Source organism: Lytechinus pictus, chromosome 2 (genome assembly GCF_037042905.1).
Source record: "Lytechinus pictus isolate F3 Inbred chromosome 2, Lp3.0, whole genome shotgun sequence".
NCBI classification, from domain to species: Eukaryota; Metazoa; Echinodermata; class Echinoidea; order Temnopleuroida; family Toxopneustidae; genus Lytechinus; species Lytechinus pictus.
Genome location: NC_087246.1, coordinates 56,588,089 through 56,645,624, shown reverse-complemented (window position 1 = coordinate 56,645,624; position 57,536 = coordinate 56,588,089). Strand labels below are relative to the sequence as shown.

Genomic DNA, 57,536 nt, shown 5'->3' with positions numbered 1-57,536 from the left:
TCATTTGAATGCAATTTTCATGACAATTTACACATCTGCAACAAATGAAAAATGATTTGAATGTACACGATCAGGTCAGGTCCAGTAATGCAGCTTTCAAATAACATCATAGCCTTGTGAATATTCCAATTTGGTTAGATTCCCCTGCCTGGCTGTAGCCTTGGGAATATTGCATTTTTCTTGATATTGTTCATAAGAGCCTTCTCGCGAGTCCACTTTACAGTTCATGCTTTGTTTCCATCGGTCTATGTATATTCACCACCTCCATTCATAATTGATCAGCAGGGCATCGAAGAGAATCTCTCTTTATCTCCTTAGAAAAATATGCAATTAGAATTTCTGCACTGCATTTTCAGTGGCTTGTACATGTAGGCCTACATATGTACATTTGCTGTCTAATGCAGTATAAAGCATTGTACATGTAGTTCAAATAGTGGCATTCAATCACGTGGCTTTAAAATGTGTGAAACCTCTCACAGCAATCGTCTTGTTTCATTTGTATCAATCAGATCATGATGAACATATGTATGAATATAGTTGGAGATTCGGAATGCCTTGATTAGTTTCACAAACATACTGTGCATGTGTATCAGATATGCTTCTTGGTGGGACTGGGACCTGCATACAGTGTATGGATAACACTGCTGTACATGTAGGGCCAAGTCATTACGGTTTTGTAACTGATTACTGATGACTGAATGTGAATTTTCGGTGGAGGCTGGCAGACCGCTAAAATAAGTATATTATATACCTAGTGTTATTATCCTGATGCATGGGTGCGGTCATGTTCTTTTTGTCTGTTTACTCCTCTGCAGACAGTTACATAAAATGTGCATTGTTCTGTATAGCATTTTCTCCTTATGGGACTGCGCCCAACTTTATTGAATCCTTTTTCCCATTGTTCAAACATTTTAATTCGAGAATTGTGTATATGTACATGTACATGCACAATTCAAGGTTTATAAGTTTGAAAACAATTACATCTATGTACATGTAAGTGAAGCAGCAGGTAGAGTTCATTTCAAGAGGTCACGGGTCAAGTTCAGATAAGGTGGAAGTGGTGAAGGAAACTGATGAAAAGTCAGCTCAAATTCTAAATCCTTCCACATTTTCAAACATGGACATGTAGAATGTTGTACACTTTAGTTTTTCTGAAAGCTACATGTATGTATGCAATAGTACATGACAAGGATTGTCACTGTTATTGACAAATTTAAGTCTGTATGATACGTTCTTGGGGGACTGCGAGATGGAAGCTTTTTGCTGAGTGATGTACTGTGGCTTTCAGGGAGTTGAATAAAATCTCAAGTAATGTGGCTGATACTAAGAGCTAGTTGTTCAGAATGTAAAAAGTAGCCAGTATGAATAAATAATCACGAGTAAATTTCTTATTCATGTCATTCAATATGGAACTTGGATTTGAAATCTTGTCTGTTTAATACCTTGATGGGGAGAGTGATCTTGAGCTGATTAGAGGTAGTCTGCTGTGCAAACCCTTTGCTTGAGTTACGGGTCTGAATGTGCAACCTTCTCATGCCTTGTGTACTGAAGGCCCTCTCGCTCAGGAATTGAAACAGCAAGTTTTGTATGTGCTAGTCTTTGCATGGAGACACTCTTGTTGATCAAAGATTCAATCAGTGTCTGTGCCTGCAGACAAGATTAAAGGTGCCACATATGAAGAGTTCATACTTTCAGTTTTATCATTATGATGATAATACTGTAGGCCTACATGTACACGCATTAGGTTTCCAAGGTCTAAATGAAAAAGTTTTGCAATATGCTGTTGTTACGGTGCATTTTTTAAAGACCTACTGTATGTGTAAAAGTGTAACATACTTTAATCAAGTAGTTCAATGAGATTGAATATAGCTTTCAACTCTAATAGAGAAAGAAAGTCTTGCAATTCACAATATTTTGAAGGGAGGAGGGAGGATGAATCCTGCTCAAGAGCAAAGGGACCTTTGGTCTGACTGGAATTTTTTTCTTTCTTTTATTCTTTGTCTTGCTTCACTTGACTATTCATACTTGATGATAAAGAGTAGAACATTTCAATAACATTATGATAGTAGGTCTCACCCCCTTAAAGAAAAAAAGGGGGGGGGGTGAGTTATGTGAGTTGGTCTCACCCCCTCCCTCTCCCCAAAATTTATTTTATTGTAATTTAAATGATGCACAATATTATTGTAGCAAATCTTAGAATAATATTGTAACCTTTAGCAAGAAATGTGCTACTGAATTGATAGTGAGGATTGTGTTTATTATTTAATGCTTGTAAACATATCCTTCATCAAGCAAGGCGCCATTTCTATCAGACAGAACTAGAGATCCCGTGATCTTGATAAACTGAAGAAGAAAAAAATAGTAGTCAGCCAGTCACTCTATCCCTCCAGGGTATGCAAAAGAGAGCGTGAAAATAAGCAGCTCTGTGGCCTGATGTGCAGCGAAGAAGATATCATCACGTTTCACGTTGTCTTGCTTCTTTGGAGTGTGTGCTGTTACACTAGAAAATGCCTCAATCTGTAGAACCGTGCATTCTCGTCCAGAGAGAGCGTGTCATTCGTCAGTGTCCCCCACCGTCTTGTTCAGTCGACCTGCAAATGAAATAATGTAGATGTCATGTTGTGTAGGAAAATTGGAAGAGTCTGATAAACACATTGCCACTTGCCTACATGTATGTAGCCACAGTCAAGATTTCATTTGGTGATCGATCAATTGAATTTTAAATACAAGTGACAATACAGGATGGTACATGCATGAAGCAATGAACATTGTAGATTTGAAAAGTATTGATAGTTATGTAATTATGTACGTTAAAGAAACAAGAATTTTTCATGGAAGGGAAAAGATGGGTTTATATAAATTATAGCTAATGAATGCATCTACTAAAATTCAACCCCCTTATACTTTGTGCAGTTAAGGCCTAAAAAAATTGAACATTGCAATGGTATAAGGACAGGGATTTACTATTAAAGGACAAGTCCACCCCGACAAAAAGTCGATTTGAATAAAAAGAGAAAAATCCAACAATCATAACACTGAAAATTTCATCAAAATCGGATGTAAAATAAGAAAGTTATGACATTTCAAAGTTTCGCTTAATTTCACACAACAGTTATATGCACATCCTGGCCAGTATGCAAATGAGGGGACTGATGACATCACACACTCACTATTTCTTTTGTATTTTATTATCTGAAATATGAAATATTCTGATTTTCTCCCCCATGTCATTTGAAATCGAGCTTTATTCCTCCCTGAACTTGTGGAATTAACATTGTTCAACATTATGTAGTTCAGTCAAGTTTTACATTATTGTCAATTCTGTATAAATTGATATATTGTACAATTCAAACAATAAAAAACAAAAGAAATAGTATACAAATAATGAATGTGTATGCTTGCAATGGGAAGAATATTTTCATGAGATGAAAGATGTAAAGTTCCATTCAACGAGGCGTTAGCCGAGTTGAATGGAACTTTTAATCTTTCATCGAATGTAAATATTCTTTCCATTGCACAAATATTTGCATTCATTATTTGTTTTATATAACTCATATAAGTTACAAAGTTTTTTAAAATGTAAAAAAAGGAATAACAAGATAAAGATTAGGTTGGCCTATTTCCAGCAACTAATTTTTCTCTGATAATTGCTAGTCGGTGGATAACACCATGTATCGACAGCTCATCAGCCCTTTGCTTTCATGTTTGTGACGCGCATTGCTTCATGGATCTGAGTCGAGTGCGCACAGTCAGTTTGATCTGCGCTAACTTCATGCGCGCGAACACACACACACACATACACAATAAGTAGACATACAAGGATTATACTGAGCGAGCGCTAGCGCGCGTACCGTGCAATGGAAAAATAAAAAATGCACGGTCACCGTGCAATGGAAAATTACAAAATGCACGCAGTAAAAAATGGACCAAATATTGAACACCTTTCAACCAATCAGATGGCAAGAATCTTCGTTTGAGTTATATAATGAGTGATGGACATCATAGACTCTCGCATTTGCATATCACTGAGTTGTGCATATAACTGTTTTGAGAAAAATATGCGAAACTTTAAAATGTCATAACTTTCTTATTTTACATCCGATTTCGATGAAGTTTTCAGCGTTATGCTCGTTAGATTTTTCTCTATTCATTCAAATCAACATTTTTCTGGGGTGGACTTGACCTTTAAAAAAAATAGACTTTTCCGTTTGAGAAAATCCTACATTCCGTTTAGCATGTCTGAAAAACGTAAATTATGTTTCCCCATAGATTTTGTGTACATAAAAAATTGACAATTCCGTTTACATGCACATAGAAAATCAATACGCATTGGTCAAACTTTGTATCTGCCACTGTACTAACAATGCTTTAGATTCTACTCTAATCGAAGAGATACGAGCACACTAAATATGTTAAGAAACACATTTAATATGAATACATCCTCACCTTTCACATTATTAGCATTATTTTAGGGTTGAATAAGATTTTATCAATAATTTGGGGACTTTTTGGACTTTCGCTAACACCCATTTTGGATTTGAGGGGTACCGCGATCATGCTGCTTTAATTACTGAATGTCGAGGGCAGCAACACACAGCTGTGTTGCTGTCTTCTACATGTACGTTCGTTGGTTATAATCAAACAATGTTTGGTCGCTTATTTCAGCTTGCGCTTGTGAATGTTTTTGATATGTGAGATTGAGTCGAGTGCAGTCTAGTCTTGATGTGTGATCGTAGCAAAGTGACATCGTGTTTTGTGGCTAGCTGGTATTCGTATTTTGTTGAGGATTTGGGAGTTATTTCTGTTGCTTTTCTTTGCATTTTGAGGAAAAATACTTTTTCCGTGATTTTCCGTTTGAAAAGCCGCTTTCCATTTCAAAACGCTGTTTCTTTGAATACCGTTCATTTTCCGTGATCATGGAAAATCACTGTTCCTACAATGGAATTGAATTTAGTGGACTTATTAAGATGCTACATGTATACATATCATCAAGGCACAGGCCCATGTCCCTACATGTATGTGCCCATGGAATGTCCTACTAGGCAGACAAGAGACATACTGCTTGCTGATAATATGTATGAACAATTTGAATTTGTAGAGGTGCAATACATTTTCCACGTCCTAAATGCGAACATGACAATAGTTGTGATGTTATTTGTAGTCATTTGACTCTGCATGTGATCTCCCCTCGTGTTATGCTGTGTACGCGTACTTTGAGCTCCATGTTCACTGGATACGCCTGAATGCAGTTTGCCACGTTATCAACAGAATAATTTTATTCATCCCATTGGCATTGAATCCATTGACCTTTTTTGTCCGTGGTTGCACTTTGCATTAATCTTCCATGCAATATTAAAATGTCCATATTTCATTTGCCCCTTCACTGCAATGTTTTACATAAAATAGACAGGTTTGCATTATGCATGTGCGGATAGTGGAATGGTAATTTTTGTAGCATTTGGCAATGTGTGGCAGTGAAACACATACAGGTTCATGTATTTATGGATGATCTCAATTCTCAAATGCCAATCAGTTCTTAAACTAATATCAGTGTCTACAGTGTAACTTTTTTAGTTTTAGCTACATACATGTAATGTAGTCCATAGCAAGACACAAACTAGATGAAGGCTAAGACCAAGATTCCCTGAAGATTGTATTTCCTCAAAAACAAATGAGCCAACAAATTCAAGGGGGTGCAATTATGGTAACACCTCCATATTGTCGCAAAGTGGCTTTGAAAGGGTAGATTGATCAGCATGTGTCACTTGATCCAACTGCATTAGGTTTAGCTTTATCATCATAGATTTTTTTTTTACATAGATTCATTGATTAATTATCTCAAGTCTAATACACTTTATGCAATGTACACACACTACATTTTCTTTAAATCCTATTAATTTGATGAATCATCCATTCCCATAATAGTAGTCTGCTCATGTATTCTGCATGGAATCATGGCAATTGCATGGCTAATTGAGAATGATCTTGATGAAAATGAAACTAGCATATTATACATGTAGTATTGTTACTTTTGTGACCAATGGATGAATGAATATCCCTGCAACACAATTAAAGATTTTTAGCTTCATTAGTTTGAGTGGTAGTCTGCAGGCACAGACCCTGATTGAACAAATGGGTCATAAGACAAGGCTAGCATAAATGCAACAAGTCAAATTTGATTGTTGCTATTAAAACCAAGAGGAGAAGAAAAGGGTGTTTCAATTTCAGGGCCTTGTGACATAAAGTGGAGCGTTGTGGCCCAGTGGATTAGTCTTCGGACTTTGAAACAGAGGGTCGTGGGTTCGAATCCCAGCCATGGCGTAATTTCCTTCAGCAAGAAACTGATCCACAGTGTGCTGCACTCAACCCAGGTGAGGTAAATGGGTACCGGTAGGAAGTAATTCCTTAAAAAGCTGTGTGCGCTATGAACGCCTAGCTTAGCCGGGTAATATAGGAGCGCCTTGAGCACCTAACAAGGTGGATATGTGCGCAATATAAATACCCTATATTATTAAAGCATAGGGATTGATTGATGGCTGATTTCTATGTGTGATTTATACATGGATTATTGTGTATGATCAACCGTAAATTTAAGCCCCATGATCAATCGCTAAGCTTTATGTTACGGGAATGGGAGGGGGGGGGCAGTGGCAGGAGGGACCTTGTGTGCACAAGCCACAGACCACTTTCCTTGAGAAAAGGGTTTGCACAGCAAACTGATTGACTGGTAATTAAGAAAAGGCGTGTCAATTTGAGTATGTGGAGCAATGATAAAAGTTGAAGGTAGGGAATAATTGCTCTGAAGCTTACCTGTCGAATTTACGAGCTGCTTTTTAATTTGGCTCTAGAAGAATTAAAGTAGAAAGATTCTGTATAGAAATAGATCCTAAAAGAGCTGTTCCCCTGCATTGCTCAACCATTTGAGCTTGTTGCATGCAAGCCTACATTGTACATGTATGGGACCTAACACTTGCAACATTCGTATCAAGGTTGACTTGTTGCATTTATTTGTATCATTCAAAATACTATTTGCTCATTTGAGTGAAGCTGTGTATTCCAGTGTTTGGATCCAGTTAGATCTACTTCAAAATAATTGTTTTGTTTACATGTATTTATGATGTCAGCTTCACCCTGCTAACTGCATGTGAACTTGTAATGGAAGTTATGCAATCTGTTATCAACAATATTAAATCAGTCAAGAATTCTCACCCCCCCCCCACTTTTAAAATAATAAATAACAAGGTCCTGGAATACATTTCCAAAATATTTATTTATTTTTACCGAAGGTCTTTAGTTTCTGAGCTACTTTACAACACAAACAGTGAATATTTTAATTTGTGCAATGGTTCAAAGTTTGCAATGGGTGACAAACAGAAGATGAAAAGTTCTATTTTATTGGGTATATAGGACGGACACATTTTTGTTCAATAACTGCCTACATGTAGGTGCACAAGCATTTTAGGAATCATCTCCCTATCAGTACACCCATTTACTATACCTGGGTTGAGAGTGGCAAATGACGGTACATGTATAATGCCTTGCCAAAGGACGCAATCTTTAGGTGTCAAATTGGTTCCCAAAGGGGCTCAAGATTGAGACTACAATCCCATACATGAATACATGTCTATTACTGACCGACAGACCTGCGTTGGTGACAAGTTCATTTGAAAGTCATGATGTCTCACAGCTTCGTAGGATACACTGGCTATCCATTCCATCGTGAATGACATTGACAGTATCTGTATGATAAGACCATCGATTAGCATTTTGTTGTTGGCTTTTACAAGGCAGGGCTTGCCCTGTTTGCATGAAATATTCTTCTTGAAATACTCGTAACATGCTTATGATGTAGTTCTAATATGAACTTATTGAGGTGTGTACATCTTACATGCATGACTGATATTGTACCTTTTAATATATTTGAATAAAAAGGGAATGAGACATAAGTTTAGACTACCAGTAAATCATTATAAAAGAATTTTTTTTTAAAGAATGTGCTGTCAAATAGAATCTCTACTGTTAAAGATTTTTAGATACAGTTGGCTACCCATATGTAAAGCACTGAGTTTGGATTGTAAACCCAAGTTCAGAATACGGGCCAATGACTTCACTTTAATAAAGGATATTCTTATTATTCATGTGTGAATGTACAACAGGTACTATACTGTACATTGGGCTAGGCTATCGCTATCCTTGACGAGACATCCTCTCTGATCCTAGTATAAGGTGATTTTATCCAATGCAATGATCAGTTATTAGAGTGATCAGAGAAAGCATCCCCATATCATACTACATTCTCTATCACAATCTCTTGCTTAATCCTACATACATGTAGATGAGCCATTAATATCTTTTTCTTTAAATTGTTAACGATAGATTTTATGTCACCTCCATAGCAGTATGGGAAATAATTTCTATTTTTTAGTTGTGTTTTTGCCACATTTGGATAATTTTCTGAATTTTTGGGACTATTTCTTGTAAAAGATTTTGATGCTCTGTAAGAAAAAAAGTTAAAAAAAACAATTAAAAGCATCGCTTTATAAAGCTTTTATAAAGGGTCAGTTTCAGTTTAATTGAGCAATGTGATTTGTACTTGAATATCATCTGTTATTATTTAGATGTAGGGTTTTAGAGGCGCAGTTATTTTTTGATGTCTTGCAGGGCGCGACAAACCCGCTTGCCCGGGGCAAGTGAAATTGACGTGCGGGCAAGCATTTTTCAAAGTCCATTGCCCGATCGGGCAAGTGCTTGTTTTGAAAATGAAAAAGATAAATTGACAGTAAAGTTTAATAATTTTTTGATAAATTGCAATCATCGGCCAATTATCTCTCATACAATGTCATACCAGTCAAAAAATAGTGGAAACATGTCAAATTAGCGCCAATTTACCGACATTTTATCACCAGCGGTCCCGTTCGATGGGGGCTGCCATCTTACTTTCTAAACTACACTGTGCGCATGCGCTACCAATCGACGAAGGAGCTAGCTGGGGAAACCCCTCTCTCGACCTCTGAGCGGCGCTACAGTACATGTATGGACGTACACGAGCGATCGCGAGCCAGTCGACTCTCAAGCTAGATCGCGCTGAATGCATGCAAGCTTCGGACTGACTCGGCCAGGACCAGGGTGACCAGACGTCCCGTATTTTATTCATTTCTTAAACAGTTTATTTATTTATTTTTTTTTTTTAATATATAAAAAAAAACACCAAATATCATTAGGATTTTTGTTATATGATTGGATTGTTTTTATTCGCTTGAAGTTTGAACTTTTTCCTCTTTCTTTCTTTTCTATCCTTCTCATCCAATATTGTTCTTCAGCTCGTACAATATTTCTTTGCATCCCACTGAAGGGTCATCCAATATTCCCTAAATATTACAATATCACAAACATGCTTTTGCCATTGAATCCTTTTTTTTTTAATTTAAACCATTTGGTACCTTCTCTTGGTAATGATTTTATATTTTAACACTTTGAGCACTTATTTTACAAATTTGTATTTATAGGATTAGGATATCTGGTAAATTTTCTAAATGTTGCTTTTCATTAATACATACATGTACAATATATGAATGTGTATGCCTTATTGATGTGGAGGTAATACAAATGATTACATTTGCATGCATGTGGATAGAATTTTGCAATTTTACGTGAAAAAAAAAATATTTCGGGTGGCAGATCAAAATGAAAATATCTGCATATTTTCTTTTTATAAACCATTCCTCAAGCATTGAATGGTCTAAACATAATCTTTTTCTGTAGCTTTATGATATCAGATCAATAAGTACCAAATGTAAAATAAGAGCTGAAAGTGCTATTTTAAAAGCAAAATAAGATCAAAGTGAGCCATTCCGGTACACTTGCTTATCTATCACAGTATTTTCTTTACCAATAAAAGAAATATGAGTCTTTGAGGATATTGCATTTGTTCAAGTACTAAGTGTCGGGAGGTTGTGATCTCTCATCCTCCATCAAGGTGAGAAATGAGAATGTAATTTGGTTGTGTCCTACTTCTGTTGGGTGTTTCATAAAGCTGTTCGTAAGTTAAGAGCGACTTTAAGAACGATTGGTGATCCTTTCTTGTGGTAAATGGTATATTCATTGGCGATGGTTTAGTGCGTAAGAAAGGATCACCAGTCGTTCTTAAAGTCGCTCTTATCTTACGAACAGCTTTATGAAACGACCCCCAGGTGTAAATCATACCACCAATTTCATTTGAAATCATGGGCCGAGTGGATGTTGTTGCCATTCTCCCTTTTTTTTTTGGGGGGGGGGCTATTAAATGCTGGATCTCCATGCACTCATACATGTATTGGAATATGACCACTTACGTTGACATGAATTACTCATTTATTGAAATATGATGAGAAAAAAATATGAATAGATCTGGCAGGTTTTGTTTTTCTCCATACTGTATAATTTCCGTTTTTGGTGTAGCACTGCATAGTGTAAACATTTGTTTGAGGAAGTCTGTGCACACTCCATAATCTATTTCTTATCACAATGTTCCCCTAAATATCACATTTAATACTAGTATTTAGTATTAGACAAATTTCTGTGTTCAACTGAAGTATCTTTGAACTTAATACTTACATGTAGGGTGGGGTGATTGGAATTAGATATTTAGTTTGGTGAAAAATCTGAAATTCTATGAAATTTTCATATCAATTCATTCAGTTTTAAAATACTGTACAACTCGTTCCAGATTTAACAGGGGGGGGGGGTGGGGAGGTGGCTTTCCAAGTTAATATGTAAGTTGTCAATTCAATGGATAATGCAGTGAATTATACCCCTTTCATAAACCTATCCTTCAATTAGCCGCCTAATAGTAATGCGGATAATTCAATAAAAATTGCGTTCACAAACTCCGAAAATTATCCGCATTATTTTTACGAGCACCCGTCCTGAAAAAGGCGGATAATCGTCATGGACACGCCCCCTCCGATGCGGTTGTGTTGGAAAAGGGTGACCTTGTGACCGCACCATGGCAATTATCCGCATTATTTGGAAATACGTTCATAAACTCAAAATCTTGTCCCGATGCTGCTATTATGCGGATAATTGCAGCATCAAAATAATGCGGATAACTCTGGTCCTCCTCCGATTTTACGACCAAATTATGCTGCTATTAGCCGCATAATTGGGTTTATGAAAGGGGTATTAGAGATATGTCAGGAAGTGCATCTTGTACTGTTTTCATACTGAAGGCGAAGTGGAGTTACTCCGGAGTAAGTTGATACATGTACGCTTGTACTGCAGACCGACATTACACCCCTTTCAAACTGGCAAGCTCCGCAGCGGTGTATCCGCAGTCGTTTCCGTTGTTTCCAAGCGAGTCGTGCCATATGCGTGGTGCGCGGAATCTCCCCCATGCGGAAATGAATGAAACTAACTCCGTTTGTACCCCACTTCTCGAAGTGGGTTGAGTACTCTGCTTTGAATCAGGATCAAAATAATCCTAGAATTTTCATACTGCCCTCCAAAGTGGAGTAACTCCTTCTGGACTTCGGAGTAACTTCACTTCGGCTGTCAGTATGAAAGTGGTATTACATATGTACACTTGAATCCTCTGGTAGAGACCAGTTTCAGTAAAAATGGCAACCCTAAGTATATATTTTTATTTACATGTACCTCTTTTTTCAACTTGGCAGTAAAATTGGATGTTGGGTGGGGAAAGGGGAAGAAAAGCAAAAGAAATACATGCGTAGGGAAATAGGGTTATTTTTCTATCTATAGGCCAGACATGTACATAGAATTTTAAAAAAACCTGCCAATGTTGCGAACCAGCGTCGGAATTACACGGGGGCGACGGGCGATTTCGCCCCCATGACAGCCCAAATCGCCCCTAAAAATGATCAAAACCCAATGCTTTGGGGGGACTATTTCAGAATCGCCCCAATAAAATACCATCGACAATGTAAAAAATACTTCACATAATTACGTTCTCCGGCGGCGGAGCAAGCGCATCTTTTATATCGCCCTTGCCAGCATTAAGTTGAACGGTCGATGCAATATCCGAGCCTTCCGTAACACCAGAAGCTTCGCGATTGTAAATAAACGCGCAACGCAATATGGAATGCGGAGTACGCATAGTCTTTAGCACAGGTTTTTAGAATTGTTGACGCACTTGCCGCATGGCTTATGTACATGTACGCGTGCACGATTAGACTGCACAGCTGGTAACAAGACCACATGCATCGTATGGTATGTTATGTGTACTAGGCATGCACAGAATTGTATGCGATCAGCTGGTGATTGTGACAGCGCTGATTATCGACATCGTCTAGTCGGAGTGCGAGATGGATAAGTTTCTAATTCGAGTTCAACCTGGCTCTGCCAAATGGCCAGAGCCAGCGCCAGAAGGGCTGATATCACTAAGTTGAGACAAAAATAAAGAATAAACAAGCCTGGACATTCATATATGGTGAACACCTTTCTTTAATATCATATATGTGATCTTTGAGTCTATTTGAACAAATCCTCAACCAAAATGCAAACTTACATGTATACAGTAATTACACTTTACAGTTAAAAATGTTCTGAGCTTTTAGGCATCACAGTGTGTCTCGGAATGTCAAAAGGTAATTGCTGATATGCGATAAAAAAAAGTAGCCTCATAAATTAGAAAATAGCCCCAATATATTCAGTGGTAGCCCCAATGTAAAAAAAAAGTAGCCCCTAAAAAAAATAGTTAATTCCTACCCTGTTGCGAACGTATAGTGTACAATATATGATGTTGAAAAAAGGACAAAATTAAAAGTACATGTAAAGGGATATAGAGATGATGATGATGTACTGTGCAGTCATCAGTTCAGTTTAAAAACTATACACTGCACATGTAGGTTTGTTCGCACCTCCCCATTCAGAAAAGTACCCGCAAGAACTTGTTCAGAGTTCAGACCTTAAAATACCTGATTGTGATATACTGTATGTCTCATTCACTCCTTTTCAAAAGCCGTATAAAGTTTTTGTAGTATGAGTCTGCAATAATGTACTTTAGCATTCTTTTGCCTCTCATAAAAGGTAATATGCATTCATGCTTGGAGAAATTTTTAATACTAAATATTTCCAAATTACAAAACTTAATATTTGTGGAAATTTTCTTTTGTGTGTATAATTAGGGCTCTATGTACAGTACTTTCTTTCCACACCAGTGGGCAGTATATCTGCTACTCAACGGTAAAATTGCTATTTTATAGGACAATATTACCAAGGGTGCTTTTCAAAGATTTGACTATAAATGTCAAAGTCAGACTTAAATATTAGATTGTGTATAGTCTAACATGCATCAGTGCATCAGTCAAATCATGCATGGGGAAACGTGCTACAGTGTATTAACCAACAAGATTGTGCATTGAACTTTAATAATTCCATGTGAAAGACCCCAGGTACATTTTATGTGGACTTTTTCTGACAGGGCAGGTGTGAAACCCCCTTGTTTGCCCAATATGGCTGAAAGCACTCCAGCGAGTTATGTTATGCGTGAGAGGGAGAAGAGAAGCAAATCAAATGAACAGAGGCGGCTTCCACACCAAAGTATGCAAAAGTGCATAAATTGTAGGTCTTCATAATGTACAGTATGCATGCATGCAAACATCCTGTATGCCCCTAAAAGGGAAACTCTGTGTATTGTTGGAAAAGGAGATTCAGTGACATGCACAATTTTTTTTTATTTACTCGAGTCGTTTGTTTTTAGCATCATAACTCAGTGAATCGTGTTTGTTCAAATTCACTGAAAGTTGATGAATAGGGCCTTTTCAAGAGATGAAATGGCACAATAAAGGGCAGTGCTCGGGGGAGGGGGTAGTCTGCTGTGCAAACCCTTCACTCGAGTTACATGTAAGGGTCTGAATTTGCAGCCTATAATGCCTTGTGTACTGAAGCCCTCTCGTTCGAAACAGCATGTTGTGTTGTTAGTCATTGCATGGAGACATTTGTTGATCAAAGTTTCAATCAGGGGCTGTGCCCGCAGAGCTACTTGGGTGGGGGTGTCATTTTTTGAGTATTGGAAAAAAGGAGAAAAAGAAAGAAGAGTATCAAAAAGTGAGCTTAGGCTAGGAGTCATATAATTATCTTTGTCATTCAATAGCCCCATTGAAGTCGATGTATTATTGGCCTAGTTCCTTACATTATTTTGGAACCAGGCCAATAATACATTGACTTCAGGAGGGCTAATTATGTATTCATGAGGTCATATCTAAGGCCCCCACAGACCAATTCCCACCAAATTTTCGTAGTGGGGGCTTCTCAACATGCTCTACCAAAATCACTATGAAAAACGATGAAGTGCTAAAAAAAGTTTTTTGTGACATCATCACTTCGGTACTCTATAGAAGGTCCCTCCTGAAAAGCAAACGGCAAGTTGTATTTGTGCTAGTCTTGTGTAGAGATTAACCTGTTGATCAGTATTTCAAACAGAGCCTGAATATGCACACTAGTTACTGAGGTGGAGCTAGGCTACATGTATATATCTCCTACAGTGCATTGAGTGATATAAAGATTGCTTGAGAACATTTATGTTACAATGATTTTGAATTTTCACTATGATTATTAACATATGAGTGTTTATTTCCAGGAAGAGAATATTATGATTTTTAAAAGGAGTACTCACTCTGAAAATCAACATAAATAAGAGTAAAATTCACTGAGCAAAATGCAAAAAAATTGTCATCAAAATCTGATAAATAATGAAGTTTGATATTGAATATTTAAGTTTAGCAATATTTTGTGAAAACAGAAGTATACATGTATACACGTGTATGCCATCATGAATATGCATTATGTAAATAGTTGGGCTGATGATGTCATATCCTTGCATATTCACAAAGACATGCAAAGAAATGTTTCATGGAAATCTTGCAAAGCTTTATGATGTCATAGCTTTGTTATTCCTTGTGCGATTTTGATGAAATTTTCAGTGTTTTGTTTGTCTGATTTTTCTTTATCTGTTCATATCATATTTGTTTATTTATTTATTTTTTGCCTGGGGTTCCCCTTTACTTATTATGTGATCATCATCCCACTAGAACCATATACATTAAGATCTTTGTATCTATAGTATGATACAAAGTATAAAACATGCAGTCCACATAGCAAAGTCAAGCTCTTCATCATCCCTCTGGAACCATTTGTACATGAACTTAAGGTCTTATACATAATTTACATCAAGATACAGCTTTTTATCATCTCACAGAACCATTTTGTACAACAAGATCTTTATTTGTTCTATGATATTAAAAATATCAAATAAATGACAATGTTGCACAATTATCAAGATCAAGATTTTTATCATCCCACCAGAATGATAATGATATGGTACTTTATACATAGGGTATAATATTCATGTACTCTATGCGCCACTGGCGTAAATCCCGGGGGGGATGGGGGGGGATATATCCCCCCACTTTTCGAGGAGGGGGGGATGGCCTGTACAAACATCCCCCCCACTTTTTACGAAAGAAATAAAAAAAAATCACAAGAGATAATTGTTTTATTGGTGAAAATTCTTCCAAAAATACCGCTTAACAAATAAAATAATATTATTGAATCATAAAATGCAAATAAAGAGCCAGTTCACCATTTCCAAACGAAATACTTATGTCCTTATTATAACATTGAAGAGAAACCCCTGTTTCCCTCAATTCATCGATGTTGGGGTCTTTGGGAAGGGATTAAGATGGAATGTCAAAAAATTTTGAATGAATAATCTATAATAAAACCATTAAACCATCATGGGGTAAAAAAGATGGACATGCAGTGGCGTAACTACGGGGGACATGGGGGGCACATCCCCCCCCCCCATCGGCTGACCAAAAAAAAAAAAAACGGGGAAAGGGGGAAAAGGAGAAAAGAGGGAGAAAGGAAGAGAAACGTAGTGGGAAAGAAGAAAATATTATTCATTATAATGTTATATTATATTATAATTATGTTAAGTTACATTACATAAGAAACATTTTTATCATTACTTTATGAAACATAATTTGCCCAGGTCCTACGTCTTCATCGTTCCTGGTGCTCGCATTGTCTGTTTAACGAGATATATAATCCTGTTGTACTAAAACTTCCCGTTTTCAAGTTTTCAAATAAACCAAATATATTTCCTAGCACTTGAGTTATCATTGTTTTATGTAGTGACATATGCTTCTTTTTCATGACTCAAAAGTGATTGCCCCATGTTAAGGTCTTCGTATATATGAAACATTTCCTGTCCGTGACTACGTTCGCATTAGTGGATTGGTGAGATATGTCTGCTCTTCATGAATTCCTAAAATCAGTCCTTAAAATGTCCCTTCTTCTGATCTGAATATCAACAATTTTCAGCTCGCGCTTCGCGCTCGCATCATTTGGTTAATGAAATACGTATGGTCCTACATAGTTAATTCCTACAAAGAAACCTTAGAATGCCCCACTTCAGGTCTGAATTATCTAAGTTTTCAGCTCGCGCTTCGCGCTCGCATTGTTAAGCAAGACAGGTACTTATCATGATTACACAAATTTGATTATAATTTCCCTTTTTAGGTGTGAATATAAAAAAATTTCAGCTCGCGCTTCGCGCTCGCATTATTTGATCAGTGAGATACATATCCGTTTAATGACATTGTCCTAAAATGTCTCTATTAGGTCACTCACTCAGTCATTCAAAAATTTTGCTGGTGCCCCCCCCCCATGCCGTGACCGACGGTACGCCACTGTGGACATATCAATGACAATTCCTTGCATATCTAAAAACATGATTGCAAAAAAAATGCCAAAATATTTCAGTCATCCCCCCCACCCATCAACACGGATTTACGCCAGTGCTATGCACTTTACAAGTGAATGATTTATTACATAAGAAATCGGACTGATTATTTATTTGAATATCATTAAAATATAATATAATTTTATTATGGTAATTTATACTGTCTATTTGAATATCATTAAAATATAATATAATTTTATTATGGTAATTTATACTGTCAGAAGACTTACATTGCATTGCCAGGGCACGACAAACCAGCTTGCCCAGGGCAAGTGAAAATGATGTGCGGGCAAGCATTTCTCAAAGTCCATTGCCCGATCGGGCAAGTGGTTGTTCTGGAATTAAAATAATGAAATATCAGTAGACCCTGATATATCTTTTGGATAATCACAACTATCTCTCATTGCATTATACATAATAATGCATTTGTATATCATGAACTTTGTCTGTCGTATGATAATAAAAATATAAAATAAATGAAAATGTTAAACACTTTTTTTATTGTCCCACCAGAACCATTTGTACACAAAGGCTTCTTGAAGTGCTCCAAATAATCCGATTAATGATTGAAGTTTAAATTCATGTATATTCTGACTACATAGAGACATTTTATTAATTTTTTAGTTAAACTCTGTGATGTATCAACCAAGGGTCTCCTTGTTTATGCCTAATTGTACATGTATATTATTAATTTTTCAATTTATATAAAAGACAATTAAATTCACATGTATTATTAATAATACTTATTTTCAGTACTGTAGTTTGTTGTACTATGGACTAACTCAACAATGGAATTTCTGTCTTTCTGTTAGGAGAGGCATGTACAATTTCCAGTGAACAACTAAATATATTTCATGAATTGACGTACAATATTATCTTGATGCGGAATTTAATTTAGTTTAAATAAAAGTTAAAACAGATTTCTTTTCAAATGTTTCAATGAAAAGTTACTAGCTCATGTCAGCACTCAATACTTATTCTATCCTTTTTCTTCTGTTTTATTTTGCTTTACAGGCGGATAATGATATATCAGCAGACTGCAACCATGTGAGTATATATATAGTGTAATATACACCATTTATATTCATTGAAGAAAAGTATATTTGTGGGCCCAGGAACTATTCCCAAACTAACCATCCAATAATTGTGGAAAATATATTTTTGATTAATTTGAATATCTGTTGAATTGGTATTCACTGAATCATTATTCATTGAATAAGCATAAATTCTAGGTTTTTTTTTTGGTATATATATGTAGTGTAATATACACCATTTTATATTCATTGAAGAAAAGTTTGTTTGTGGGCCCAGGAACTATTCCCAAACTAACCATCCAATAATTGTGGAAAATACATTTTTGATTAATTTGAATATCTGTTGAATTGGTATTCATTGAATCAGTATTAATTGAATAAGCATAAATTCTAGGGTTTTTTTTTCAAGGAATAAATGAAATGACATGATTGATAATGCCCTCAAAGTTCTGAAAAGAGCCTCATAAAGGCAAAATCATGTATTTTATCTTCTCTTTTTAAAAACACTTTTTTTGTGTAATGTATTATTTTAATACTTGTACTGTTTGTAACCCTGAATATCAATTTTATAAGGACTTTTTATCAGAATAACAGAAATCTCATTTGTTTTATGGGATATTGATTTAGTTGAACCCAATGCAAACACATGATTGATCTTGATAGAACATAGCAGGTGCAAAATTAATTACTTTCAAGGGCAGCCTTTTTAGCTCACCTGCCCAAATAAGCTACATGGTATAAATTGGACCTTATGGGAATCTTTAAGGGCTCTTTTGTAGTTGAATAGGGCAGGGGGGGGGGGTGGGATTCAGGGGCAAATTAACAACAAGCCCTTGTGTATTGATTGGAAGCCTGTGTGATGTGATACAGGTCCCTTATCTAGCAAGAGTTTTAAGTGAAAATGAGTTCCAGATCATTAGAAATCATTTGGATTTGAACTCCAATAAAATACATGTCGATATTGTATGCTCAGTTCATTGTCCACGTGTACACAGTCTTTGCCATACACCCTTTTGAGATCATACTATACACCACTGAGCTTTAAACAGATAATAATGCGAAAGCATAGTTCAACATTTTTGCTTATTGAATGCAGTTTCGAGCTTGACTGATTTGTGATAAAAAAAGCTTCCTTCTTTTTTGTGCATTGTATGTGCATTTTACCTGTGGGAGATCTTGATGGCCTCTGAAGGATTGGAAGTCAACATAAAAACAATGACATTGGTTCCTGTAACATGACATGTATATTTTGTATTGCCTTCATACCTCATGTTCTTCTCGACATTTCTGGACGAAAGAGTACAACTTTATAAAAATATGGAATTATTTTTAGCATTTTAGCATTAACCAATTATCACATCAATCCAAGAAAAAAGAGTAAAGCCTTTGTACATAAAAAAGGTTAACAAAATTCTTGCATGTAGATGATGGAAGAAAAACAGTGTTCTCCAGGTGTGCAACACTTTAAGTTACCTCAAGGATTTAACCATAAATAGTAATGTAGGATTAATATAGCGCACATATCGACCATGTTAAGATGCTTAAGTCACTTCTATATTACCCCGGCTAAGCTCGTCTACCAATACTGGTGATCATAGCTTTTTGAGGAATTACTTCCTGCCGGTACCCATTTACCTCACCGGGGTTGAGTGCAGCACAATGTGGGTAAACTTCTTGCTGAAGGAAAACTTGCCATGGCTGGGAACTGAACCCACGTCCCTTAGATTGAAAGACGAGTGTCTTAACCACTAGACCACAATGCCCCCACTTATGCAGATAAATAAATAAATATATTGAAATAAATAAAAAAGTTAAACGTCTATTCATTGTAAAAATTAAAAATACCGGGTATCTATTTATTGTTATTGCTGCAAACAAAAGCTTTTGCATGATTGATGAGTTTGTAACAAAACATTCAGCTGTGTGGCAAAATATATTGGCTTCTACAGTATTCATTTCAGAAGTGAACAAAAAATTCAGTTTTGGTAATGATGTACAGATAGTTTGAATAGAATACAGTGAAATGACTACCAAATTCTTTATGTATTAATAAAAAAATATGTGCCAAGTGATTCCAGTCAAAGAGGAGACATTGACTAAACAAGCATGGCATTCCAGTCAGATGTCTGGTTTTTTTTAAAGCAATAATAATGAACCATGTGCTTGGGTGCATCGTGGTCTAGTGGTGCTGACTCGCCTTTCAAGCAGAGGGTCGTGGGTTCAAGTCCTAGCTATGGCGTGTTTTCCTTCAGCAAGAAATGTATCCACACTGTGCTGCACTCGACCCAGGTTGGGTAAATAGGTATCAGCAGGAAGTAATTCCTCAAAAAGCCGTGCGCACCAGAATCGGTAGACTAGCTTAGCCGGGGTAATATAGGAGCGCCTTGAGCACCTAGCAAGGTGGATATGTGCGCTATACAAATCCTATATTATTATTATTATCTATGTTGGTTATCTTCATTGTTGTCATTTTCAGCTTGTATTTCATTATTTTGATCTACCATTATTTTTGTGACAATTATCGACTTTCTCATGAAATCATTGTTTGTTGCAACATCAGTTGTTTAAAAGTGTATCAATAATTTCAATAAATTCTGAATGAAAAAATATATATTTTAATTTTTCTCCAGTTCCTGTGGAATTATAAGAGGAATTTGACGATGGATTACCGTTTTGACAACGCTGCATCTGAAGTATGCAGAGAGGACTTGGCAAAGGTAATTATGGTTGCATTTAAGTTTCCATAAAAATAATTGTTTTGAAACATATGTATGATTGAGGATGTTAAAAGGATACTCTGAGAAAGTTATATTGCGAAGTATGTATAAAAGGAGCAGTATATAATTATAAATTGAAAGGAAGAAAGCTAGAAATCATGAAAAACCACATGAATAGAAATTGCATGAACCTACTTTTATAGGTAAGGTGTTTAATTATCCAAACTTGCATGCTTAGGTCTCAGAGTTCAAACTATATGTAGCATTATTGGGTGTATGTCTAATGTCTTCTTCTCCTTAATCTCTTTCTCCTCCTCCTCCTCCCCTTCTTCCTCCTCCTCCCCTTCCCCCTCTTCCTCTTCTCCTCTGCCTCTGTCTGTGCTGCCTTCTTTTGTTCCTTCACCTCTTCTTCCTCCTCCTCCTCTGCCTCTGTTGCATCCTCTTCCTCCCCCACCTTCTCCTCCTCCTCCCCTTCCCCCTCCCCCTTACCCTACCTCTACCTTTTCTTCCTCCTCCTCTTCCTCTTCTTCCTCTGCTGTCTCCATCTCCTCTCCTTTTTCACCATGATATTTAACACTTGTCTGTACTGTTATTTATATTTCATTATAAGATCAGTTACTGTAATTTTGTTTATGTTGTGAAATACAGTTAAAAGACTGCAAAGACCTTGTGAGCGGCAAGGGTCAGGTTCTTCCATGTCTCCTTGACCACCTGGAGGATATCGGCAATGACCAGTGTACCCAGTACCTCAACAGAATGAAGCAGATCATCTTCAGTGACTACAGGCTCATCTCCGGTTTCTTTGATACCTGCAAGGGAGACATTGAAAAGTTTAAGTGTGGTGTTGTCAACGAAGATGGGACTCCTCCGCAAAATAAGGTATAGATAACGGATATATGCAGTTTCAGCGAGGATAGAGAGTTTAATTTGGGGTGTGGGTGTTGGGGTTGTCTTTAAAGTCAGATGGGCATCAGCTTTCATTGGGAGTGAATTATTATTTGCTGACCCCAGGCTTTGTGAAAAGCATTAGAAATACCTGTAAGAGAGACGTCTTTGGGGGTAAGCAAACTCTGTGTACCAGCGAGAATTTCCCCGGCCCCAAGCTTGCTTAGCCTCATGACAACTGTCAGACAAGAGCCCCATTGCAGAAAAGATACTATTATGGTAACTCTGCTGTCCAATGGTAACTTCCCTGAAATCTTGATTTTGATTGGCCACTGAGCATCGTTACCGTGGTAGCTAGCATTGGATGGTAAAGTTACCATAATGGTAACTTTAATGCAAGTGGACCCTGAGAAAGTGAAAGAGCGAGTTTCCCCCATACGTCAAATTTCCAGTGACATAATATAACTTCTGCTGGTCATAAATCCCTTTACTCCGGGTGATTTATATCCAAATGGTGTCAAATGGTTGTATTTACAAAATTCACTTAAAATTAAGTGTATAGATACTTAGTTCACTGTGAACAGGCAATGGCTTATTGGTGGAAAAGTCCTGTCAAATATTTGTGGTGAATCCTGAGTAATTTAGCTTGTTGCCAGTATAGCGGATCGCTCAAATTGGTAGGTATCAAGTCAAGTTTGCTTTTTACCCCATACAGCCCCCACTGCCTCACTCTCAAGGCGGCACTATCCATTGCCTGGAGAAAAACATCCAGTCACTTGAGGGCACCTGCAAACTGCAGATCCTTCGCGTTGCTGAGCTCTCCGCCAACGACTACCACGAGGACAGGTCGCTCTATTTTGCGTGCCGGGAAGATCGGGAGAGATTCTGCGCCAAGACTCATGCAGGGCAGGGCAACATCTACAAGTGTCTCAAGGAACACAAGTTTAATCCAGAGATGAGTACAGAGGTAAGCATGCCATAACTCAGAAATTTCATCCAAAACTTATTTCACACTATTTGATTAATAACCCACTGAGCTGCACACCTTCCATAAGTTCAAAATCAATCTTTTTGGGCTCCTCAAATCGGCAACATTTATTTTCTATTCATTTTCATACTTTGACAAAATAAAATATGGATTTAAGTAACTCAAACCTAAATTAATGATAAGGGAGTAACTTTACTGAAACGTTGCCAATTTGTATGTTTAAAAGATATTTTGTAGCTTTCATCACATTGCCTTTAAAGTGTATGATTAGCTCATATTAAACAGCCTTTATTCATGAACAGCATGTACTGGGGATGGTATCAATTTTTTTTCAGTCCATTTCTCTTTCTAATAATATTTTGTGCGTGATAGCTAGCATTCAGGATAATGAGAAACTGCAAAAGTGTATCGTTAAGGAGACATTGCACCTCTGTGGGTTAAAGAAAATAAGAAAAAAAAAGTAAGTTACATCAAATACACTACAAGGGAAGACTTGACAGTCAATAGAGCGTATAATGAAATGCTTGGGAATAGCACCCTACAGCGTTAGGTAAGATAATAGCATATCGCCATTTGGGTTGTGTAGGAAACATACGGGGGAAATGGTAGAGGGGTGAAGGAGGAGGCGATTTTGACGTTATAAGAGTATTTTCCCTAAAAAAAAATTCTAATAAAATTAGAGATGAATATATCTTCTCTGGGAAGGGGGAGGTGGAATTATCCCCAAGCACAGCCCTTTTTCTCTCTCCCTAACCCCCTCTGTCATTTCCCCCATGTGCTTTAAACACAGCCATGTACTGATGTGCGAGGTTTACTTACCCAACACATTGAGCATTAAAAAAAAAATCGCCAAAGTGTCCAGACTCCCCTTTGTAGTGCCTTTGGTTACTTAACTGAATACTTGGCAAGAAGCTATCGTAGTTTCTTGGCAGTTTTTTACAAAGAGATCATCGATCAACTATGGACATTCATTTAAATTCTTCGTATATAAAATGTGCACTCATTAGGAACATACTGATTGCCAAGACAATCATGCATGCATACATATTTTGATAACAATTTTAATATATACTTGCATTCTAGATGTTAGGAGTTGGTGGCTTTCCATAGTTGTGATTGATCAAATCAATTGCATCTGTTCGTATTACAGGGTCTGGGCCCCATGCACAAAGTTACTATTATAGTTAACTTTGCCATGTGATGGTAACTTGCATAGATTCCTTGATTTTGATTGGCTGTTGATCATCGTTACCATGGCAGTTATCATTGGATGGCAAAGTTACCATTATAGTAACTTTTGGACCTGGTGATGTAGTGTTACTTTAAATTGAATTGAATTGAATTGAATTGAATTGAATTGAATTTATTTTCATACTTCACAAGATAGCAAAATAATAACATAATACAATTGAGAAATACATTTGATTACACACAAAATACAAAATATAACATGTATAATGGCAGTAAATAAAGTGAAATATGAAGGAACCTGCATAAAAAGCAGAGCTTGTAATGTCTGCAGGTTCCTTAAAGTAATTATGAAATTAGTAATCAAGGAGATCGGACACACACAAAAAATCAGACTACAAAGGAAAAGCCAAAGATTAGCGGAAAATTGCAGGGTAAAGAATGAGAGGGAAAGTGGACAAATGTGAAATAGAAGGGGGGGATGAGCGAAGAATGAAAAAATTCAAACTAGGCAGTATACCTTTAAAAAGGTACAAATCAAATACATTATATATATTCAGCCAGTGCGTCTTAACAGGGTCTATAACTGGACAAAAGAAATGATTTCAGTTTACATTTAAACATACTTAAGGATAAATGGAAACAGACTTGCAAGTGTAAAGTTACACAATTAACCAGAAAGTTAGGATGCAAATTAATTAAGATAGATTATGATCTGATACATTAAAAAAATACATACAACCAATCAGCTGTAAGAAGGAGTTGATTTGATTCAATTTAGAATTAGATCCAGCAATGCAAAAAATGAAATTACCAACCTTGGATTGTTGAAACCATGGTAGTGATCAACTGCAAAACTTGCAATGACAGATGAAGAGAGTTTAGGATAGTTATCCTCGGGGATATGCACTCTGTGTATGAACCATCGATTTTAAATTCTTACAGTTACAAATCCTCAGGAATTCAAACCCTGATAGTCACGTGTGAACATAACTCTTGATGTGATTTAATTTTGAAATCTACAGTGTAAAGAGAAACTTACTACGAGGCAGAAGGTGGTCGCCCAGGATTACAAGGTGAACTTCAGGCTACAGCGCCGTTGCAGGAAAGAAATAGAACAAGCTGCCTGTGGTGAACTACCAGCATCGGCCAGAACTAAGGAGGTGAAGTTGGCTGAAATCTTGCTTTGCTTGGAAGAAGCTGGCAAAGGAGGTAACTTGTTTTCCAGTCTGCATCCTCATAACCCCTTTCCTCTCCCATCTTCTTCTCTTTCTCATATTCTTCCCCTTTCTTATTTCTACTTTTTTTTTCGTCATCTCAATCTTTCTCGTCCTCTTCAGATTTTTTTCCCTCCCATTTATCTTGCCTCTTCCTCTTCTTCACTCTCTTCCTCTTTCGTTCACTCTTCCTCTTCACTGTTTTCCTCTTGTGCTTCCTCTTCTTCATCTTTATCTATTGATCATATATTGATTTCTGTACGTTCCAAGGCAATCTCTCATGGATTATTATCACATTTTTCCTTGATCTGGGCCCCATCTTACAAAGAGTTACAATTGATCCAATCAATCGTAACTCTATGGAAATCCATCTGTGTCATAATTTTTTCTATAGGAGATTGGCACAATGTCCTTTGTAAACAAAGAGAAGCACAGTGAATTTTCAAGAAAACAATAAATGCATGAATATACATCATAGTTAGAAATTATTTGGAACAAACATGAATAATACATGCTGACGTTGCTGGCCGTCCATAGTTGCGATTGATTGGATCAATCGTAACTCTTTCTAAGACGGGGCCCTGATGTCACTATACCGTATACTCTTACTTAAAATGACACTGTACTAATACATAATTCATGAATTACCTGTGTCAAGAATATGACACTGGTGTTTCTCATGATACTCCTGAAACCCTGACCCTAGTCAGCAGTCACAGACCCGGATTGAAACTTTAATCAATACGTGAGTCTGCACACAGTTCTTGGGCCCAACATACACATGCATCAGGTTTGAGACTGCCTCGGACGCTGGCTTTGGAGGCGCCTTGGAGCCTGCAATTTTGTGGTGATACACGTACTCCAGAAGTAGACTGAAACCGCTTTGAGATTCTTTATCCACGTCGCCTATTCAAGTGAAACCCGTGCCTGTCTTTTCACGTCAACATTTTCAATTGTTCGTTAGCAATGATTATACAACACCTAGATAGATCCTTGTCATGTGATTGGTTGTTTGATTTCGATCATTCAGCCCGTTTTATAATAACATCATCATCTGTCCAATTTGGGATCCATACAATTTTTTTCACTGCATGCTCGCCGAGACTACTGGCGCAACACGTAAAAACACTTGTGTTTGCATTGCGCGAGTTGTATGTATGCGGCAATAGACCACGTTTGCTCTAAATGCACTTTTGCATTTAAATTTTCAATGTCAAATGACAAGATCTATTTTTAGGTGTGATATAAAACAAACAATGAATGTTCTTTTCATTCTTGCAATGGACAGAATAATTCAAGGTGAAAGATGAAATGAGTGATCCATTCATCGTGATGAAATGAGTGATCCATTCATCGTGTCATCTTTCACTTCATGAAGTATTCAATCAGACCCTAATTGAAACTTTAATCAACAAGTGAGTCCTCACACAAGACTTGCAGAAATAAAAATTACTGTTTCTATCGAATGAGAGAGACCCTCTGTTCACAGGTCTTTGGCAGGGTCTATAGGGTGCATATTCAGACCTCGAGTGAAGGATTTACACACATGAAATACCCTCACATTTAAGAACGTGCAATCATTGTAATTCAGGAAGGGTTGGGGATGAGTATCACATGATAATAGAATGTAATGTACACACAACTGAAAGGGTGGTGTTTTTTGACAAAATAGCTGAAATGTATAAACAGTTTAAGAACCTTAGCGATGAAGACAAATTTATATTCATAATGAAAACATAATTGATAATTTTTGTAAGTTCGTCAAAGCGATTATAAATAAGAGGGGTGAGTTCTAACATCAAGTACATTTTTCTTTTTAAATTTCATTCAAGCTGTCTTAAATCCACCAAAGCCACCATTACCAAAGATATATCTCTAACATTATTCATTTATTTACTTCCTGATTTGTATTCGATAATTAGATAACTTATGTATATTGCATTATGCTACACCTTCATGATGTTAAATTTCAATTCGTCATTTCTCTTTGTATATAGATGTATATCTTTACAATAATTGGAAATCTATATATTGATGTATTACTGATTTATACGACATACAGTTATGAATGTTTTTGTTTATGTTATCATTGTATAAATTCAAATTCAAACTCAAATTCATACTACCCTGACCCTAAGACTACACTCACCACCTAAATTCCTTCCTCTAGGAGTCGTATTCACCGGGGAATGCCAGGCCGAGCTGACAGACACACGTAAGGAACTCATGTCCGACTACATGATCAACCCAGAGCTTGTGAAGGCGTGTTCCAGCGAGATCGAGGACCAATGCAGAGGGTTGAGACGAGAGGGCAAGACCATCCACTGCCTCATGGCACTGGCCAAGAAGGGAGAGATGTCCCCTGCATGCAAAAAAGGGGTAAGTGATTGCAGTTGAACTGATGACACCCCACCTGACTTTAAAGACCCCACCCACATCCCAACTGTGATGTCATGTAATTGCCGCATTTCACAGCAAATGATCTTCATGGCCAAAATGTTGATAAATACATTCTATGATACATTTTTTTTGCGATTGCACAATATACTATTTAATATTACATCAGATGCATATTCAAAGGTAAGAAATATAACACCATTTTTTATGAGTCGATTTTAAGTTATTTGGGAAGGTTAGGTAAATGTAAAATCAAGTTTGGAAAAGACTGTGATGAATTTTTTTTTTGCATTGAACCTTTACTTTGTTATAATGTTACTAACAAAAAGTAATTACCTTGATCTGAGGATAGAGAGGAAAAAAAAAATGTTTGTCACGAAGTATGACAGTTATCTATATCCTTAGATATTAACTGGAGTTTTGGTACCATGCTTTAATGGGAAATAAACTACTGAACTTATTCCCCGACTCTTTATGATAATTTTCGCATCAAAAAGGCATACACGTGTTGGAAATCAAGTGATCAGGATGGTATCAGAAAGCTTACGTTAAACTATGAACTTTATTTGTTTTCTGTATAAAACCTTTTCCAAAGAGTCCTCTGAGGTATTAATAAGGCTTAGTGTGTTAATAATTTATGTAATCTGCTGTACAGATTTTATTCAGGACATAAATTTCATATTGCATCAGAATTTGCTTTGCATTATTTTCTGAATACTACATATAAAGATGTGATATATATAGCAAGTTTTGCACAGCTCTGTATAAAACTTCAATGAAAATAATAATGAAATTATTCATTGAGTTATATGACCTTTGACCCTAATTAAATAATACGTGTAATTTCTTCCGTAGCTGTCTACACTTGTGGAGGAGGCGGATGCTGGTTCAGACTACAGGATAGACCCTGCTCTTCATACAGCTTGTAAGGAATCCAAGGATGCACTCTGCCCCAAGAAGTCAGATGCTGAGTAAGTGTCTGAATAATGATGGTGATGATGATGATGATGGTGGTGATGGTGATGTTGATGATGATGATGATGTTGATGATGATGATGATGATGATGATGATGATGGTGGTGATGGTGATGGTGATGGTGATGGTGATGGTGATGGTGATGGTGGTGATGGTGATGATGGTGATGGTGATGGTGATGATGATGATGATGATGATGATGATGATAATGATGATGATGATTATGATGATGGTAGAAGTAATAGGAGAAGTAGCAACAGCAATAGTAATAATGATGATAATGTAGTAGTAGCAGCAGTAGTAGTGGTAGTAGTGGTAGTGGTAGCAGCAGCAGCAGTGATGATGATGATAATAACTTCATTATCACCAGTTCTATAGTCCTTTATTCATTCTTCATTTCTTTGCTTTATGCATTAGATATCAATGAAAATAAACGTCTAAAAGTGGGTTTTAAACGTTTGTTGTTATCTTTCGTAGAACATTGTCTTGTTTGATGGAAAATATTGAAGATAATCAGATGAAGGATGTCTGTGCAGAGAAGCTTCTTGAAATTCAATATTTCATCTCCAGAAATTTCAGGTGAGTTTTCATTATATTTCAGTGGTTTCTTTCAGGCATGCAAGTTATTTTGAAAAATCTGCGATCGCTATTCTGAGTAAAAGGGAGTGCATCCTGAAGCAAATAGTGATTTTCAATGACATCTGTTATAAGCTTATTTTTTTCCAAACATTAGCCTTGAGTTATTGCAATCATTGTAATGTGATAATCACTTTAATAAGCAAATATAACAACCCCTAATAAAGTGAATGTTGTTGGTGGGATTAAGTCATTAATAAGAAAATAGTAAAAGTTCATTTCAATGTGGTATAACAAATATTTGTAATATTGACTACTCAGGCAATAATGTTTTCAGATCAGGCAATATATTTATAGAGTGAGATTGATATCTAATTTTTCCAGTATATTGGTTTAAAGTTCAAATGAAAATAAAAGAAAAAGAAGACAGCATTGAAGTGAACCATTATGAATGTGAAAATATGGCTATAATAGTGATAAAGAAAGTGTTAGAGGCAATATGAAAAAGTATGATTATTTTCATCAATTTCAAACCGCCGTGTTTGTTATCTTCCCTGATCGTGAAGGCTTGACCCTGTCCTGTTTAAAAACTGTGAATCTGATGCAAATATATACTGCTACGAGGAGAAGTGGGATGGAAAAGAAGGAACTCCCAGTGGACTTGTATTTTCTTGTCTTCATCGTCACCTTCATGACCACCAGACCCCGGTAGGTATACTCTCCCTCGTTTTCACAGAGATGCCTTAAATGTTTGTGATTTTTTTGGGAAAAAATACTTATTTTCATCAAATAGACAAATATATTTAAGCCTATAATGTTTTTTTTTTTATCATTATCTTTCTCTTATTTGCTCTGAAGCAACTTGAACTTATTAAAGAATGAAAGTGTACTATATTGATTCATCGTATTTTTGTTTATATTTGATATTACTTGATATTACATTCTGACAAAAGTGCAGTACTCATGAGTAGTAATTATAATTGTGAGTAATATATTGTTTATAAAAAAATATGTAAGGTACTCATACTTGATAGAAAGACAGGGATAGAGGGGCTGAACATAGGTAGGAGGGAAAGTAAGGGTGGGGGTAAATATTTGTTGACACGACGTATGCTCCCGCAATATTTGCTCCGGTCTTAATATCTCTGAGGGCATAGGATAATGATAGAGTTTTTGCTTCAGGACAATGTGAAGATAATGATTATGGTTTATTTAGTTTTGGAGGTTAGGGTGTATGTTTGGCGTAACGTGCAGATTTTCCAGCGGAGCAATTGTCCCCGGAGCAAATGCTGTGGAACCAAATATGTAACATACACAGATTATAATCACTTTGGGCATTATAGCGAGAGTGCAGTATACATATATAAGTGATAATGACAATTGTAAATACTAGATTTGAATAAATATGTTAGAGACTTAGGGTGGGGGTAAATATTTGTTGACACGACGTATGCTCCCGCAATATTTGCTCCGGTCTTAATATCTCTGAGGGCATAGGATAATGATAGAGTTTTTGCTTCAGGACAATGTGAAGATAATGATTATGGTTTATTTAGTTTTGGAGGTTAGGGTGTATGTTTGGCGTAACGTGCAGATTTTCCAGCGGAACAATTGTCCCCGGAGCAAATGCTGTGGAACCAAATATGTAACATACACAGATTATAATCACTTTGGGCATTATAGCGAGAGTGCAGTATACATATATAAGTGATAATGACAATTGTAAATACTAGATTTGAATAAATATGTTAGAGACTTGTAGATTGAATAAAAGAAAGACTGGAGAGAGAGAGGGCTAGAACTTAATAAGAAAGGAAGGCAAGGGTAGAGACTGAAAGAAGAAGATAGATGAAGAGAGAGAGAGGGGGGGGGGGGCAGTATCTGAAGGCAGATAAGAGAAGGTGAGAGAAGGGGAAGTTGCGGCAATAGGAGAGAGACAGGAAGACACATAAGCTTGAACAAATATCAAGGAGAGAGAGAGAGAGAAATAGAGATGGAGATAAATAAAGCAAGTATGACACCCCTTCCTATGAATATTATTTCCTTATGTATTTCAGCTGCAATCGCGTTGTGCCGACCAAGTCCACCGTGTTCTGCGCCAGAGGGCCGTGAGCGTTCATCTCAACCCAAGAATAGAAGAAAACTGCAGGGCTGATCTAGGCAAGCTATGTAATGAAAAAACCAAGAGGGGAGAGGTAAGAAAAGAAAGGATATCTCGTATTTATACTTGAGCCAAATTAAGTTTAGTTGGTGAAACTTCCCCAATAGTGTTTCATGTAGGTTGTCATGAAAAACAATGACCTACAATAATTAGTGAAATCGTTGGCTTTTCTCGATGTAAATATTCTGTTTCTATGGAAATCAATGTTTTTTAGACCATACATGATGATTATAAAATAGAAACATTATATGGCAAGCATAAACCCACTACAGTACATATTTTTTGTCTCGCCTGCATAGCAGAGCGAGACTATAGGCGCCGCTTTTCCGACGGCGGCGGCGGTGGCGGCGGCGGCGGCGACGGCGGCGGCGGCGTCAACATCAAATCTTAACCTAAGGTTAAGTTTTTGAAATGACATCATAACTTAGAAAGTATATGGACCTAGTTCATGAAACTTGGACATAAGGTTAATCAAGTATTACTGAACATCCTGCTTGAGTTTCAGGTCACATGATCAAGGTCAAAGGTCATTTAGGGTCAATGAACTTAGACCATGTTGGGAAAATTATTTTCAAAATCTTAACCGAAGGTTAAGTTTTTGAAATGACATCATAACTTAGAAAGTATATGGACCTAGTTCATGAAACTTGGTCATAAGGTTAATCAAGTATTAGTGAACATCCTGCTCGAGTTTCAGGTCACGTGACCAAGGTCAAAGGTCATTTAGGGTCAATGAACTTTGGTCAAGTTGGGGGTATTTGTTGAATTACTATCATAACTTTGAAAATTTATGGATCTAGTCCATGAAACTTGGACATAAGGTTAATCAAGTATTAGTGAACATCCTGCCTGAGTTTCAGGTCACATGACCAAGGTCAAAGGTCATTTAGGGTCAATGAACTTTGGCCAAGTTGGGGGTATTTGTTGAATTACCATCATAACTTTGAAAATTTATGGATTTAGTTCATGAAACTTAGACATTAGGTTAATCAAGTACCACTGAATATCCTGTGCGAGTTTCAGGTCACATGACCTGATGACCATGGTCAATGGTCATTTAAGGTCAATGAACTTTGGCCGTGTTGGGGGTATATGTTAAATTACCATCCTAACTCTGAAAGTTTATGGATCTAGTTCATAAAACTTGGACATAAGAGTAATCAAGCATCACTGAACATCCCCTGTGAGTTTCAGGTCACAAAACCAAGTCAAAGGTCAGTTAAGGTCAATAAACTTAGGCCATGTTGGGGTAATTGTTGAAGTGCCATCATAACTTTGAAAGTTTATGGATAGAGTGAATGAAATGTGGACATGGGTGTAGTTGACAGTCTTAAGTCTCTGTTCAAATGTCATTTATGGTCAATGAACGTGGTATTATGTCATTATATGAATGATGTTTTTGTTAATGATTATTTTATAGTAGTTTTCAAAGTTAGCACTGCTGCTATATTAAATTGCGTAATGCAGGCGAGACTGCCAGAGGCGTTCCACTTGTTTAATGTTTGGTCACTTGAGTAGGAAGAATTGATTAAAAATGAATTTGAATAATTTTGGTACAATTGACAATTGAATTTTGGAGATTACGTCATGGATGACATGCGTGCCAATTGATCACATGATCAACGGCCGAGATCTGGGGGGTGGGGGGCTGCTTTTGCCAGAGGATACAAAGTACAACAAATACTATTACCCCGGCTTTAGCTCAAGCTACTAATTTTAAGCAAGCAACCAGAGGACTGATGGCATAAGATCCTCTATGAGGGATCCAGTAATTGGGATAAATGCCTTCCTTAAAGAGCACTATTACACTAGAATCGTAAGATTTCTTGTACTTTTCATAATAATAGAATAAAAAATTGGAATTGTGTGGAATGAGGTCAGGAGGATAGAGGCTCAGGAGCTGATTGCATGAAAGAGTCTTTGCAAGGACTTTATTTCGCCTTGCTGATTTATTATGATTTTATTCATCCATTAGCATAAACAAGTTGGTTATAAATAGTGTATGATTTCATTTAATCATATAAAATTCTGCAAAAGGTCAAGTCCACCTCAGAATAAGGACAACTTGACTGAACCATAAAATGTTAAACAATGGTAATTCCACATGTTCAGTGAGAAATAAAACTTTATTTCACAGGACAATGAGGAAAAAATTAGAATATTTCATATAATAAAATACAAAAGAAATAGTGAGTGATGTCATCAGTTCCCTCATTTGCATACCGACCGGGATGTGCATATAACTTTTTTGTGAAATTAAGCGAAACTTAAAAACTTCATAACTTATTTTACATCCGATTTTGATGAAATTTTCAGTGTTACGCTTGTTGGATTTTTTCTCTTTTTATTCAAATCAACTTTTTGTTGGGGTGGACTTGCCCTTTAATGATGAACTAAGTAATTTTCATAGTTAACAATATATTTTTGGAATTTTCCTCAAACATCACATCATATTGAATTGGCAACACAAAAGAGAGTCTTTGCAAAGACCATTTCATGCAATCGGCCCCAGAGGCATGTTTTTTTTTTGTATCATGGAGCAATGATGAATGTCTTGAATTCTGCAGGAGTTACGGTGTCTCCAAGACAATCTGGGTGAACTAGTAGAGAAGTGCAAGCAAGCCGTTGGTAACTTCACTGTTGAGGAAGCTGAAGATGTCCAGATGAACAGGAAGCTCATTGCTGCATGTGCTCCTATGCTGAGGAAATTCTGTCAGGTGAGCTCTTTCATCTAAACGGTATATCTTGTACCAGGTAGTTGTTAGGATGGAGCCTTAACTCTTGTAATTTATGCAAAACGTTTTTGATGGGATCAAAAGTGTAACAATGGGATTCGTAACATTCCACTTGTCTTTGAACTTGCATGCGGCACACTGTTCTTCCGCTGAAGTGATTTTCGGGAGCCTTGAACCAGTTTCAAAGTTTATAAAAATATTTGTTGAATTGCAATATAAATTGTAAAGCTTATGAATGGTTTGTGTTAGAAATAGCACACCGAACAAGTTGGTATGATATGAAATTACATAATTTTGCTTTCGCTCATAAAATGCATTACCGTAAGTAACGGTGTATTAACCGCACCCGTGTATTAACCGCACCCCCCATTTTCGGATGGAAAAAAAAAAAAAAAAAAAAAATCATTAAAAAAAAAAAAAAAATCATTAAAAAAAAAATTTAATCAAACTTACTTTCTATCTCTAATATGCGTATTTAAGAAAGAGTCAAGAACCAAAAAATATCGAAGAATTACTGGTAAAAAATGATGGGAAATCAGCGCTTCGTCACTTATCTGCAAGTTGCCGACATTATTGGCCACTTCCACACTCCGAGTCACCTCACACACACACATATGGTACCGGTGTTCATTGCAAGTACCGATACCAGCATCAACATGGGGGCTCACCCATACGAGAAGATCGTTCATATCATATTTCCTGCATCACAGCCCCACTTTTGCTTTCAGAATTCTGTCTAGCATTCAATGTCTTGACATGAATTTTAGACAAGGGAATACGGGAAGGTTCAAGATACGAGAAATTTGCGATTTTGTTCAGGTGTTTTTCTTGTCTGCTTTGAACCACTACTGGTAGTTCTCAGTACGTGTGTGGCGGTATCTTACAGACAGCAAAATAGGAAAAAAAATGCTAGTACCGGTATACCGTATTTTCAATGGGAGCTCTGGGCGGGAATAAAGTGAATAATAATTAAAAATAAAAAGTCGGAAGGAGTGAAGATGGGGATTGAAGATTGATTTTGAGATGATGGATGATAGAGAGAAATGAAGGAAAGGCAAATGAAAGAAATTAATTGTCAAATAATACCAATAATTTGTCAAACAAAATAACTTCCACGGAAAGGTAAAGCGCCAGCTTACGTTGACGTTGCGATAAACATTACACATGCATGTCTTATTCGGCTAGCTGCACCGCGCTGTGCGATCGATTGGCGTCTGAACTTTGCCGCGATGACTAAAAAATGACAACAAAGACAGAGTCACACCATTAAAAAAAGTCAGTTTCATGAAGGTAGGTGCGTTTGTTACCGTGATATAACTTTGAGGGACATTTACGGCAGATACCGGTAGTCATACTTGCTTCCCTTTTATACCCGCGGCTCATACCCCTCTAAACGGGATTGCCCCAAGCGGCTACGCTCGGCCACCCGACGCGAGTTGAAAACTGGTAGTGGTATCGGGCTGAGATTGGCTTGGCTCAGACCTGTCACCGTGTATAAACCGCACCCCCGACTTTTGATTCTGTCCCGCCGAGAAAAAGGTGCGGTTAATACACCGTTACTTACGGTACACATTTGTCCATTGATGAGAAATCATTAAAAGGGACAACAAACAGTTGCTGAGACACAATTTTCTGGTGCGTCAGTTTGAAACACTATTTTTCATGCGTTTATATTATCTAACCAACTGGATGACAGATACAGATTAGCGCATAACAATGGCGATGTCAAGCATGGGATCAAAGGAAAGCAGCTTGACCCCCGGACTTGACCCCTCTCCTTCCTAACAACTTCCTGCTTGTACTGTACCATTTTTTAATATATATATTTTTTTATGTATCATGTTTCACCTATCATGTCATGCACTTTGCACCTTGTACTTAATACCTTACACCTTGCACTTTATACCTTTACCTTTTACCTTATACATTACATCCCCAATGATTAAGTCTGCTGAGGGGAATTTTGTTCGAAAGTCATAGGAAATTATACCTAACACCTTATCACTAATACTTATTCATATAAATAAAACTGGAGAAGATTCAAGTTGTTCCTGCAATCTGTTACAGTTAGATATGGCAATATTCAGATTTTTGGAGAAGAAAAGCTAATTTTCACCCTTTAATTTCTAATTTCTTTTTAAAACAAATTGTCTATGCCTATTAGTAGAATATTGGAAAATATCAACAATTTGTGGGAAAAAAAATTCTTTATCATTTGTTCCCATGGTTTTTCAGAGTTTTCAGGTAGGCCTATTTCTGTTTGGAGCCATTTGCTTAAACTTGTCATGTGACTCACACCTCAAATCCACCAATAAGTTGCACCACAACGGAGGAAACAACATAAATCAATCATTATGGTGGGATCAGTTCATTTTTCTGTATTTGAGAGAACTGGGAAGTATTTAGTAAACAATAATACACATCATCAACAGCATTAAGGCCCTGTCACATTGTTCCGTGCAAGCATTGTGGGTGACTAGTTTTGCTACCCGCTGGTCACCTACAGGTCGCACGCAGTTGCCCGCAGGAGCGCGTGCAAGTCCGATTTGCACGGAGAAAAGTTTTGAACATGCTCAAAACTTTGTTGCAGGTGATTGCCCGCAACTCACCTGCAAGGCTTGCACGGAGCAATGTGACAGGGTCTATAGATTGCATGGATGATGTACCTTTGGAACAGGCCTCATGGACTGTTTTAAAGGTAACAAGTGTAATTATTTTGAATGCCTGATAATTAAGAAAAAGTGCTTAAATTCAGATCAAATTTTCAACCTGCATGTGAATGTAGTCCCATTCATTTCTTTCTATGTGCAGTGTATTTGACAGTTCCATGACATTTGCTCTTGTGGCAATTGCTCTGCGGTAAATTCCAAACACTAATCGAATGACCAACTTCAACCCTGGGTTTAACAATATACCCTACCCTTAACCCTAATTCTCCCGGGGGGGGGGGCCATAATGGCCCCCCCTCGACAATTTTCGCGATATATCCGCTGCGCAAATTTTTTTGACCTTGCCGCTCACTGACTTTTTACTTTCAAGTCTCGCGCAAATTTTGAGACCAAATTTGTGACGACCGGATACGCGGTTACGACATTACGCAACATTATGTAAGTGCATGTCAGACCCAAAATTGCTCACAAACGTGATTTCATGTACAAATCCAATGCAAATTGTGTATTTAGCCAAAATTCATAAATGTATCATTATTTCTACTTTTACTGATGGAATTTAATTAATTTTGCCTTGCTTATGATCAGAATTAAGTCTGGAACGATTTCCATTGAAAAAACAATAAAAAAACAAAAAGTAAAAAAAACAAGGAAATACATAAGAAATTCATAAAACAATAAAATACATAAGAAATTGATTTCCAAACTGAAGTTTTTTTTTATTGCGATTGTTAAGAATGCTACAAAGAATATTTTAACAAAAAATTAGCATTCTAGGAGCTTTATTTAGTGAATTAGAGCAAAAAGTATGATTTATGCATAAATTAGCATAATTAATTCATATAAAATAAAATCTCATTATTTTGGAAAATTTTACCATACAGCCTTGTAGATTACATCGCACACAACCAGCGTGCAAATTTTTGCGTCGCTCGAGCGATCAGCGGCCAAGATCTTAAGGGGGGGCCATAATGGCCCCCCCCCCCCCCGGGAATGACAAGAATCAAAATACCCCGGGAGATTGAGGGTTTAACCTAACATAAAACCCTATTGTAACCGTCACCCTACATCTTAGACGAAATTAAGCCTGGAACAGTTGTCACAGGAGCAAATGTTGTGTCACCGTATGTGACATACAACAGTGTTCTATCAATTTCTTATTCTTTCAATGATTCTTATTCCTCACATTACATTCCGATCCCTTTACATCATTGTAAGACTTCCTAATTTACTTTCCGGAGGTTTTATTTTCAATCAGTGTATTAAGGTTATAATTGAAAAATTTATTTCAGTGACTAAATGTTTCATTTTGGAAAGGCTTTAGTTGCAATAAAATTTTTTTTATTTTGTTATGGTGATGGAAAAGAGAGATAATTCGTAAAATAGCCTTAGAAATTGAATACTTAAGCTTTCTGACATGCACTCATCGGAGTAATATCGCATGAATGAACAGAACATGCAATTTTACTCTGACGAGTGCATGTCCAAAAGCTTAAGTATGTCTGTTTTTAAGGCTATTTTACAATTTTGCGGTACCAAACACTTTAAAGAGATAACTAGTAATAAATACAAGTTTGATAACTATATCATCAGTAAATTATGTTTATTGTGAGAATATCCATTATGGGCAATTCCATAAAATGATCAACCTTTTTGTACGTCCGACTCCATTTTTCTCAAGTTTTACTACACTTCATAAACTGACAGACTGTCAAAAGAACAAGAAATCAGAGACAGAAAATTTCACGAAGGTCCCTCATATAGGGGGTTGGACGTACATAATTTATGGAATTGCACTTATGTTATGGGCCAACTTATTTTTCTCCATTCTTCTTTCTTCTGTGTTTGAAAGTTAAACTAGATCTGATAGCATTGTATGTTTGTTCTTCTGTCAGGATAAGTTGAAAGCTAAGAGAGTTGATGAAGGAGAAGCTTTGAAATGTCTGATAGAACACAAGAATGATGACGAGATGGAAGCTAAATGCCAAGCAAGCATTGAACATTTTCAACTTGTAAGTATTGTGAGAGATGAATGTAGCATGGAAGAAGGGTAGGATTGATTACTGGATTGAAGATTGATGGATAATAATAATAATACCAACATGCTTATATAGCGCATATCACTGCCAAATGCGTCCCTATGCGCTTAATTGGATATTATTACCCTGGCTTTAGCCTCGCAGCCTTTTACAGCGCGTTGGCATTTCAAGGAATAAATTCCTGCCAGGTACCCATTTACCTCACCTGGATCGAGTGCAGCACAATGTGGATAAATTTCTTGCCGAAGGAAATTACGCCATGGCTGGGATTTGAACCCACGACCCTATGTTTCAAAGTCCGAAGACTAATCCACTGGGCCACAACGCTCCACGTTGTGGATAGATGGAAAGATTGAAAGTGTGGAAAATGACAAACAATCTGTGCCAGCCGCACAGAAGCATTGTTAGCCTAACAGAGCGTTAGTAGTAAGCACAGTCTTATATTTCGGATTGTGAAGTCAAAATATTTATTTCAATGTGTACATATGCATTGTTGTAACAGGGCCTCTGTTAGCGCAATGTTAGCGCTAACAACATTTATGTGCGGCCAGTACAGATCCACAAATATTAAACATGAAAGCTAGTGAAACATGAATTGACTTTTTTTCCCCATAAGTGATTTTTTAAAGTAAATCTGTGAAAATCAACATGTCTAGTTACAAGGAATAACTTTGAAGTAGATTTCTATAATTGCATTGCCAGTTTCACAAAGTATGCCTTTTGGCCTAATACATTAATACTTTTTTTTTTATTTGATTTTAGATACCCATAAAAGAGCTGCCAAGTGTATGGATTTTCCGTATTTAGTAATAAAAGATCAGAAGAATACTGATGATTTCATGCAAAATATGGATTTCTAGAGTTTCAGTTTTATGTGTTTTCCTACGGTATTTCTTTGAAAATACTGATATGTTCTTTTTCAGGTTGGCAGCTCTGCCATAATGGTATCCTCAAGTACTTGAAATGAGGCTACTTAACCCTATCTAGGCCGGGGGGGGGGGGGGGGGCCTTGGAGGCCCCCCTCAACAATTCGCGCAATAATTTTGTAGCGCGATTTTTTTTTTTACCGCGCCGCTCGCTGACTGTTTACTTTCAAGTCTAGCGCAACTTTTGAGACCAATTTTGCGTCACCCGGGTACGTGGTTCCGAAATTACGCATCATTATGTAAGTGCATGTCAGACCAAAAATTGCTCAAAAACGTGATTTTGTGTACAAAGTCAATGCAAATTGTGTTTTCAACCCAAAATCATATATGTATGATTATTTTTAGTTTTGCTGGTCTAAATGTATTTATTTTATGCTTTTTATAATCTCAGAAGAGTCCCCAACAAATTTCATTGAAAAAACAACGAAAAACAAAAGGTAAAAAAAAAACAAAAAAATACATAAGAAATTGGAAAACAATATAATACATAAGAAAATGATATGATATCTCAATTTTGTTCATGTACACTTGCTAAGAACACCACAAAGAGTTTATATACCAAAAATAAGTACATTTGGAGCTTTATTTAGGGAGTTAGAGGAAAAAGTATGATTTCGCATACTAATTACGCATAAATTAGCATAATCACTTGGTAGCAATTCGCATGAAATAAATTACTATACAATTTTGTAGATTATGTCCCAGACAACCCGCGTGCCAATTTTCGGCGCAATCTCGCGGTCTACCGCCGAGATCTCAAGGGGGGGGGGCTCCCATATGAACTCCCAAAATACCCCGGCCTAGATAGGGTTAAGTCATTAATAATATTATTGGAATGAAAAAATCTGACCCACCAGGGACTATTTTTCTCTTAAAACAACTATTCTTATTTTGTGCAACATTTAACTGCAGGTATTAATTTAATGGATCACATGTGGCATGGTTTGTGAAAATTGAGCATTTGATATCATTTATTAACTATGAAATCTTATGATGACACGTTTCCTTTGTTGAATTTACAGGTTCAGTTGAAAGACTACCAATTTACCTTCAAATTCAAGGAGAGCTGTCGCAAAGATGTACTCAAACTATGTAAAGGAAGCCGAGATAAGTAAGTATTGTTCAGATACATGTCGTTCTCAAACACTCATCTTGATATTTAAGGGCTTTGTTCTTGCAGTCGGATGATAGACTGCTGTGCTAATACAGTATTATGTGCAATTCAGTTTATTGAATTTGTTTGATTGATTGATTTTGTATCATATCATCCGTGTACCTAATTGATTTACAACCCAACCATGAACACTAAAGCCCAAATTCACAAAGGTGGTTTTGAAAACCCACGGTTGAGTCCATGGTTTATGTAGATTTCCTGTATAAATTACGCTTAATTTAGCCCGTATCGGGCGCGTGTATAAAAAAATGTCCAATGCTGATGTGCGCTTTTGTCCACTCTTCAAACAGTGGACTCATGAATAAAATAGCGTGGATAACTATAGTAACAGGCGTAAATTTGGCGCACTGTGACAAAAGCGCATTTCAGCATTGGACATTTTTTATACACGCGCCCGATACGTGCTAAATTAAGCGTAATTTATACAGGAAATAAACATAAACCATGGATTCAACCGTGGGTTTTCAAAACCACCTTTGTGAATTTGGGCCTAAGAGTCTGGAGCTCCTCAAAACTTTTACTCAAGATTGAGATGTTTGAATGATAATTTGATGGAGTTTGCATGTTTTAATGCCCTAAACCATGGACCTATTACAAAAGGACATTCAACAAGAGAATTTTATGGCCACCACCCATTTTCAGCTGTCAAAGTTGCTGTCAAATAGTTAAACTTTTCTCTTAACGCTGTTTTTATGACCTTGCCCGCTGCGCATGTTTATGCAACAGTCATGTTAACCCGATCATCGTCACCAAGAAATCACAGGCCCTCTTTTGGCTAGAGATGATCATGCTCTAGCTCTGATAATTATGTTCGCTTTGTATAACCAACAGTGCAATGCGCTTTTAACATCCGGTTTTCCGTGCATGATATTACGCCATTGATTTTGTGCAATTCTCGTCCGATCATAAAAAAAAATCTTTTTAAATTTCTTAAGTACTGTGAAATTTTTTGTCCATATCTACATCACATTTCCAGCGAAGATTTGTGCGACTTTCGATGTAATTAGTCTTCTAAAATGCGGGATTTTTAACCTCTTTCCTCACATTTGCTGATATTCTGATCTGCACAGTGAAAGCAATGAATTCTGTGAGCGGTTGTTAGCGATGTACGTAAAAAAATAAGTAAATGCTAGGCTGTTTTCTTGTTTCTGTGATCATTTCGCTGCTGTGTGTACTGCTTTTGGAAGTGAACGAACAACATCGGAATGTGTGGGAGCAATGCACAATTTATTTCTGCTGTCCTTCAGTGACAGCGTGTTTTACAATTGGCTTGATGAGCGTCCGCTGTCAGCGCTTTGTTTATAAAAGGATTAGCGGGGACCTTCTTTTGTCCAAAGGAGGGGATCCGTTAAATGTCCAGTTGTAATAGGTCCATGCTTAAAGAGAAATATGGCATCATGCAGATGCTATGAATCATCTTCATCAATTTCATCATCAACATTATCATCATTACCTTCATCATCGTCATCATCATTATTTTCATCATCATTGTCAGCATCATTATTGTCAGTTTCATCGTCATCATCATCTTCATCAGTTTCATCATCACCATTATCATCATCATCTTTATTTTCATCATCATTGTCAGCATCATTATTGTCAGTTTGTTTCATCATCTTGACCATTATCTTGATCATCATTGTCATCATCGTCACCATCATTACCATTGTCATCATCATCATTTTTTCGTATACTCCATGAATTGCTTGTCCTTGATAATCAACCCAATGTTACCATCCCCTTCTACATCTCTTATGTCACAAACAGACCTTCCATCATCAATTGCCTTAGTTCAGCCGTGCGGGACAGTGTCTTAAAGCAAATGGAACCACCAGTAGATCCAGAGTGTCGCTCGCAACTCAAGTTTGAACTCCTCCAGAGGGTGAGTATGAGGTCATGAAGAGGTCAGAAGGGGTCGAGTAGGGCCGTTTTAGGGTCATATTCAGATCATGGAAGTGACATCTTTCAATTCGTTAAACCTTGTTTTCATGAAGTTTTAAGTTTTTACGGGGGTCAAGAGTAGAGGTCAGATAGGGGTCAAGAGGTCATGTTTGGTGTATGTTGCGATCATATTTGAGAACACCTAGTTGTATATATATATCTTGTAGTATTGTTTAGGGTTAGGTGGAGGGCAGATAAAGGTTTGATAGGCGGTCAGAGTGAGTTCATGATTAGATCATGTCCAGGACATGTAGGGCCACCTTCCGGTTTCATTGAAGTCTTGTTTGGATTAATGGAGATGATGAAGAGGGCATGTAGAAGTGAGATTGGGTCAATAGGGTTATTTCAGTATCATATTCAGGTCATGTCTTATAGCTACTGTAGGATAATAGAGGTTGCTGATGAGGCCCAATTGGAGGGCAGGTAGGGGTCAAATAGAGGTAAATTAAAGTCATTTAAAGGTCAAATTCAAATCATGTCAGGAAATCTGTTTGAATTTATGCAAAGGGGTTGATGAGGGCTCAGTTGAGCTCAGTTTAGGGCCTTGATGATGTAGAAGAGACATAGGAGTAACAGGATCAAAAAGGAAAGAAAAAAACTGAAAGAGGATGTTTTTCCAGTTTTGAGGATTTTGATCTTCACTTGAAAGGATGAAAGATTGTTTTTAACTAGTATAATTTTGAAGGATCATTTGATGCCGTTCCTGTTTGCTTCCGTAGGATGAAAATATCAAGTTGGATCCTGAGCTAAAGAAAGCATGCAAGAGTGAAGTCCGAGATCTTTGTTCCAAGGTGACCCAGGGAAATGCCAGGATGATGGAGTGTCTGCGGTCCCACCAGGAACAACTGGGCAACGACTGCCATGTCAAGGTCTTCAACAGGGAGAAAGAAATGGCAGCCAAACCCGACATCGATTACGCTCTCATGCACTCGTGCAAGAAAACCATCAAGGTATGTTATCATTATTGTCCTTGAATGCAGTTCCAACAGCATCAGTTTTTGTCTCGCCTGCATAGCAGAGCGAGACTATAGGCGCCGCTTTTCCGACGGCGGCGGCGTCAACATCAAATCTTAACCTAAGGTTAAGTTTTTGAAATGACATCATAACTTAGAAAGTATATGGACCTAGTTCATGAAACTTGGACATAAGGTTAATCAAGTATTACTTAACATTATGCCTGAGTTTCAGGTCACATGACCAAGGTCAAAGGTCATTTAGGGTCAATGAACTTAGACCATGTTGGGAGAATTATTTTCAAAATCTTAACCGAAGGTTAAGTTTTTGAAATGACATCATAACTTGGAAACTATATGGACCTAGTTCATGAAACTTCAGCATAAGGTTAATCAAGTATTAGTGAACATCCTGCTCGAGTGTCAGGTCACATGACCAAGGTCAGAGGTCATTTAGGGTCAATGAACTTTGGCCAAGTTGGGGGTATTTGTTGAATTACCATCATAACTTTGTGAAAATTTATGGATCTAGTTCATGAAACTTGGACATTAAGTTAATCAAGTACCACTGAATATCCTGTGCGAGTTTCAGGTCACATGACCATGGTCAATGGTCATTTAAGGTCAATTAACTTTGGCCATGTTGGGGGTATTTGTTAAATTACCATCCTAACTATGAAAGTTTATGGATCTAGTTCATAAAACTTGGGATTCAAGAGTAATCAAGTATCACGGAACATCCCCTGTGAGTTTCAGGTCACAAAACCAAGGTCAAAGGTCAGTTAAGGTCAATAATCTTAGGCCATGTTGGGGTAATTGTTGAATTGCCATCATAACTTTGAAAGTTTATGGATAGAGTGAATGAAATGTGGACATGGGTGTAGTTGACAAGTCTTAAGTCACCGTTCAAATGTCATTTATGGTCAATGAATGTGGTATTATGTCATTATATGAATGGTGTTTTTGTGAATTATTATTTTATAGTAGTTTTCAAAGTTAGCACTGCTGCTATATTAAATCGCGTAATGCAGGCGAGACTGCCAGAGGCGTTCCACTTGTTAGTCATGAAGTGTTACAACTATCCTTGATTTCTTACCCATATTCTGACATTTTATGATAGTTACGCCAATGTTGTATACTGTTCAAAGACATTTTTTATGTGGGAAACTCTTGCCACTATGTTTTTTTTTTAATTGAGATGATAATGAATCTACATCTAGTTATCTTTTATCACTTGACTTTTTGAAAACCCTACATTTATGACTTTATGCTGGAAACACAATTTGTAAGGGATTTTTACATGAAATCACGTTTGTGAGCAATTTCTGATCGGATGTGCGAGTACTGAAACATTGCTTATAAAGAGCGTTCAAGGATGTTGTGAATCTCTAAAGGTGTGTGAGATAGTAGTGAGTAATCCCAAAGAGTGCTAATAGGGCTCGAATATTGAGTTTAAAGTCAGATGGGTGTCTGCTTTCATGGGAATGGATTATTTGCTGACCCCAGACTTTGTAAAAAGCATTGGAATTCCATGTAACAGAGACATCTTTGGGGGAAAGCAAACTTGGTGTACCAGCCAGAAATTCTTTGACCATGCTTGCTTAGCCTTCCGGCAACTGTCAGGCCAGAGAAAGTGAGATAATGACTTTTACCATAAGGCATTTTCCAGTGGCATTACATAACACCTGCTGGTCATAAATCCAATTCTACTCTGGGTGATTTATATCTAAATGGTGTCGAAAACAATCTTCTTTGAGCAAACTTTGGCTGATGGAGCACCAGCTAATTTAGACCATAAATATCAAAATACATTTTCATACCTTACATGGAGTGGCTGATGTGAAGTAGTCTACTGGAGAGAATATCTTTGTCTCAGATTCATAAGACTTCACATATCAAAATGATTTTTAACATATTAAAACTAATTTGTTTTTCTTGGTTGTTGTTCTTGCAGTTAAAGTGTAAAGATGTTGACCCTGATAAATTGATTGACTGCCTTAAAGGGCACAAGGATGATCCTGATACAGAACCAAGGTGAGACAGTTCTCAAAAGAATCTTGATAATAACATAGAGGATGTTGCAGCTTAAGCCATTTCACAATTCCTGCAAGTTGCATCCTCTTGTAATGTCACTTCTCTGCGTTAATCCTCAGGGATTGGTTAAAGATAATGGGTGTCACCAACACCATGCATTCTTCATCTTGTTCCTCTTTCAATGTGATAACAAATTTATTCAAATAGTTTTCTTGGGATCTTTTAGTTTTTGTGATTATTTCTTAATTTTCCCTATGCTTGGGATCAATCATTCTACTAAATATATCTAGTGCGTTTTATTTGGAGAAATTTGTTGATCCACAATGAAAAGTAAGCCTCCTGTTATAATGAATGAATGTGGATTGAATCTTAACATAGGTTTAAGTTTTTGAAATGTCATCATGACTTTGAAAATGTAAGATCCTTTAAACCTATTAAACTGAGACATAATAGAACCATTGGAAGTTCAGAGCAATCAGCTTCCCTCTGTTGAGGATTTTATTCAGACGTATTTTGTTTGAAACAATCCCTGATGGAAGTTTCACAAAGAGTTAAGTGAAACTTAAAAACACTTCAGAATTATGTACACGGCTCTATGTGAAACAGCCTGCAGAACTGACCACCATTTCTGACAATTTGCCAGTACTGACAAAATCCTTATTTGTCCTTATAACATGGTGTTGGGTCCTTTCATCGATGAATACTCCTTTATGTTATTCTTCCCATTATTGACTGATCAAGTTCTTCATTTTTTTTGTTTTCTCCATCCACAGATGTAGGATGGTCCTAAACAAACGCCAGATGGAGCGCAACTCCAACATCCAGCTGAATCCACAGCTGCGTAAGGCATGCAAGTTGGATATCCCCAAGTTCTGCAGGGATATCAACGAAGAAGTGAACAAGGACCCTACCAACATGGAAGGAAAGGTCATCGAATGCCTCAGGGGAGAGTTCTCCAAGAGACAAGCTGTAAGTACAACGTATGCCTGCGCTAACTGTAGGTGGTTGCCAAAGGCATTGTGTTTTCTTGTCAGTTCAGTTCAGCTCACTTTAGTTCAGGTGGTCCATTTCAGTTCAGTCTATTTCAGATCATTTCAGTCCATTTTAGTTCAGCTCAGTTCAGTTTAGTTTAATTTTAGTTCTGTTCAATTTCACTCAACTCAGTAGAGTTGGATAATTTTCTTTCCATCAATGTGTTCAGTTCATCCAGTTTACTTCGGTTCAGTACAATTCATTTGAGTTCATTTCAAATTCAAATTGATATCATTATTATTAGTTAACTTTTCAAAAATCGCACTAAGATTTTGTCTGTTTTTATTTTCTCTTACAGAAATTGAGTCCAGCCTGTGAGCAGCATATAAGTGGAGTGAGTATTAGGCATAGACCTTTTACATTTCAGTTTAAGGTTGTTACTTTTAGGCCAAGTCCACCCCAACAACATATTGAAAGTCAATAAATAGAGAAAATGCTAATGTAAAATAAAAATAAACTTATGACATCTTAATTTCACAAAGCAGTTATAGGCACATTCTTGTCAGTATGCAAATGAGAGAACTGATGATAGCACCCATTCACTATTTCTATTTGTATTTTATTATATGTAATATGAAATACTTATTTTACATTATAATGTGAAACAAGGTTTGATTCCTCCCTGTACATATGTAATTTTCATCCTTGTAGCCTGTTTTGATTAAAGGGGAATCCAGCCTTGGCCATAAAATGTTGTGTTGGGAAGGAGAAAAATAAATGAAACAGAATGGTGAAAGTTTGAAAGAAATCAGACAAGCAATAAGAAAGTTATAGCTGCTTTAAAATTGAGATCACTAATACTATGTAGATTTCAAATTGGCAACTGAGTAAGTAAATTATGACAAGGGGCAAGGACAACTTTCCCATAGGCCATGTACTTTATTATCAGGGATTAGTGGTTTTCTCCTAAGTACCCATTCCCCTGGGGCAGTAATCTAAATGTAACCCAGGTAGTATATTGTTTTATGTGCTCATGAAAGAAAAATATTATTTGAAATAAAACTTTTTGGAAAAATGACATTTTAGCCATAATATGTATTGGAGTACATGGAAGAGTAGTCCTTGCCTTACATCACTATGACATCCCATATGCGGCCAATTTGAAGTCTCCATGGGTATCGTGATTACCAATATTTACAACTTTTAAAAATTCATAACTTTCTTGTTGTTTGTCCAATATTGTTCAAAATTTCACCTATCAACTTGTCTGATTTTTCTTTTCCTTATAAAAACAAGTTTTTATCTGGGTTGGATTCCCCTTTAAGTTGATAAAAGCTTTCTGGTATTGTCAAACATGCAAAACTTGAATAGTAATTGTTATGTTTTGTTATCATTGTGAAGCTTCTGAAAGAAGGCGCAGATGACTACCGACTGGACCGTAACCTGGTCAAGTACTGCTCCACTACTATCAAAGAGAAGTGTTCAGAGGAGATGGATAACCCAGGCACTGGTAGGGTGGAGGAGTGCCTCAAAACTCACCTTGGTGAGATCAAGGATGGAAAGTGTCAACAGGTCAGTGCTCATTGGGTTACTTGACATTTGGTCCTGTGACAATTGCTCCTACTGAACTCCACACATTAAACCTGAGTTTCAAACCTTACCTTAATATCAATCCCAATCCCCTCATGATTCTGAATAAAAAAACCCTACACAATCCTTTCTATCTCCTTATCACTCCAGTGAAATTAGGTGAGGAGCAATTTTTTTAAGAGCAATGTTGTATCACTACTTGATGTTATGTTCCAAGCCTGTATTAACTCCATCGTGACCACATTCTTCAAGCCATTTTCAACCTGGCTTACTGCAAGGTTTTCATTTGTAAACGATTGTATTCACCGTCCAATTCCAATGATTATTTGGAGCATCAGAAGAGTGATATTTACTCAAAATTTGGACACAAAACACCTTCCTTATGTATTCAACTTACCCTTACTGAACTGATTTTATAGTTATTTCAACAAATATAGAACTGGAGAAGAATACCCCTCGGTACAAACCACCTTTTCTGATGCCAACCCATTTTCTTGCCTCCTTTGAGATTTGTATACACACAAAGTCTTGCAACATTCAAATGCATGTAACATGAAAATTTACAACATAAACATATTGTATGCCATATATGATGTAACAAAGTGTTGCTAAACAATCTTTTGTGTGGTACCAAACTTGAGTTATAAGGATGTCCATGAAATAGGAGCATTTTTTGGATGGACTTTTTTTTTGCAACAAATATAATACATTCATATAAGCAGTTCTTATTATTGTAAGTCATTTGTTTGTATCATTGTCAAGACAGTAACAACATGAGCTCTTTAGAAGACAAAAAATTTGAGTATTTTACCTAAGAAATTTTTCTTGTGTTTTTCCTAACAGCAAGTGGTAGGTCTATTCCGTGAGGGTTTAGCTGATATCCATGTTGATCCTCTACTTTATAAGGCCTGTGCCTTAGACATCAAGCATTACTGTTCAGGAATTCCGCAAGGACAGGGACAACGTAAGTTTCATATTTCTTTTGTTTTGGTACATATTGATAAGGGCTGAGTTGAATTCACCGGTGCTTGACAGATGGTGCAGGTCATCGGTGTAATTTCCTGCAAATCGGCGGACTGGTGAAATGAAGAATTACGTAATTACAGTTAATAGATTAAAGTTTCAAATTATGATATTATCAACCAAGTGGGACCATAGAAATGAGATCATAACCATGTAGGAATTCTCAATTTCATTGCATAAATTTATGATGTTAAAATATCATTGCATTTGCGTTGTAATATTTGTTTATGACGACTACCATTGTTTGCTTCTCAACCCGAAGCAGTGCTATAACTCCAGTGGTCCAGTGGAGTAACTAAAATTTGCAAACAGACAGAAATACAGTTGGCTAGTGATCTCACAACATTGACATATGAGCACGATCAGTTTAAAACTGAGCACATTTCAGTCCATTCATGACACTCTTGATGTCCTATATTGAGAGACTCTGAACATGGCCCAAAGATCGCATATGATTACGATCCTAACGTAGACAGAACACTGTCAGTGAATATTTAGGTGGAAGGAATTTAGTGAAAATTAGTTGATAAAAATGAAATATCTAGTGAGATGTAAGAGGGGATTATACAATTTTTCATAAAGTAAGTATTCTGTCGTTAGATTTCAGTGATTTTTATTTTAATTTTCATTTTCATTTTCAGAAATGTCGTGTCTGCTAGAAGCTTTAGATGAAAAAGCAGTAAGATTACAACCTGACTGCAAGAGGATGCTAAGTGAAAGAAAAGAAATGTGGGAATATGCTGCACAGGTAAGATAGACAGGGGCATTTTGCTTTCCACACCTGATTACACCACTATGCCTGCGACCTTTATTACTATGCTTTTCAGCCCCAATAGCCATGTACAAATTTTAAGTACACACATAATACGCTTGGTGAACTCATCCGAAGGCGGAAAGTACTGCTTATACATGCATGATTGTTTCTCTCTGTTTACATCAATGCACATGTGATGATTGTCTTGTTGTATTGTACATGCAGGCAGCAAATTTTTGTACCATAGATTGCATGCATTCGGATAGAGGGAGGGGAGGGAGGGGGTGGACAGGTAAATTATATGGGGAGGGAGACTTACGGGAGGGATGTGTTGAGAAAGGGAGAGATTGGAAAAGGGGTAGGGATAGTCTGCAAGAGGGATGAGGTGTAAGAAAAGAGAAAGAATAGATATTAAGAAATGTGAAAGCAAAGAGGATTATATCTTAAAAGAGTATATGAAAATTAGGATGGGATGAGAAAGAGAGATAATATAGACAGAGAGAAAGGGGAAAAGGAGGATAAAGGAATAAAGAGAGATATTGGAGGAAAAGTGGAAGAAGAAGAAGAATGAGAGACAAAAGGAAGATTGTGTAAAAAGGATAGGATGAATAAGGATGGGAAGAGAAAGAAATATACAGAGGAAATGATAAAAAGAAGAAGGATTAGGAGGATAAAAGAGAAAGGAGGGGAAGAAGTGCAAAGAGGAGGGGGAGAAGAAGCAGCAAGGGAAGAGGGGTGATGGAGATAATTGAGAAAGAAAAAGAGAGACGGGGAGAAGAAAATGAAAAAGAAAATATTGATCTACTCAGTGTAACATTGAAGCAAACATCCAAGTGATGCCTTTTTCTTATTCTCTTTTCTTCCTTGCTCCAGGTGGCACCCGCTTTAAATTTCTTCGACCTTTACAATCAGATACGAAACTCGCCATCCCATAATTACTTTGTGATGGTTTTCCTCTCCTTCGTGGGGGTTCTCTTTTTCTTCGGCCTGTGCTGCGGACGCGTCACGAAGCGGGTTAGACAGGAAGTAAAAAACAAATAATGATGGGCCCCATTCAGCCTCCGCGCAACCAGCTAGGCTGGAATTCCAGATTCGGAACTGTTTTGTGTGGAGTACACGTGAACGTACAAGATCATCTTTTTTTTTCCAGAGAGTATATGTCTGTCGTTCACTCTCAGTTTTCCATCTTTATTCTGTCTCTCTCTCTTTCTCTCTCTCTCAGGACAAGCCGATTGGCTGACACCCCACAAAAAAAATGTTGCCATAAGATTTGCTGCAGACCATCTGTGGTATAAAACCTCTGTCCTATCTGCATCTCTCATTTTGTGTTTTTTTATTATTTCTCATTCTGTCCTCGTTTCTCGCAAAGTTATTCTTCTCTGTAATATTAGAAGACGAGCTTCATTATTCTTTGTTAAATTCATTTCTGGGGCCTGTTTCATAAAACTTGTTATATTAACAAATTTGCAATAACAACTTAAAGCTACTGAAATCTTTCAATTTTAACTGGCTGATAGTAAACTTGTTAAAGAAATTGTGCATAACAAGTCTCTATGAAATGGATCCCTGAAGTAAGTGCATCATCCCATACTCTGTATGGCTCTGCACATGCTGGTGTATGATACTTCCCTCAACAATATATAATTGTAACTATGGGTTAGGATATCAATCAATATGATTTGTTAATGATCATTTTAGACATGTTAATCAGACATGTTTTGCTTTTCTATTGTATTATTAGTTTATATTAGGGGGGTGAGGGGAAAACCTTTTAAACAGTGTTAAATGAGATTATTTTGGTGTCTGCAAAGATGAAGCTGTCTTCGAATTTCAGAGGATACATATAACTTCTTAAAGATTTTTTTTTCAACTAAGGATTTCTTGGTGTTCTCTTCATATTTATTTGTAAAATTAATCATTTACATTTAAAAGTTGAAATGACAGCTGTGAAATACACAGAGGGAAAAAAATTCTTCAAAAAGACTCAATTTGACCTTTGTTTTCATGGCTTTCATTATGAAAAAATAATGACTATTGGAGATTAATTACTTAAAGATCACTTTATTTCCAAGTTGAAGCAAGATAATTATTTGTATCTCTGTATTAAGAGAGAGGCAATGATTGTTTCTTTCTGAATTAGAACATCAAAGAAGTTATTCCAAATCGTATTCTAACTTCTGACCTACATGGTCAGCCATTGGAGGTGGTTATTTTTGACGAGTACATTTGACCATTTGACATTTTATACTGGTGAGAGGGCTCAGAAAGAACATTGCTTTGTCCTCATTCTGCATCTTGCAGATGCTTCTTTTTCCCCTCATTTTAAAAATTAGGGTTATTGTTTTGTTATTTATATTTACAAAAAAGACTATCCCTTACATTCAGCAAATCAACATTATTATTATCTATATCTGGTAAGACATGGTGTAAATATTTCTTCTATAGGACCTAAATTTGTACAGAATTATATTCCCTGCACCTTCTATTGTCGTGTGTAGTGGATAGCTGAATTAAAAAAAAGGGGGGGGGCAACAAGTGTATCCAGGAAAGAATCATAGCCATTTTGTAGATTAATGGTAGATAGTTTTTTTATACAAAAAAAATCAGTAAAAATGGAGAGCTTGTTTGATCGTTGTCGAAATATATTTTTAAGGATGTGTCGTAAAGTGGTGTAGGTGTCACGTTTTACTTATTTTACATATTTTGAATAGTTTTGAATAGGCTTGAGTTTGGTTTTACGTTCATGTACTGAAGCTGTGTATGCTTCATGTTTCATACTGTTTAAGTCTTGTAACGTATACTTTGATGTGTTCAGATAAGAGAACCAGATGTGTATATCTTGTGCCAATATTTCAATATCTGTTAGGAAGGAAATTTCATTGTCACAAATATGTCTATGTATGATATACATACATATTAAGTACTTAACCATTTGTAACTTTCTTGTGGACTGAAGAATGTATCATGATATATGTTGATTGGTCTCTTTCTCGGAAAGTGCTAACATTTTTATGACTCTAATGACAAGCCAATATAGAGGAAGACAGAAGGCCGTGACTCAAAGACAGTGATTTAAGCGATGCTTAATGATTTTCTTGTCTTGTTGAAAATTCAGCCGATTGATTGATTCTATTTCCTAGAACAAAAAAGTTTGCTATTAAGCCATGAAAAGAAGCTAAACAAGATGCTTTCATTTTGAGTAATGAAGAGATTTGCATGGTAGAAAATGACTGAACATCACTTTTCTCTAAATTACTGTTTTTGAGTTGAGGCTTTCTGTCAATACTCGCTATCATGTCAGCATCTATGTACTGTACAGAATATTGGTAATGACTTAACGAAAAAAGTGCAATGCTACAAGTATCTCTTTTAAGCGATACAATGAACTTTGCACTTTTCACAAGATTTAACATGTGGCATTGTAGAAAATTGCAATTAATTGCAAGTAAAATACAATCAATCATAAATCTCTTTGAATTGATTGCTAGTCTGCATCAGTCAACAGGAATGGATTAATTTTCTGTTTGAGTTGATCAGTCATAATATTTTTTTGAGTTGATAATTGCAAATGTTGCTTGCAGCACCCTTTTGTCTTTATGAAATTATAAAGCACACTCCAGAGAACACTCTCATACTCAAATACACTCCCCCCACACACACACATTTAGACTAGGCATTTCTTATGGGAGCATAAATATCATGTATGATTATTTATAAACATACACTATAATTCATTGAAAATTGAATGTAATGTCACCTTGTATTATATACATGTTGTTGTCTATATGATTATAATATTAATCATTCTCTTCATTAAGGAAATTCTTCACTGTCATGTAAAAGTGCTGTATAGCCAAGGAAAATGTAAGAATTTAAGTTGTTCAATTGTATGTATGAGCCGTAGTCATCAACGCATTTTATTCAAAGTAAATTTCCTTTCTAGATTATTAATTTCATTTTCAGTCCATACTCTTTAAATGTAGAAACTGTATAGTATTGTATTTAATCACGACTGAGCCTAAAAATGCCATTTCTCAAAACATCACACTGGATTTTTTTTTCTGGAAAACGGTTGTGTGTAATTGAAAGTGACATATATTCAAAGTTGGTCTTAATACATTCAGAAATATTTTGAATTTACATGATTTGTAAATTAGAGAATTGTGTTGAAAGAAGTGTATTTGTGTTATGATATGTAATGTTACTTGTAGAAAAAATGCTATACCTTACAAAATATATTTTTGATATATTTTCTGATTTTCTCTGGCTTCTGAAACATATTTAATCTCTGTAATCTCTATTTTATTCGCTTTGTATTATTATTATGAAGTTTCTTTTGCTGTATAGGTGTTTTTCTGTGATTGATATTTTTACAGATTGACAATTCACTACATAATAACCACAATTTCTTTGAGCAGATTACCAGCAAAGGTTCCACCTTGTTCAACACAAGAGGTTTTTGAATTGTAGTCTCCTTCTAAAAACATTTTTTTTTTAAACATTTTTACCACAGCAAATGATATTTCTGATTGAAGTATTATTACAATGTATTTTAATATCATAACGTATAAATGTATATTTTTTTCCTTTCTGCTTTTAGAAAAAGTAATTGAATAATGAATGGAGAGCAAGTAGCTTATTTTTGTTTGTGAAATAACAAAAGAGAGAAATAAGGCAATTATTGATTATACTCAGACACAAATTAGAAAGAAATTTGAAGCATTGGCATTCCTTTATAACACTAAGATAAAGAAAAATAAAAAGAGAGTGTTGAGTGAAAATTGTTTGTTTCGGCTGACTTCAATGGAATAGTTTTGCATGTTTTTATCAATTTGTTTGTATGGCATATTTTTTGGTTACAATTGTAATGAATTTATATTAAAATAGAAATCAATGATTTTATATCACCTGTTTTAAGATTTGTTTTATATTTGTTTTATATTTCCCCCACCTTCTCTGTGTGTAATAGGAAAATATTGATACACAGAATTGTTCAGTGACTGTCTGAGACAAACATTTAACCAATATGAGTTTCGAATCTTTCAACATTATTCAAATTTACAATGTTTGGACCGTTATTCTCGAAAGAGGTTTCAATTGTACCATGGTACTAAACCATGAAGTATCCATTTCTTTTTGTGTGTTTATTTTTTACATAATCACTCTTAATTAAAAAAATATAAAAATATCCAATCAAATGCATGCTTTTGGCAAAGGGTGCTAAACAAGGAACCATAATAATACAAGAAATCTGCATAAACCATGGTTATGTATCATGGTACTATTGAAACCTCCTGAGAATATGGGCCTTTAGTCAAATTAATATATGATTAGGAATATGTATAATCATGTTTCTCCTATTATACAGATGAAGATTTAATATCTCTATATATATATTGAATTCCTCAAAATAATTTAACCTTTTTTCAAAACAGATGATATATAAAAAAAAAAGGCCTCTGCTCTGGTGAATTGAAGTATGAGTATATTATTGATAAGAACTTGAAACACTTCTTTAGCTCACCTTGTGCGCAATAGTTTGGATATGATTTTGATTCTTTTCGAAGAATAAATATATATCGCCCTTTCACAGTATGCATAATGAAATGATACAATGAATTGTTGGTCAGATATTTAGTTATTATCTTTTCTTGCTTTTGTAGTTAGTTGTGTTCATGTCACTGCACTGTTTGCTAGCCTGTATTCTAATGAAACTTAAATCCTATAGAAAAATCAAAGGGTGCTACCCAAATAAAGGTCTATTTTTGCCACTCTTTGTGTATGGGATTTAGCTGAATAAGCAGAATACGAATCTTTGATTGTATTTAATTTTTGTCTTGATTTTGATTTTCTGTAGATGGTGTGAGTTTTACTATGCATCTTTTGATTGTCTGTCAATTGTATAATTCCAGAATGATATCTATGTACAATGTAATAAATGATTTTCCTATTTCCAAAAGTAATTTATCAGCTGCCATTTTATTGTGATGATTTATATAAAAAGAAAACAGAGAATGGTTCACAGGTCAAATAAGAAAAGGTGAAATGGAAGGATTTATCAGGAAGACTGTGTGGGTGGGTGAAGGTGAGGGTGCGTGTGTTTTATGTGTGAGGAGGGTGCCGTGGCCAAGTGGTCCATGGCACCTATGCCTGTGAGCAGTGCATTAAATTGACTGCTTTTTTATCCCAAATTCATATAAATGGAATTGCTATAAGCATTCGTGGTAACTATGTATGCACTTGTTTTAAAAATGTATGTGGGTGTGTGTGAGAAGAGAGATGGGACACTTTTGAACAAAAGAGAGGGGTGGATTTACCCTTATTTTTATTTACGTGTTTTTTTTTAGGTCCATGAAGTAAGCTACTTATTCCTTTTCCTTGTTCAAAATGTGAAGTTAGCTACTTCTTCCTTTTTCTTTTATATTCTTTATTCAAATTGTGGAGTTCGCTACTTATTCCCTTTTCCTTATTCCTCATTCAAAATACACTTTTCCTTATTCAAAATACACTTTTCCTCATTCAAAATACACTTTTCCTTCTTCAACATGCACTTTTAATTATTAAAAATACCCTTTCTTATTCAAAATATACTTTTCCTTTTTAATATTCAAAATACAATTTTCCTTTTTCAAAATGCACTTTTCCGTATTAGAAATACACTTTTCCTCATTTAGAATACACTTTTCCTTATTCAAAATACACTTCCTTTTAATATTCAAAATACAATTTTCCTTTTTCAAAATGCGCTTTTCGTTATTAGAAATACACTTTTCCTCATTTAGAATACACTTTTCCTTATTCAAAATACACTTCTTTTTAATATTCAAAATACAATTTTCCTTTTTCAAAATGCACTTTTCCTTATTAGAAATACACTTTTCCTCATTTAGAATACACTTTTCCTTATTCAAAATACACTTTTCCTCGTGTTTTGATTAAGGAGAGAGTCATTTTGAATAAAGAGAGAGTGGTTTGAATAAAGAAAAGGGAATAAGTAGCTCACTTCTTAATTTGAATAAGGAAAATGGAATAAGTAGCTAACTCCACGGACCATATCTTTTCTAAATTTCCATTATCCATTGCCCTTTGGGACCGAGCATATGTAAACTTGAACGAGACATGATGTTGAAACACATTACATAATTTGAATTTGAAGTATTACTTGCTTCTGCATTCATATAGGTTACAACAAAATAATGTTCATTTTTACATCACAAAGATTGTAATAACATACGCACTTGTAATCATATTATGAAGTAAGACTTTTATATATACGTATATATATAAGCAGTGTTTGTGTTGAAATATGATGATGATGGTGATGATGATGATGATGGTGGTGATGATGATGATGATGATGATGATGATGGTGGTGGTGGTGATGATGATGGTGATGACGACGATGGTAATAATGATAATGATACTCGAATATTTTGGACATGTTCGAAATATTCGATTAGGTAACCAGAGCGACGTCGTTCAAGGGAGACTGACAATCTCACCTGGGAAAGCTAGTTCGACAAGACTAAAAGAAAATACATTGATCAAGTCGATCATCTGGTGACGTATTTATGAAAATAGTTGTCACCGAGAAATAGTTCTTATCTGTATTTTCAGCCAATCAGCAACCACGAATTTAGTCAAATTTACTAAAGTAATTTCTGTCGGGTTTTTATGGTTTTTCACTTAAAGAGCACCAACTGCCGCCTAACACTATACAAAGAGGGCCTTGGGCTTACTAACTTAATTTGCCTCTTATATGTAAAAAGAAATAACCAAGAAACACTAAAAAAATTGACTTCTCCACAGTAAAAACTCTATATGATTTTTTTATACGAAGCTGTTT

The 57,536-nt window shown here is 36.2% G+C and overlaps 1 protein-coding gene across 1 annotated transcript; it reads left to right on the top strand.

Moving 5' to 3' along the window:
- Nucleotides 1-17,758: 17,758 nt before the first annotated feature.
- On the top strand, nt 17,759-55,653 carry LOC129277274 (Golgi apparatus protein 1-like). The gene is made up of 22 exons (XM_064095230.1): nt 17,759-17,788; nt 20,406-20,492; nt 21,141-21,371; nt 22,093-22,344; nt 24,579-24,765; nt 26,941-27,149; nt 28,023-28,138; nt 28,621-28,722; nt 29,286-29,427; nt 30,777-30,914; nt 33,448-33,597; nt 38,180-38,296; nt 40,272-40,360; nt 42,191-42,305; nt 43,084-43,314; nt 45,272-45,351; nt 46,125-46,320; nt 46,682-46,717; nt 47,725-47,895; nt 48,757-48,877; nt 49,578-49,684; nt 50,564-55,653. Exons 2-22 carry the CDS (start codon nt 20,436-20,438, stop codon nt 50,729-50,731), a joined length of 3,015 nt encoding a protein of 1,004 aa, XP_063951300.1. The 5' UTR covers nt 17,759-17,788; nt 20,406-20,435; the 3' UTR covers nt 50,732-55,653.
- The last annotated feature ends 1,883 nt before the right edge of the window (nt 55,654-57,536 follow it).

What these genes read in the sequence shown, in the direction of transcription:
- LOC129277274 (XM_064095230.1), top strand. Translation starts at nt 20,436, where the DNA reads ATGGATTACCGTTTTGACAACGCTGCATCTGAAGTATGCAGAGAGGAC. An exon ending in GGACTCCTCCGCAAAATAAG is followed by an intron (nt 21,372 to 22,092) that starts GTATAGATAACG and finishes TACCCCATACAG; the next exon opens with CCCCCACTGCCTCACTCTCA. An exon ending in TTCATCTCCAGAAATTTCAG is followed by an intron (nt 28,723 to 29,285) that starts GTGAGTTTTCAT and finishes CTGATCGTGAAG; the next exon opens with GCTTGACCCTGTCCTGTTTA.